Genomic DNA, 72,089 nt, shown 5'->3' on the forward strand with positions numbered 1-72,089 from the left:
TACTTCCAACCAATTTTCTCTGCGGCTTCATTTCTCTAAGCGGCCTGGTCTGGATCATCACAGGACCTCAGGTTATCTAGTGAGGAGTTGGTGATGTTAAAGGACCTTCTCAGCCTGAAAAGGTGGATCATAGTTGCAAAAGTTGCAAATTAATTTAGGGGTGGCACAGCAGTAAAATTGCTACTTTACAGCGCCAGATACCCGAATTCGATCCTGACTACAGGTGCCGTCTAAACGGAGTTTGTAAGTTTGCCCTGTGATTACATGCATTTTCTCCCCGGTGCTCCGATTTCCTCCCACATTCCAAAGAAAATGTGCAGGTTTGTAGGTTAATTGGCTTCTGTAAAATTATCCCAGGGTGTAGGATAGAACGAGTGTGGGTGATTGTTGCGAAGAGCACATTTCCACATTATATTTCTAAAAATAAAACCAAGCTAATACAGTTTTTCCGTCATTCAATAACATTTAAAGAACTTAAAATTAAGCAACATCAATTATTGAACGCAACTGGAATTTCCCTTTGCTCTCTATATCTTTCCCTCCATTTCCCATTAAAATTAATGTGGTCTCTGATTATGGGTCTGGTATAACCCAGCATTCGATCCAAGACCAATTTCCCAGGTGAGATTAGGGTCCCATGCTGGACACAATGGTGGAGACCAGCAGTGAATCGAAATGAACAAATCTATCAGAATTTCCTGACTTTGTAATGCAAAGTGCCTGCAGTTTTCATACACAGTATTTAAATTAATGCAGCCCAATAGAATAGAGAGCTGCCGACTCACTTGTGGTTTGCCCAAGTTATTCCTCCTTCCTATTAGAATAGATGTGAAATATTAACATTCTACTACTGGCTCCTTTCCCCACCTTACCCCCAACCCCACCCAGCCTCATTAATCTTCCAGCCTTCTTGTGTCAAGCATTAAGCAAAACACAAGATAATTGTGGCCAGTATACCCTACACTTTAGAATCTCTCTGTAGCTGGTCCAGGTGTTGTTTCTCCTTTCCTTGTAACATATTAATTTTAATGTATCTACACCCTATCTGTTTTTGGCTATTTTAAACACTCCCCCTCTTACTGTGACGGTGGCCTTGAGAAAACAGATGTAAACTATTTATTTCCTGATCCATGATCTCTGCTTTCACAAGATATTATTCTTCCTCCCCTATAAGTCCCATCCATCTTCTGACTACATTTTAAGTCCACGTTAAGACTGTTGGGTTCTATTTTTCCACTAATTACATCTATTTTGACACTCTACCTTTGCCTAGTCCTAATATTAGATGTCCTCTGTACATCGTGTATTCACTTTGATTCCCCCTAATCTTTTCAAATTTAAGGCTCCATAACTATACATCCACAGAAACCTTGCTTTGAATGTTTTTTTAAGGACCTCTGATTGTTCAGCTACTCTTTTGCCGAACATTGCTTTACTTCCAATCCCTCCCAGCAAGGTATCCTTTCAACTTGCTAAATTGGAGTCCTCCTCCAATCATGATTTCTTGACCATTGTTATCCTCTGACTCACCCCATGAAAAGTACATTGATGTCCAGAACTTAAGCCAGCACTGATGTTAAGCTGGAAAGAGTGTAAAGAAGATTTACAAGTGATGTTGCCCAGACTTGAGGCCTTGAGCTATAGGGAGAGATTGGGCAGGCTAAGACTTTATTCCTGAGGCCACAGGAGGATAGAAGCATAGAATAATAGGTGCCATTTGGACCTTTGAGCCAGCGCCGCCAATTAATATGATCATGGCTGATCATCTAAAATCAGTACCTCGTTCCAACTTTTTCCCCATATCCCTTGATTCCTTTAGCCCCAAGAGCTAAATATCACTCTCTCTTGAAAACATCCAGTGAATTGGCTTCCAGTGCCTTCTGTGGCAGAGAATTCCACAGATTCACAACTGTCTGGGTGAAGAAGTTTTTCCTCATCTCAGTCCTAAATGGCCTACCCCTTATTCTTAAACTGTGAATCCTGGTTCTGGTCTCCTCCAACATCGGGAACATTTTTCCTGCATCTAGCCCGTCCAATCACTTTAAGAATTTAATATGTTTCTACAAGATGCCCTCTCATCCTTCTAAATTACAGTGACTACAAGCCCAGTCAACCCATTCTTTCATCATATAGTTCTGCCACCCCGGAAATTAACCTGGTGAACCTGCGCTGCACTCACTCAATAGCAAGAATGTTCTTCCTCAAATTTGGAGACCTAAATTGCACACAATACTCCAGGTGCAGTCTCACCAGGACCATATACAGCTGCAGTAGGACCTCCTTGCTCCTAAACTCAAATCCTCATGCAATGAAGGCCAACATGCCATTAGCTTTCTTCACTGTCTGCTGTACCTGCAAGCTTACTTTCAGTGACTGATGTACAAGCACACCCAGGTCTCATTGCACCTTCCCTTTTCCTAATCTGACACCATTCAGATAATAATCTGCCTTCCTGTTCTTGCCACCAAAGTGGATAACTTCACATTTATGAACGTGACCAATCATGAAGGCAATAGATAGGGTCGATGCAGAGTCTTTTGCCCAGAATAAGGGAATAGGGCAATTTGAGGTCATAGGCATAAGATGGGAGGGGTAAGATTTAATAGGAACTTGATGGGCAACCTTTTCATACAGAGAGTTATGGTATGAAGGAGCTTACAGAGGAGGTAGTTGAGGCAGATACTAGAACAACATTTGAAACACATTTGGACATGTACATGGATTGGAAAGGTTGAGGGATATGGATCAAGCACAGGCAGGTGGGACATGTAGATGGGGCATCTTGGTCGTAAGTTGGACAAGATGGTCCAAAGGGCCTATTTCCATTCTGTTTGGCATTATGACTATGACACTGCTTCCTTCACTATGTATTGAAAGTCCACTGACCAAAATAAATGTCTGCTCTGTATATCAGGAGGCATTTCCCTTCTTTGTCCTTTAAATTGTTACTATTCCAGTTTGCATTCTCCTGTACAATAATTCTGTTTTTTCTTGTGTGGGTAACATTTTGAGAGCTAAGCCTGGGCCAGATCCAGCACATTGAGTCATTGGCCACCTGCCCCAGGGCCACTGTGTTCCTTCCAACAAAGCTGTGAATGCAGTCTACCTTTAGAAGCCTACCTAGCTCCAAGCATATCTGCACTGAATAATGCAGCATAAGGGCTGCTTCAGCACAAGCAATTGACCATATTGACAGAAGGACTTTGACAGCTGGTGAGGCCCTACCCTTAGGCTCACTAGCTTTCAAAGCTGTCACTGTTATTAAATATTCAAACATTCCTGGGACCTGTTTTTTTATACTAATAAAAAGAATCTTTAAAAAAAAAATCAAAGGACAAAAAATAGAAGTGTATAAAAATTAAACCAAATTCATTGGAAAGCTCGAGGTACCTTTCTTCCTGGACCTGATTTCTGCAGACATTTTAATGGAATTGATGACCTGGCATAGACCAACAGATTCAATAACCGACAAGTGGGAAATCTGCAAGATTCACGCTGACCCTTTGAAGAATCCATCAGCACAGTTTAAGTGCCTTGGGACTGGAAGGCTGCACATTAGCCAATATTCAGCAATAACCCAGTGATAAACTCTGAAACAGATCTCAGTTGAAAATTTGCTTCATTATTTTGACATCTAATATTATATAACATCAAAATGGCATACCTTCCTGTTGAATTAATGAGTCATGGGACAGACGAACAAACTATTTTTCTGCTCATTTATACCAGAATCTAACAACGGCTTTAAGATTTCCTATTAAAATTAGAAAAAATTAGATTAAGTTAATGGCATACTGACATTTTCTCAATTTGTATAACCATATAACCATATAACAATTACAGCACGGAAACAGGCCATCTCGGCCCTACAAGTCCGTGCCGAACAAATTTGTTTTTCCCCTTAGTCCCACCTGCCTGCACTCATACCATAACCCTCCATTCCCTTCTCATCCATATGCCTATCCAATTTATTTTTAAATGATACCAATGAACCTGCCTCCACCACTTCCACTGGAAGCTCATTCCACACCACTACCACTCTCTGAGTAAAGAAGTTCCCCCTCATATTACCCCTAAACTTCTGTCCCTTAATTCTGAAGTCATGTCCTCTTGTTTGAATCTTCCCTATTCTCAAAGGGAAAAGCTTGTCCACATCAACTCTGTCTATCCCTCTCATCATTTTAAAGACCTCTATCAGGTCCCCCCTTAACCTTCTGCACTCCAGAAAATAAAGACCTAACTTATTCAACTTATCTCTGTAACTATGTTGATTTCTGAAAGTTATAAAAGTCATTAGGAGTAAGTAAGCAATGACTGCAAATATACGCAGTCGTGGATTTAACCCAGACCATCACAAAAGCCAGCCACCCTTCTATTGACTCCATATACACCTTACTCTGCCCCGGCAAGGCCATCAGCCTAATTAAGTACCAACTCACCTTGGTCACTCCCTCTTCAGAATTTTGAGTTTCTGATTGAGCCTTTGGTTCAATTTGCAAAATGCATGACTATGTGCAATATCACTTTATTTTCATATTAATGTGGATGATTTTGCTTTGGAGTCAGGTTGGAATAATAAGACCTAACGATAGAACTGTCTTTGTGCTTTAAGCATAGGAAGGCCAATTCAATAGAGGCTATTCTATCCCTTAAGGTGATGAGCTGAAATTTAAATGAAATTATTGCAAATTGTTCAACGTTGACTGAAAAAAATTAAATGGTTTAATGAATTTCAGCATGTTGGATCACATTAAAGACATGCCAATAATGTACTTCGGAAGAGCCGACAAAATTTAAAAATATATAAATCCTAGCATAAAATCTCACATTTATTATTTATCAGGCCTGCCGTATTTCTCCTTTGCTATGAATATTTTATTTAAACAGTGTGCAACATACTGAAAGAAAGGTTTGAAGCTCTTCTTCAAATTCCATTGACAACGATATCAACTTTCAAGTATAAGAATCTCACTTCGGTATTTGTATAAAAATAATTGGTAAATCATGAAAGCAGGTTGTATAAGCACAAAGTTTAACACGTTAATAATGAAGCAAAGTACTGTTTGACTCAAAAGCAAAAACTAAAATGCTAAATCTATTTTAGATCAGTGCAAATTGCAGAATTTCAGATAGATGTACTACACTGTTATTTACAAATGTAAAGAATATAATGTGAGATGATTAATCATGAAATATGCTGCAAGAGTTTGACAGCTTAAAAAGTATGTAAAATATAGCATAAATGAAGAGTGAAAGGTGCATTTAGGACTAAGACTGATGCATCAGGAAGGAAGGAAGCATACTCCTTTTGAGCTAAAGTTTATAAATTCATCAATAGTAAAATATAACTTCTCTTTGACTGATGACAGTTTTATAACACAGTTAGATAGCAATTTTGATTCCATTTGGAATGTGGAAAAACAGAAATAACGCTACCAAGTCTACTCGGCATTCCGGCGGCGGCGGCCCGACTTCGGGGCTGTGGCAGCCGCCGCCGGAACACCACCACAGCCCTGAAGTCGGGCCGCCATTGGAACGCTGCCACAGCCCCGAAGTCGGGCCGCTGGAACGCCGCCACAGCCCCAAAGTCGGCCAGCTTTGCGATGGTAAGTAAGTCCTGGCTCTGCCTCCGGAGCCTCACGGTCGGTCCCCCGTTGGAGGCCGTCAGCTCCGCCATTAGGCCTCAGCCAACTCCGGAAGTGGCGGCGCTGCCTTGCAGCTGCGGCTCGCCTGCAATCCGTTTTTCTTTTCTTTTTTTTGGTTTCTTGGGGGGGGGGGGGGGGGGGAGAAGCTTGTTTTGGTCTTTTGCTTCGGGGAGATGCGACCTTTCTTGTCGTATCCCCCGTCTCCGTCTGCGCTGAAGCCTAATGGCGGAGCTGGCGGCCTCTAACTGGGACCGACCTCGAGGCTCCGGACGCAGAGCCAGGACTTACCAACGCAAAGCTGGCCAACTTCGTGGCTGTGGCGGTGTTCCAGCGGCCCGACTTCGGGGCTGTGGTGGCGTTGCAGTGGCGGCGGCCCGACTTCGGGGCTGTGGTCCCATTCCGGCAGCATCGGCCCAACTTTAGGGCGGTGGCGGCGTTCCGGCGGTGGCGACCCGGCTTCGGAGCCTCAGAGGTTCGGCCGCGGGCCCAGTGGACGATAGCGTTGGGAGCTCGCAGGTCACAGGTTGGTGACCTGTTTTTTCGGGGCTCCCGCAACAACAGCTTCGTCCGCTGGACTGGAGGAGGGCAGCTTCGGCAGCTTCGATCGCCCCGGGCCGTGGAGTTTGAACTGGCCCGTTCGCGGAGCTCGGATTTAGCCGTGGGATTTGCTTAACATCACCCAGCGGTGTCACAATATCGGAGGCCTTGATCGCCTCAGCGCAGAGAGAGTGAAAGGAGGGAAGAGACAAGGACTTTGGGACTTTTGCCTTCCATCACAGTGAGGAGGTGCCTGGTGGACTCACTGTGGTGGATATTGAAAACTGTGTTGAGTGTGTGTTTTGTTATTTTATTCTATGTTATGACTGCAAGGTTAAACCATTTCGTTGTACTGTAAATGTGCAATGACAATAAAGTTGAATCTAATCTAATCTAATCTAATTTAGTTCAGAGCTTAATTGGAGATTGTAATGTAATTGTAATTGGTTGTAGTAAAAAGTTGCTCCTGAACCTAGATGAGGTCAGGCCAATTCAATTCAATGGAGGCCATACCTTCTTCCTGAGTGCAGGAGTGAAATTAGAGTGTGGCCAGGGTCTTCTGGCCTGCAATGACGGATGATGTCAATGCGGAGGTGCAATCATGTTCTGTGTGCAACAGTACAAAGACACACCAGCAGAGAGAACCACTTAGGCTGCATCCAGATTCAGAATTCCCTTGGTCCATGGTGGCAACTGACATCTTTGAATGGCATAATCAATAATATCTGGTGTTAGTGGACTCATAGTCCGGCTGGTATGAGATTGACCTAATTCACACTACTACTTCAGCAGCAGTTATTACAAAGCTAAAGAGACACTTTATGGTCCATGGAGCATCACATACTCTCTTATCAGACAATACTGGTCAGTTCACGAACCAGCGCTTTAAAGACTTTGCTACACAGTGGGACTTTACTCATGTCTCCAGCAGCCCTGAATATTCCACTTCTGACACCTTGTATGAAGTTGTGGAAATAATGACAAGTAGTATAACTTCATAGTAAGTTTTATTAACCATGAGGCAATCACTAGACAAAGCCCCTGCATTCCTCTCCAGTACTCCTTATCTGAACTGACCCCGGATGGCACAATGTGCTAGATAACATACTACAGGAACAGTGTACGAATACCCCGATTAGGAATATAGTGACTGATCTAACGGTGTGTGGCTCTAATGATGCTGGCAGCCATTTTGAGGCAACAACATGCGGATCCCTTTGACGGTGGTGAGGTCTGCACCCGTGATGGACTGGGCAGAGTTCACTACTTTTTGCAATCTTCTTCGGTCCTGGATGTTTCACCTCAACCTACATTCTTTGTGACACTAAGCATTGTGGACTGGACACAATGCCCAATCCCAATAGATAGTTTAATTGAAACTGTGCTTATAAAACCTATTGATCCAAGCAATGTTGCTCAACTTTAAAAGGGTTAACTTCTCCTGCTTGAGGAGTGCCAGATTTGAATACGCCTGGGGAATGGAGAAGTCACAGTGTTTTTTCGGGAAGGTTATTGCGAATAGAGTGGACTAATTTATACCTGGCTGCATCAAAGTAATAAGGTTTAAGTGAGTTCCTGGCTGCCTCGAGTGGGTTATTAAATAATTCACAAAGGAAAGGATGGTAACTTACTGGACCTATGTACTGGCAGTTGCCTTTTAACCCAGAGATGAGTTCAAGACTCACCATGCAAAATCTGATTTAAATAAAAAGGAAATTAAAAGTCTAACTATAAGTCTAATCATCCACTGTATAAACCAGTTATCATGGTTACAAAATTACCCAGAGGAACTAAAATAATGGCTGTCAGACTTTCTGGCATAGCAACAATTCGAGACATCTGACTTTTGTCAATTTGTGGCAGATATCATCCCGGCTTAGCACAGATGCTTCCGACAGGCTAATTTATCCATCCAACCATTCCATTGCTCATGGTCTTGGCTCACCTTTTATGCATCCTTTATTTTAATCCCTCAACTGCAGTACTCCTTATCTGAAGCCATGCTATCAGGCATTTATTTTGGGAACTCTTCTCTACGACCCATCCAACATATTCTCCGCCAATTAAAACTCACCGCCTTGACCAAGCTTTTTAATTGGCTTTGCTAATTTTGTTTGTTAATGGTTCTGTCAAGCATCTTTGCATTATTAACAAAGATGTATGCAAAATTATCCTTCTGCACATGCAACTTTGGAAATGCTTTGTTTGTTTTATGCTAATATCTCATCACGTTGTGACTGGAATGGGACTAAAAGTTTGCGTGTGCATTATTTTTACAAGATACTTTTTGGGCCATCATTTTGGATAGTACTAGCTGTACTATCTGCTCCAACTGAGATGATGACACATGCAAAGTTTCTTTTGAGATTGCAAGATCATCTCTGATCCATTCTGATCATATAGAACCATTATTCTGAGCAATAAAATTTTTCATAATTGTTACCACCAAAGTGTTGAATTGGTTGAATTGAATACTTTATTGTCACAGTGAAATTATTTGCTTGCATACCCAAGGTCTGCAAATAATCGTCCATAAAGGGCGCTTACAAAGTTACAAATGTGATTTACAGTGTGAGCTACAAAGGGAGGGACAATGCTTTTATTCCACCTACAATGCCTTGGAGTGTTCCATACCCTCTGTGATTGACTGCAATCTTTTTCTCAGACATATGGGCTCAGAAGTAGCAATGGTGCTAGTCCACAAATACCAGTGCAGTTTGTCCAAAGGGATTTGATGTACTGTGATGGTGGTCCTCTTTCTTCAACTATTTGAATAAAGGCAATATATACATCTGAGACACAAATAAAGATACTAGAGAAATAATACCTCATATTCTGCTTTGATAGCTTAAAACATAAAGGAATGAACTTAGAATTCTCCAATTTTAGATATTTACTAAACTCTCCCCCTCTCCTTTCTTCCTTCCTGAAGCCTCCTTCCTCGTGTCCCACCTCTTTTCCCCCTCCCCTTCCCCCACAACCAATATTCCTTCCACTAGCTTCCCAATTATGTTGATCTCTTTTCTCTTATCTTTTCATCTCTGGCTTTTGTCCACCGTCTGCCTATCAAAAACCTCCCTCACCTGTATCAGCCTATTACTTGCCAAGCTTTGTCCTGCCCCTCCTCTCGTCCAGCTGTCCTTCCCCCCTACCCCCACACCCACCCCCCTACAATGAGTCTGATTAAAAAGGGTCTTAACTTAAAAAGTCCCCTATCCATGTTCTCCACAGATGCAGCCTGACCCGCCCGCACTTTGTGTCTTTATGAATTAATCTGTACCACTCTAAAAAGTTGTGTAAGTCCGCCTAATGGGATAGAATAGTGTTGATATCACACAAAGCACTACTGGAAGAAAGATCAAGCCAAATAGCAGCACCAAAACAAGGCTCAGTAAAATATGCTGTCATAAGGTCATAAGTCATAAGGTCATTTGATAGGGGCAGAATTAAGCCAACAGGCCCATCTACTTTGCCATTCAGATCTATCTCTCCCTCCTAACCCCATTCTCCTGCCTTCTCCCCATAACCCCTGACACCCATGCTAATTAAGAATGTATCTATCTCTGCCTTACAAATGTTCTTTAACAGCCTCCACAGCCTTCTATTGCAAATAATTTCACAAATTCACCACCCTCTGACTAAATAAATTCCTCCTCATCTGCTTTCTAAAGGACCACCCTTTAATTCTGAGGCTATGACCTCTAGTCCCGGACTCTCCCACTAGTGGAAACATTCTCTCCATATCCACTCTATCCAAGCCTTTCACTATTTGGTACGTTTGACTGAGCTATCCCCTCATTCTTCAAAACTCCAGTGAGGACAGCCCAAGGCCGTCAAATGCTCATCATATGTTATCACTTCACTGATTCCCAGGATCATTCTTGTAAAGCTCCTCTGCACTCTCTCTAGGGCCAGCACATCCTTCCTCAGATATGGTGTTGTTGTGATTGAAGAGAGATGGTGGGATGGAAAATGAAAGGCATATTAATGTTTGTGCTTTCTGGTACAAAGTAATGCAGCAAATATGAACAAAGGCACCACCTTTCCTTGGTCATCGTGCTGGCTCTAATTTGTTCTGAACTTTTAGATACCTCTAGTTTCCCTCTCCCCCGACTCTCCATCTGAAGAAGGGTTTCGACCCGAAACATCATCTATTCTCCAAAGATGCTGCCTGAACCACTGAGTTACTCCAGCATTTAGTATCTATCTTCCTACACATGAACAAAGGAAACTTGAGTTTGAGTGGCTGTGGCCAGATTATTGAATGACCTGCATCATTGCAGGGATGCACAAAGCTGCTCGAGCTCACCTTCTCTACACTGTATGACCACTACAATCTATTCTCACCAGCTGGAAAGAGATCCCCCATCTGCCAGAAAAACGTCCAAAGTAATGTCTCGCTGTGTTTGATAAATCACTGGATTCAGGCAACATAGAAACATAGAAACATAGAAAATAGGTGCAGGAGTAGGCCATTCGGCCCTTCGAGCCTGCACCGCCATTCAATATCATGGCTGATCATCCAACTCAGTATCCAAACAGAGTTTATATGGCAATGTGTTTTATTGTAATACCAAATAAGGCACATAGATGCACGTATCTACGTACATGCTTGCAAACCCCGAGTACATAGTAAAGGTGACCCGGGGTGGTGACGTGTTGTCGATCACCTGGCACCTGGGAAGGCGCCCAACATGGTTCTTTATACCATTTCTAGCCCATTCAGACCGTACCATACCCCCTCCCATGAGCCAATCATTAGCCCGTCTAATCAGGCAGTGCCACACTGTTTCTGCACTACTTGCGGTAGGTGTCCACCCAACTATTGCGATGTTTTGCTCAGCAAACCCAGAAATTTCCAGACATTGTTTGGGAACATCTACTTGTTTTCGAAGGGTTTGGAATGCTGTGCTGCTAATTTAGTTGACAACTCCATTTTAGCTAACATGGTCTGTTTGACCCTTACAATACATGTCTGAAAATCCATGTGCTCTTTGAGAACTTTTCCAAGCTGTTGTATCATTCAATAGAACTGATCATATTGAATGGCGGTGCAGGCTCGAAGGGCCGAATGGCCTACTCCTGCACCTAATTTCTATGTTTCTAAGTTTCTATGTTGTCTTGATCTTTTACAACTGTGATTGAAAGCAGTGCCTGGAAACAAAGGGTGAGCACCCCTGCATTCTTGCACTCTATCTGACTCACTCTCGACCTTCCACTTTCAGAGGTGCAATGTGAAGTCAATAAAATGTGTAGGTTCAGTAACATATTGTCAATCAATCCAATGAAGCACAACAAAATATTTGAGACATTTTACAGTTCCTACTCAGTAATTGTTATTTTTTTTGTGTTTCTGAAAGTTATCTTTGTGTACCATTAGAAAGGATTGTTAAAATATGTTTTTAATCATAGGTCTATTTTAGAGATATACTATTTACTGATATCTCTACAAGCTGTGCTTATTCCTGTGCATTCTGTACCTATGATCTATGGGATATAACAAACACAACCACGTTTTACTAATAATGATTGCCAATGGAATATTATCAATACATTTTCACCTCTTGATTAAATAGCTGGAGAATGAAGCAGCAATATTAGATAAGAATGTTAATTCAACATATTTCAGTCATCCAGTAAGATAACAATCATGCTTAAGTGTCAGGCCTACTGTAAATTCACTGAAAAAGTGAAGATAGTCTGGAGATTTAATTTTCCTCTGATGAAGAATTGTAATCACTCACTAATTGACAGACATGGGGTTTCAATTGTGTTTAACATCGGTTAGATTGGTTTGATTCACATTCAATCCAGTAATATGAGAATTTTGTCATAACAGTTATAAAACGAGCACACTAACCAGAATTGATTGCCACTTTTTATAAAATAAAAATAGAAGCATCAATATTGAAATGATATTGGATACACAATTTGCTCTATCTCTATCCTAATTTTGTGACATTTTAATGGCAGCAATTTATAACAAATATTTGCAGTGAAATATTTTCATGACAGAATTGAATCATGAAGAACTCAGCATATTTGCTAGTATTTTCATAAATTAATTGATATATCTGCAATACCTCTGCATATTAGACCGAAAATAAATTGGGTACTGTACAAAATAAATCAATCATTCACATTAAATGCTGCAAAATATTTCACAGCCAGTTGTTTGCATTCCTTATTCCTAATCTCCTCCATTCCAACAAATGCACCACAGTGAAAATTGCTGCAACAATGTAAAATCAACCAGAAAACCACTTCTCTTAATTTACATAATCACACACAGGCGCTCGTTGTTGCGTCTCTCTATTAAATGGAACACATCAAATGTGCTATGGTGCATAAGATAGCATTAGCAAAGGTGATGAAAGGATTACTCTCTTCATGTCAATCCACATATACAGAACCATTTCACTAACGTTTAACATTCTAACTCTCTCAGAAACATTGGTGCTTAGAAATTCTAAAAAAGATTGGAGACTGAAAATTTGAATAATACAGAAATGACCCAGTCACAAATTCTTGTGGTCAATTCTTTTATTTAATCCAGGAGGGTATTATGCAAGTTCACCAAATAAGGTTTAGAGTAAAGTAAATTCCTAGTGAAGATATCATGGCCTTGAGATTAATCTGCACATTGTTTTCCCTGACATAAAAACAGTATTAACAATGTACCAAAAAGTGTTTCAAAAAGCTCATTAAAAAAAGCTTTGCTAATTGAAGAAGATATATGCAAAAGACAGGATTTGCAAACAAGGATGAATATGCTACAATATCAACAATGCTGCCAAGTATTGACGTCGAAATATTACAATCTGGTTTGGGAATTGCTCAGCCCAGGACAAGAAGGCTCTGCAGAGTAGTGCGTTCGGCCGAACGCACTATGGGAACTTCACTCGCCCCTCTGCAGGATCTATACATCAGGAGGTGCAACTCCAGAGCCAATAAGATCATGGGAGACCCACCCCTTCCACGCCTGCAACGGACTGTTCCAGCTGCTACGTTCAAGCAAACGCCTCCGTTGCCATATAACCATATATAACCATATAACAATTACAGCACGGAAACAGGCCATCTCGGCCCTACAAGTCCATGCCGAACAAATTATTTATTTATTTTTTTTTCCCCCTTAGTCCCACCTGCCTGCACTCGTTCCATAACCCTCCATTCCCTTCTCATCCATATGCCTATCCAATTTATTTTTAAATGATACCAATGAACCTGCCTCCACCACTTCCACTGGGAGCTCATTCCACACCGCCACCACTCTCTGCGTAAAGAAGTTCCCCCTCATATTACCCCTAAACTTCTGACTAATTCTGAAGTCATGTCCTCTTGTTTGAATCTTCCCTATTTCTTGTCCACATCAAACTCTGTCTATGTCACCCATGCTGTGAGAATGGAGAGGTTGAGAAGGAGTTTCTTCCCAGAGGCCATTAGGACTGTAAACTCCTATCTCACCAGGTACTAACATTGCTGTACCACTCTACTGCTGTATTTATTTATTTATTTTAATTGCTGGGGGGGGGGTTTGTCCCTTTTTCCATCCGCACACAATATTTAATATGTAAAATAATATGTGATTCTGTTCCATTCTGTTTGTAGTTTGTTTTCCATGGATGAGATGGGAATGGAGGGTTATGGTATGAGTGTAGGCAGGTGGGACTAAGGGGGAAAAAATTTGTTCGGCACGGACTTGTAGGGCCGAGATGGCCTGTTTCCGTGCTGTAATTGTTATATGGTTATATGTTTGGTTGTATGTTTGTTTGTCTTTTTGCACAAAGTCCGCGAGCATTGCCACTTTTCATTTCGCTGCACATCTCCTATGTGTATGTGACGAATAAAATTGACTTGACGACTTGACATAATGCTCAGGGTACAATGATTGTAGGATATAGACTGTCTTCCTCAACATTATTGGGAGCTAATTCTTGGTGAATTGGTGAGTTGTTTTGATCCTCTGCCATCCTCTGGCTGGCAGAGGATGGCAACATCTGTAAATCAGAAAGACTATCCTTATTAATGGCTGGTGTTAATTCACCTGCACAAATGTGTCTTGCGTATATTGTAAAACCAAATGCCCAGGCCTATGAACATAATATGTGTCAAACAAGTTGAATAATCCTTTCTTGATAAAAATGTTTTTTACCACTTGCGATTCAAAAGTTACATGGGAGAGCTTCATTCTCTGTCAACAATCCTTTGTCTCATTACTGTCACATGTAACCATGCATCACCTCTCTCACTGTCACACATACATACTTCATTCTCAATTGACCTCTTCCTCTTAATTTGCAAGCTATCTTCTCCAACTAGCAAAGGCTATCTTCTCTAATTGGCAGAGGGTTTTGCTTGGGCATTGGCATGATCTTCAACCTTTCAATATTTTTCCCTTCAGGGTTACCAGAAGTCTCAGGTCACAGCTAATGGTTTCTGCTCATTCAACTTCTCAAGCAACACAAACTATTGAATGTTGGACTCCACGGATCCTGAGGGAGAAATCATTGAAGCACTGGTGTTACAATCACCATCTTGGCAAATTTAACTAAGTGCCCACCACACCACATGAATGTCCTGTAAATGCAAATGGCTCAAGAGCTCAGTTACTTACCACCTAACTCTTCATAAGCTGTCCAGTCTCTACACAGCATGTATGGAGGGGAACCATTATATATTTCTCTATTGCTTTGATCTGTGATTTTCACACCTTACCTTTCCTTATATCTAGACTCCCTCTCTCCTGACTCTCAGAAGAAAGGTCCTGACCCAAAATGTCACCCAATCCTTCTCTCCAGAGATGCTGCCTGTCCTGCTGAGTTACTCATGCATTTTGTGTCTATCTTTGGTGTAAACTAGCATCTGCAGTTCCTTCCTACACATAATTAAGTAATCTCCATTTAGATGGAAGGAGTTCTAAAGATGCTCAAACAATGGATACTCATCGTCAGTTTGCTTGAATGATATTTCAGACACTAAATTAAGCTTCCCATCACTCCTTGTCAATGGTTTATCAATGTATCTCACAAACAAGCCTCATGAACTAAAAGACAAGCACAGCAGATGTGCAAGAATCCAATCATCTCAAAGTTCTTCTTTTAGCAATACACTTACTTACTTAGACTTTGTTCCTCCCACAATTTTGAGTTCATTGGGCAGCAAGCTTTCGCCATTCTGTTTGGTTATGTGCGGCGTATTCCACCTTCGATAGGTTTGCGTCCCGGGCTTCCAAATCCTTCTGCAGTGTTCACCTCCATTTGAGTTTGGGTCGGCCACTTTTCCTTCTTCTGTCAGGTTGCCATGTCATTGTTATCTTAGGTGCATGTTCTGGTGACATTCTGAGTACATGTCCTGCAAATTTCATCCTGCGTACCTTTATGTCCTGGCTTAGAGGCTTTGTTGCAGTTTCCCAGTAGATCTCCTCATTTGTGATATGGTCTCTGTAGCTAGTCTTCAGGATCTTCCTCAAGCAGCATTGTTGGAATGCATCCAATTTCTTTTTCATCTTCACACTGATTTTTCATGTCTCACTGCCATAGAGGGCTGTACGGACTACGGACTACGGACTAGAAGAGCTTGGCTTTTAGCATCTTGGATATCTCACCACTAGACCATATTGGCTGCATTCTTCTGAAGACTGATGCAGCTTTACCAATTCGGGAGTTGATGTCGACCTCTAAATCTCCATCTACTGTGAACATGCTGCCAAGATAAGTAAATCTTTTGGCGTTTTCCACAGGTTCCCCATTGATTACGAGTTGGTCTATTGGCTGCTGGTCTCAAGTTTACATGGTCTCAGTCTCCTGGCAGCTGATCTTTAATCCACCTTTGATGCATTCTCCTCCAGAGCGGTTGTCATCTCTTGAAGGGTGTGTCTGGGCTCTGCTAGTAGTGCAATGTCATCGGCAAAATCTAAATCAAAATCTAGATGTATGAAAGCCTCTGGGATGCCATACACTTTAAGAATTCGCCACAGGGTGTCTCTATGTAAACTATCGAATGCCTTTCTGAAATCAACAAAGTTTATTAGTATTAGCTTCTGAAATTTCAGGCATTATTCTACCATATTTCATAACAAAAAGATCTGTTCACTGCAGGATCTTCCCATGCGGAATCCTTCTTGTTCATCACGGAGTTTCATATCTAGAGCTGCTCTAAGATGATGTAGCAGTACAGAACAAAGCACTTTTCCTGGAACTGAGAGCTTCTTCTTCTTCTGTCGTATGTCTTTTAGACCTGCAGCTCCGTTGAGGCGAGCCAGGCCAACGTGTCATCGTCCAGGTCAATCAGACCTCGTTCACCATTTGGTGGCCGGTGTTTGGGGCAACTGGTGACTATGTGCTCCACTGTCTGTGTTGGGTCCCCACACTTGCAGGAGGCGCTGTCCACGAGGCCCCACCTCTTCATCGCTACTCCATAGCGTCCGATGCCTGTCCTCAAGCGGTTGAGGGTTGTCCACTGCTTTCGGGGCAGGTCCTGGCCAGGGACGTCCATGGGGTCATTGATGTAATGGTGTAGCCTAGATGGTTCCACTGGCTTTCACTGGTCTCTCCATCTTGGCTTGACCCAGGTGGCCTTAGAAGCGTCACCCGGTGTTGTGCAGAGCAGCTCTGGGGCTTGCGTGGCAAAGGGGTGCCATGACTTGAGGCACCCTTGTCGTGGTGTCTCTGTGACGATCTGATGGAGGAGGTGGGATTCACTGGTCTGTGCCTTTCAAGAGAGGGCCAGCGTGGCTGCTTCTCGTCTGATGTTGGCTGGGGCGATGCCAGAGAGGACGGGCAGTTGGTTTACTGGGGTGGCTCTTAGGCATCCGGAGACAGTCCGCAGGGTGCTGTTGAGGGCAGCATCCAGCTTCTTGGCGTGAGGGCTACGGCACCAGTATTCGGCAGCTGAGAACACCAGGGCCACTGTGGACATGTGCAGTGTCTTCGTCGTAGCTCCCCATGTGGTGCCGGCTAGGTGGCGTACCAGTGCGGCATGGGCACTTGTCTTTGCCTAGGCACCTTCCAGGTGTTGTTTGAATGACAACGTTCTGTTGAGGGGCTGAGATCAACGTGACCCCACTCCAGTTTCCACTGTCACTAAGATCTCCTTTCTTTGGTAATTTCACTATTACACCTTTCCTCCAATCTTCTGGTACACGTTTTTTTTCCCAGCATGCATTACCTAGCTTTGTGAGTTTCCCTCTCAACGTTTCCACTCCGCACTTTTCTTTCTTTTAAAATCTTTTTATTATTTTTTTTCAAAAGCAAAAACAAAACAACAAAAAAGTAATGATAAACATAACAGTGATATTGATACATAGGGATCAGGGTTACATTAATGGCAGGTATAACCTAAATATGAGTCCAGTGTCAAAATACACATTGAATATAGATCTCCCGGTCTCTATGTGAATATAGTTATGTGTTTAAAAGAGAACTTATGTGTATAAAAACGGAAAGATAAAAAGGGAAAAAAAGAGGAAAAAAACAAACAAAAAAACCCTAAACTAAAGAAAAAAAAAGGAAAACAGAATCTGGGCTGCAAAGAGTTTCAACAATTTAAGTCCCTGTTTGTCATCAAAACCATTCCACCGTATAACGGTCAAAAAAATTATTATAACAGTTGGAGAGGGGACAATTTATGTTGTATGAAAATGTTGAATAAATCTTCCCCAAGTCCTATTAAATTTAACCAAGGGTTCAGCAATGTCACTCCTAATTTTTTTTCTCAATTTAAACATGATACCATTTCAGAGTACCAATGGAGTGTCATCTGAGGATTAGAATCTTTCCATTTAAATAAAATAGATCTTCTGGCAATTAACGTGGTAAAAGCAATCAGCCGATGGGCGGAACGGGACAGATGAAAATAATCTAACATTGGTAACCCAAAAATTGCAGTAATTGTAAATCAATACCATAAACTACAGAAATAGTATCAAAAATGTATTTCCAATATTTTTCCAAAAGTGGGCAGAACCAAACATATGAGTCAATGAGGCCACTTCAAATTACATCTGTCACGGGTAGGATTTATACGACCATAAAAACGAGCTAACTTATCTTCTGACATATGAGCTCTGTGAACCACCTTGAATTGTATCAAAGCGTGTCTTGCACACATTGAGAAAGTATTAACTAGTTGAAGAATCCTCTCCCATTTCTCTATAGATCAAGAAATTTGAAGTTCTGTTTCCCAGTCATTCTTAATTTTATCAAATGTATCTTTTTTTAATTTCAAAATCAACTCATAAATAGTTGATATTAAGCCCTTCTGATAAGCGTACAAATGTAAAAAATGTTCATAGATATCAGTTTGATGTGGTAACGGAAATGTGAGTTTCACTCTCAACATTTCCACTCCGCTCTTTAGTAGTTCTGCTGGAATCTGGTTGAGGACCTGTTACTTTGTTATAGCAATATACACCCTGCTTTAAAATGTACATCCTTTCATTTATAGTGTTTGTCAGATCACATTGGACAAAACTTTGGAAATACTCAACAAGAGTATAGTTTTTGCTCCTTACCTCATTTTATAAATTATTGCTCTTTTGCGTCTAAAAATTGTTCCACTTCCATTATCAGAGAACATGCCAGACCTTGCCTTAATTACCATGGAATTTGTCCCTTTTACTCTTTTCCTCGTTCATATAAACCTCCCAGAGCTCTTTGCGCTCACAGAAAGGTTAAGTTATTAGAGAGGATTAAGTTATTAAGGGATATCCATGAGCAGCATCCTCTGGAGCAACATATTGAAATCTAAATTAGGCTAAATATAGGTTTATTTATTGAACTGGAGTTTTAATCAATGCTCTGTCTTGTTGGTTTCAGTAAGTAATGGTCTGAAGATGGGTGAGAGTGAAATAAAACACAATTCTGCTTACGGTTGTTAAACTACCAGGTCTTTAATAAAAAGGTATCAAAATGTATCCTGGACACCTGAGCTAAGTCTGATGTGCATTCTATTAATATGAAAGCCAAACATAGGCTTTGACCACTGCTACCTAATCATTTAACTCAAGGGTCCAAGGAAAATTTTCCATCACTTTTATTTTAGTTATGTTTATTTATGTGGATTTGTTCTCATAATGCAATAATTTGTGTATATTTAAATTTTAAGCCCCAAATGAATTAATTAATTGGTTTCTCCGTAATACTGTGAATATCTATACATTTAAAAGTTTCATCTTGACCACTTCATGTTTGCACTGTGCTTTGATTTTAGAAAAAATGCTGCCACATATGGGTGTGATTTTTTTGGCCATCTTACTCAGAGTCCTCCTCTGCTGCGCAGGCCCCAAGGAATTTTCCCATTGATGAAAAATAAAAGACTTATTAGTGTTTAAAAAATCATGAGATTCTCTCTCCTGTCAATCACTGCCATGAAGGCCACGTCCCTTCTGGTGGGAAGGGGAGGGACTATAAAACCTGGAAGTGTGGGCATGGCTCAGTCTGTCTGCAAGATGGTGAGGGAGAGGTCATGACTCTCTGTCTGAGCTGGGAAACTACAGAACACTGTAAGTATGCAATGTGAATACAATGTACTTGAATATTGAATTTTGCCTGCACTGTGCTTGAAATTGCAATGGCAATGGAAATGAAGTGAAAATGCAATGAGCTGTTTGGCTTGGGTCTGCCCTGTGCTTGAAACGGCAATTACAATGGAAATGAAGTGAAAATGCAATGAGCTGTTTGGCTTGAGCTTGCCATGTGCTTGAAACTGCAATAGCAACGGAAATGTAGTGAAAATGCAATCAGCTGTTTGGCTTGAGCCTGTCCTGTGCTTGAAAGTGCAATGGCAATGGAAATTAAGAGAAAATACAATCAATTGTTTGGCTTGGGCCTGCCCTGTGCTTGAAACTGCAATGGCAATGGAAATGAAGTAAAAATGCAATCAGCTGTCTGGCTTGAGTCTGAACTGTGTTTGAAAGTGCAATGGCAATGGAAATGAAATGAACATGCAATCAGCTGTTTGGTTTGGCCTGCCCTATATTTGAAATTGCAATGGCAATGGAAGTGAAATAAAAATGCAATGAGCTATTCAGCCTGCCCTGTGCTTGAAACTGCAATGCAATTGGAAATTAAATGAAATGAGTTGTTTGGCCTGCCTAAAACCACAAATTTCGGCCCACAAGGCCCCTATTAGCCAAGAAATCAATTCCTTTTGCCCAAAATGCCCGTATTAGCCCAGGAGGAGCATTTAGGCCCAAAAGGCCCGTGCCAGGCCAGGTAAAGTCCAGAAAAAGTGCCTTTCACGGAGATTTCACTCAGGTTTTTTTTTTTTTAAAGCCCCTTCAACCCATCAGGCCTATACTAACCCAGAAGTCCCTTGGGCCCATCAGTATGTATTCCACCTGCAGTATTGAACCTCACCCCGGTATTTTTCTCCCTCCCTTCATTTGCTCCCTGTGAGATCCAGGCCAGGATAGACTTTCCTTCTTCATTGCTGAAAAATGTCTAAAATTGATTCTCCACCCTTTCCCCCTTCTCTCTCACAGAGTCTCTCACCTGTTTTGTGCAGAATTTCTGGCAGTTCCTGTCTGAACTGCCAGCCCACCAGGCCTGAGTCACTGAGCTGCCAGCCCACCAGGCCTGAATGACTGAGCTGCCAGCCCAAGAATCCATTCGGCTCACAATGTCCATATTAACCCTCTGGAAACCAGTCCCTTCGGCCCACAACACCCATACTAGCACTCCAGAAATCCCCCCCCCTCACTGTCCAACAATATTGGAATTGTTGGAGAGGCGTTGGGGGACCAGCCCTCCCGAGTGAATATGAGATCCAATGGGTCCCACTTAGTCTAGTAATTCTCTATGAATTCAAAGTGTCTCATTCCAAAAATTCTGTTGTCAGTATTTGATGAACTCATCAAATAACAATTTAGTAAATACAGAATACCTTTTTGAAGTAACTGTTTCATCTGATTAATCAATTTCCTCCAATGTAGCAAAGCATTGAGATAAAGGGTGACACAAATGAATAATATTTTGATAGAAACTTGGCAATCATATCCAGATGGGGTAGTGGAGGCATATACCCTTTACCTTGTATCTCTACAGGCTGTGGATGGCTTGATATGAATCATGTATAGTTTCATTGACTGGATAGCACGCAACAAAAATACGTTTTGCAGTACCTCGGTACTCGTGTCAATAATAAACTAAAGTAAACTAAACTACAGTTGCTATGTTTTAATAGGCATTTAGATAGACTTAAATAAGCAAGATATGAACCTAGTGTAGGCACATGTGATTAGTGTAGATGGGCAAAAAGATTAGATGTGCTGGGCAGAAGGGCCTGTGTCTGTGTTGCACAACTCTATGACTCTGTATATACAACTTAATTAAAAATGTGATAATCATATTCAGTGGACTGACACTGTTCGCAAATAACAACAGTTAGCTGTGAATAATTCTGATTAATAATACATAATCACTGGAAAAATTATTTTTAATACAGTGTGTGCCTGAATGTAATGCAAAACTGCAACTACAGTCTGTAATATTACTTCTAAAATGAGAATTAATGATGGATGAAGGGCAGATTTTGATGTCAAAAGGAAATAGCCAATGATGAAGACCACTCTATGTCAGACTTAACCAACAACCGTGCTAAAGATAAAACAATTACTTTACATAATAAGTAATTGGGCAATAAAGTAAAAAGCAATTACAATATTTGATCATTCCACTTAGTCTGCATGGTTTAGTTTATATTTAGATCACAGCTAACATGAATACATAAAAGCCTGGTCCTTAATTTCCTCTCACTTTGTCCAGCTTCGCAGCCATTACTTTGATAGAGGTACAGACTCTGCATGCAGAGCTGTTTTTGCATATACTGTAAATGGGCTTTTGCTTGGATTCAAGGTGAAATCACATTTCCAATGGCTGGGAAGGGCAGCTCCATCTTAATGCACTGTGGAACTGTTTATTTTACTTCAGAGCTTGTAACTTGGCACTGAATATTTTCTGATGTAAAGGAAGTTTTCATTTTAACAACATATATTTATATATATATATATATGAGACCAAGTACAGACCCATTGGGTCTGCTCCCCCAATACACCCGTCCCCCTACCCGTAGCCCCCACAGGTGGCGTGGTCCTCCAACTCAACCCGTTGCCAAAGGTAAGAATCGAGCACGGCTCAGCAAAGATCATAGCCCGTGAGCCTTCCCCAGCACTGGAATTGAAAAAAATATCCCCAATTGCAATACCAATTGACCCTCCCCCTCCTGTCCTGCCATATTTAATGCAATATTGATGCAAATATCAGGTGCACTTGCTGTGAGATACCATTGAGCTGAAAAGTTCAGAGTGTCGCATTCAGTGTTCCTGTCTTACAACTTTGCATCAAAGTGTGTTGGAAGCTCTGAGGGATGATTTTAAAGTAAAAACCATTTTAAATTCAAAGTATTTTTAAACATTTTCAGCAATGTCAAGAAACAAAGCCTGTAATTTTCAGATAAGTAGCTTTTGGACTCCACGGGGAAAATCTCTACCGGAATATGAAAAAATGTTACCGTTGCCGCAGTGTTTTTTCGCGAAGATGCGATTACACATGAACACACACACAAATTAATTTACAAGAACAGAGTTTTAAAAGTTATATGATATATATATACCCTTCATTAAGAATTGTCAACATGAGAGAACGGAATACAATTTTGCTATTTGAGTCTAATCATTCCATCATTTCCCAGGTTATTTATAACACAAGATAAATGCAAAATTGTTCCATACAATGCAAACGCTTGCATAAATGGCATCATGCAAAATAATTAAACCAATAGACACTAGACAATTGGTGCAGGACTGGGCCATTCGGCCCTTCGAGTCAGCACCGCCATTCACTGTGATTATGGCTGATCATCCACAATCATGCCTTCTCCCCATATCCCTTGAATCTGCTATATTTAAGAGCTCTATCTAACTCTCTAGAAAGCATTGACCTCCATTGCCTTCTGAGACAGAGAATTCCACAGATTCACAAATCTCTGGGTGAAAAAGTTTTTCCTTATCTCTGTTCTAAATGGCCTACCCTTATTCTTAAACTGTGGCCCCTGATTCTGGACTCCCCAACATCGGGAACATGTTTCCTGCCTCTAGCGTGTACAATACCTTAATAATCTTATATGTTTCAATAAGATCCCCTCTCATTCTTTTAAATTCCAATGTATACAAGCCCAGCCGATCCATTCTTTCAACATATGACAGTCCCGCCATCCCGGGAATTAACCTTATGAACTTTTGTTGCACTCACTCAATATCAAGAATGTCCTTCTTCAATTTTGGAGACCAAAACTGCACACAATACTCCAGGTGTGGTCTCACCAGGGCCTTGTACAACTGCAGAAGGACCCTATTGCTCCTATTCTCAACTCCTTGTTATGAAGGCCAACATGCCATTAGCTTTCTTCACTGCCTGCTGTACCTGCATGCTTACTCTCAGTGACTGATGAACAAGCACATCCAGATCTCATTGTATTTCCCCTTTTCCTAAATTGACACCATTCAGATAATAATCTGCCCTCCTGTTCTTGCACCAAGGTGGATAACCTCACATTTAGCCACATTAAACTGTATTTGCCATGCATCTGCTCACTCACCCAACCAGTCCAAGTCACCTTGCATACACATAACATCCTCCTCACAGTTCACACTACCACCCAGCTTTGTGTCATCTGCAAATTTGCTAATGTTACTTTGAATCCCTTCATCTAAATCATTATTGCATATTGTAAATAGCTGCGGTCCCAGCACAGAGCCTTGTGGTAACCCACTAGTCACTGCTTGCCATTCTGAAAGGGACCTGTTAATCCCTACTCTTTGTTTGCTATCCGGCACCCAATTTTCTAACCATGTCTGTACCATACCCCCAATAAAATGTGTTCTAATTTTGACAACTATTCTCCTATGTGGGTCCTTATCAAATGTTTTCTGAAAGTCAAGGTACACTGCATCCACTGGCTCTCCCTTGTCTATTTTCCCAGTTACATCGTCAAAAAATTCCAGAAGATTATTCAAACATGATTTCTCCTTTGTAAATATCCATGCTGACTCAGACCGATCCTGTTATTGTATCCAAACGTGCTGCTATTTCATCTTTTGTAATTGACTCCAGCATCTTCCCCACCACCGATGTCAGGCTAACTGGTCTACCAAACTGCAAATATGTAGTACTTGATGATTCCTTCCCACAATTGCCATTGTCATAATCATTAGTTTTCTTAACCACATACATGTTTTATCAATTAAAAAAAAAATTGATATAGCTGTATCAATCCCAAATATAAACATTGTTATTTCACAATATAATCTTATTTGAGATTTTTAGTTCAGTTTTTTTAACAATCACAAATACCTTATACAGGTAAAGGGGCTGTCCCACTTGGGCGATCTAATTGGCGAGTTTATAAAAGTTTAGGCGAGTTTGAAAAAATGTCATTTGAAGACCTCCTTTGACTTTGTAGAAGATCTCCTTCCACCTCCTTCAACTATGTTGAATTGCTTTGACTAGCTACAACTAACTTCGGGAAAATTGGACACCGAATAGTGGAGAGTGAAGACGACCTCCTTCGATCTCCTATTACTTCCCTTCGACCTCCCTTTGACTATGATGAAGACTATCTACGACTATCTTCGACTACCTTCGACTACCCTCGATTACCTACGACTAACATGCCGACCTACTACGACCTACTACGACTAAACCTACGAGTAAAAGATGTATCGATTTTTTCCATGGCAACCTTTCTTTACTCGTGGGCATTTTGCAGCATGTTGAAAAATACTCTGCGATTTAGCTGAGGCCTCGAGTACACGGGGACTTCTCTCGAGCATGAAGGAGAGTTAAGGGTCTGTCCCCAGCGGCGACCTAGCCTTCTAGTTTAGAAGAGTTTGCCCTCGACTCAAACTCGCAGCATGGTCACCACATGGTCCAAGCAGGTCATATGAGGTCACTGGAACTCTCCTTCATGCTCAAGGGAAGTTCCCGCATACTTGCGGCCTCAGTTTGGTCGAGGAAAAATGTTCATCATGTTGAAAAATTTTCCATGAGTAAAAATGAGTCCGCATGGTTCTTTTGAACTTGTAGTGTAGTGGGGTCGCTATGTAGATACAGGCAGTCAAGGGCAGCCGTAGGCAATCTCCTTCGCTGACCAGGCATTTTAAATTGGCTCATCGGAGTTTTCAGGACCAAGGAAAACCGACCGGTAATGTAATATGCCCGCTAAACTTTATTATAAGTTGTCTGGCTTCTGAAAAGTGTCTTTTCTTCTTCCCCCTTCTCTCCCCTTCTCCCCCTTCTCTCCCCTTCTCTCCCCTTCTCTCCCCTTCTCTCCCCTTCTCTCCCCTTCTCTCCCCTTCTCTCCCCTTCTCTCCCCTTCTCTTCTCTCCCCTTCTCTACCCTCTCCCCTTCTCTCCCCCTCCGCACTCTCTAAAGGACTTACCGTACAGTGTGCAGCCATCTTTCACCTTTCTGTTCATCGCAGGTGTGAATTTCAGACAGCGCTGCCCCGCTTTCTCTGGCCCGTGTGTGTGTGTGTGTGTGTGTGTGTGTGTGTGTGTGTGTGTGTGTGTGTGTGCGGGGGGTGTGATTCAGCTCGCGTGTGTGGTCGGTTGATTCAGCTCGCGGTTTCATCGCTGACGATCGATCCAGCTTGAGGATTTCCAGGCGAGTGCCCTCGAGCTTGAAGGAAAAGACAGTCGCTGAAAAGTCGAGTTAGTGGGACAGGCCCTTTACAAAGACCTCCTAGGACCTTGTGTCGATCATGCTGATATTATGAGGGCAAACTCTTCTGAATTCGCTGATTAGGTCGCCGCAGTGGGACAGCCCCTTTACTGTATTGCCTTTGGATTTGATCACTCTTTTTGTCAAAATCATTCTGATTCTTTTGAAATAAATAATGATGAGGTCAGTGACTGAAAAAGTTGCTATAATCTTTTAAATTCAAATTCTTTGATTGTTATAGTTGTCTTGGTTTATAAAAAATGCACCTCACTTCACAAAATCAGAAAACATTTCAATATTGAACGAAACTGTGTTCAAGATGATGAGGATGACTTTTCTCCAGTTTTATGTCACCTACATAGGTTTGCCAAGGTATTTACACTCAAGACTTCAGTAATCTGTGGAAGAAAACATAGAAAATAGGTGCAGGAGTAGGCCATTCGGCCCTTCAAGCCAGAAATATGATCATGGCTGGTCATCCAGAATCAGTACTCCATTCCAGCTTTCTCCCCACATCCCTTGATTCTGTCAGCGCTAAGAGCTATATCCAACTCTCTCTTGAATATATCCAGTGAATTGGCCTCCATTGCCATCTCTGGCTGAGAATTCCACAGTCACAACTCTCTGGGTGAAAAGATTTTCCTCATCTCAGTCCAAAATGGCTACCCCCTTATTCTTAAACTGTGTCCAAGAAGGAACTGCAGACGCTGGAAGATCGAAGGCACACAAAATTGCTGGAGAAACTCAGCGGGTGCAGCAGCATCTATGGAGCGAAGAAAATAGGCGATGTTTCGGGCCGAAACCCTTCTTCAGACCTTAAACTGTGTCCCCTGGTTCTGGATTCCCCCAATATCGGGAACATTTTTCCTGAATCTAGCCCGTCCAATCCTTTAATAATTTTACATGTTTCTAAGCAGTGGAGTATCATGGTTTTGATAACATTGAGTGATATATTCTGAGGCCTGTTTAGGATCTAACAGCCTGGCTGGGGTACAGATAACACATGGAAATGGCACACAATGAGTAAAACATGACAATTGCCAAGCAACTAGCTCTAGATTTGTTTCCAGCTCCCTTTTATATTCAGTTATATAATTTGAACATCACTTGACAAATTTAATGTCCGTACCAATTGCCCTTGGCGAATGGGGTGGTTATATGCAAATGTTGTACCACTGTATCTGCCTCATCATTATGGCCAGGGTGTACTTGATTCTAAAATTAAAAATGCTAATTAGGAAGCTATTTATTGTTGAAAGTCTGTCTAGGCTCCCGTCACCAGAATTCCTGAGGTGGCCTGAATTCCATCCTGCAGGTGAGTTGTTTCTCATTTCGGTGGAATCAACATTCTCAGTTGGTCGTTTTTGTGTTTCTGGCTGTTCCCTCCTCAACCATCTCGAGAACTATTTTCCTGCAGGGTCATGGGACCACCTGATAGCCCATTGATATACATTTACCAGCGATCACTATCCAATCCAGTCCAGTCCAGAAATCCTACTGCAATAACTGACTAGCTGACCTGTTAGCCCTGGAGAAAATTAAATTAAAAATAAAATCCCCCCCACCCCTTATTGGACGTCAATTCTTAATCTTCATTTCAGAGGATAATTAACTTAAGGATGCTATTTTGATTAAATTAAATCCTGTACGTTCTTCCCTGATGGGTTTTCCATTTACCACAAGTACTCTGTTACCTAAGCAATTGTTGATACATTAGAACATGCGGTGTGTTAATAATTTAGTTTTAGTTTTTCTTTAGAAAATATGAGATTAAATGCAAATTATGGCTTTAAATATGTGTTCTGCATTTCTAAATGTTTCGGTACACAGGAATGGTTACTCAATCACTTTAGACTTTTGCAGCATTGAGTTTGAAATTCAAAGGGGCTGCCATTTGTGCATTAGTTACAACACAAACACAACATTGCTCATTTCCTGGGATACAGGCTAGGTCAGTCCCTAGAAGTGATGAATTTGTTCATGATGCATGAAGGGCTTTAAGGGAAAAGATAAAAGAAAGGGTTCTGCAATTAACTAATAATTTCAGAAGTATATGATCATTTACATCATAAATAAAACAAAGGGAAAGCAGCAGAGAATTGAGCTCTGCAAATTATGTAAACTCGGTAAACATGAATAATCTTCATTCCAATTAATCGTCAAGTTTTGAAACTTCAACAAGTCTGTTTAGTGAATCCAATGGGTTGGTTGATGCCATTAAAACAAGAAATGCTGAAAACATTAATCAGGCAGCATCTATGGAGACAAAGTTTGAACTACCATTTTAAGTTGAAGATAGACACAAAATGCTGCAGTAAATCAGCGGGCCAGGCTAGAGAAATCAACATTCATACTGCTGGGTTGTAAGCTTCCCAAGCATTTTAACTCCCCTTTCCATTCCCATACTGACCTTTCTGTCCTGGGCCTCCACCACTGTCAGAGTGTGGACACATGCAAATTGGAGGAACAGAACCTAATATTTCCCCTTGGGCAGCTAACAATGCTGTGGTATGAATATTGATTTCTTTAATTTCAAATAACCCTTGTATTTCCTCTCTCTCCATCCCTCCCCCACCATAGTCATCCTGCTAGTTTCACTCTTCGTATCCCTTCATCAACACCTTTTCTACAGCCAACAATGAACCATTGTGTGCTCCACCTAACCTTGGTCGTCAGTGCTCTTTTGTACCTTTTCATACCTCTAGTTTTCATATCCCCAGACTTTCAATCTGAAGGAGAGTTTCGACATGAAACATCACCTATTCCTTTTCTTTGGAGATGCTGCCTGACCCACTGAAATACTCCAGCATTTCTTGTCTCTCTTCGGTGTAAACCAGCATCTGAAGTTCCTTTCTTAACATTTTAGGCTAACGGGTATACATGTGAACGAGAATGATTACATAACTTTTTTTTAAGAAGGAATTGCAGATGCTGGAAAATTGAAGGTAGACAAAAGTGCTGGAGAAACTCAGCGGGTGCGGCAGCATCGATGGAGCGAAGGAAATAGACAACGTTTCGGGCCAAAGCCCTTCTTCAGACTGATGTAGAGTGGGGGGGGGTCGGGAAAAAGAAAGGAAGAGGAGGAGCCGGAGGGTTGAGGGAGAGCTGAGAAGGGAACGAGACAGCAAGGGCTACCGGAAATTGGAGAAGTCAATGTTCAAGCCGCTGGGGTGCAGACTGCCCAAGCGGAATATGAGATGGTGCTCCTACAATTTCTGGTGGTGCTCACTCTGGCCATGGAGGAGGCCCAGGACAGAAAGGTCAGATTTGGAATGGGAGGGGAAATTGAAGTGCTGAGCCACAGGGAGATCAGGTTGGTTAATGCGGACCAAGCAGAGGTGATCGGAGAAACGATTGCCAAGCCTACGCTTGGTCTCACCGATGTAGATCAGCTGACATCTAGAGCAGCGGATGTAATATATTAAGTTGGAGGAGATGCAAGTGAACCTCTGTCGCACCTGGAACGACTGCTTGGGTCCTTGAATGGAGTCGAGGGGGAGGTAAAGTGACAAGTGTAGCATCTCCTGCAGTTGCAAGGGAAAGTGCCCAGGGAGGGGGTGGTGCGGGTGGGAAGGGAAGAATTGACCAGGGAGTTATGGAGGGAGCGGTCTTTGTGGAAAGCAGACAGTGGGGGAGGTGAGAAGATGTGGCGAGTGGTGGGAGTTGGAGTTGGCGAAAATGATGGAGACGGCTAGTGGGGTGGAAGGTGAGGACTAGGGGGACTCTGCCCTTGTTCCGAGTGGGGGAATGGGGAGAGAGAGCAGTGTTGCAGGGAATTGAAGAGACCCTGGTGAGAGCCCCATCTATAGTAGGGGAGGGGAACCCCCGTTCCCTGAAGAATGAGGACATTTCCGATGCCCTAGTGTGGAACACCTCATCCTGGGAGCAGATGTGGCCTATACAGAGGAATAGGGAGTAGGGGATGCAGTCCTACTGGAAGCAGGTTGGGAAGAAGTGTGGTCTAGATAGCCATGGGAGTCAGTGGGTTTATAGTGGATGTCTGTCAGAAGTCTATCACCTGCAATGGAGATAGTGAGGTCAAGACTGCAATGGAGATAGTGAGGTCCAGAAATGGTAGGGAAGTGTCGGAAATGGTCCAGGTGTATTTGAGTGCCGGATGGAAATTAGTGGTGAAGTGGATGAAGTCAGTGAGTTGTGTGTGGGTGCAGGAGGTAGCACCAATGCAATCGTCGATGGAGCGGAAGTAGAGGTCAGGGATGGGGCCCTGGTACGTCTCGAACAAGGATTGTTCGACGTACCCTACAAAGAAGCAGGCATAGCTGGGGCACATGTGCGTGCCCATAGCTACGCCTTGTATTTGGAGAAAATGGGAGGAGTCAAACGAAAAATTATTAAGGCGGAGGAGAGTATCTGTAGACGGGGATAGGTTGGTTTTCCAGTCGAGGAAGAACCGGAGGGCTTTGAGACCCTCCTGGTGGGGGATGGAGGTGTAGAGTGACTGGACATCCATGGTGAAGATGAGGGGATGGGGGCCTAGAGAACGCAATGCTCGGAGACGACGGAGAATGTCTGAGGTGTCTTGAACATAGGTGGGGAGGGAATTAACCAACGGGGATAGGTTAAATCCCCCAGGGGGATACCTCGATGTAGTCCAGGTATGTGGAAATAAGTTCGGTAGGGCATGAACAGGCAGACCTGGGTCTACCAGGACAGTCAGGTTTATGGATTTTGGGGAGAAGGTAAAATCGGGACATGCGGGGCAGGCGATAACGTTGGAGGCTTGGGAGGGCAGCGAGCCAGAGTTGATGAAGTCAGTGATGGTGCTAGAGACAGTGGCCTGGTGCTCGTTAGTGGGGTCATGGTCCTGGGATAAGTAGGGAGTCCGAGAGTTGGCGCGTGTCCGAGAGTTGGCGCGTGGACTCAGCTTTGTCCGAGAGTTGGCGCGTGGCCTCAGCCCCCATTGTTGATCCCTTGTCCTGTCTCCAACGGACCCCCTCCTCTTGGACCACCCCTTCATGGCCATCTTCTGACTTTAGATCTTTTTATTCAAAACTGCCGGCAGGACATCAACCGCCTCAACTTCTTCACTCCCCTGTATCACTCTAACCTCTCCCCCCCTGAACGTACAGCCATCGACTTACTCCACAACTACCCAGACTGTGTTTGAAATAATAAATGTGTTAAGACATCTGACATTTGGAAACATTAACCCCTTTACTAAAAAGCACAGTCAGGAATATAATTGAAAGAAAGATGATATCAAAGTCAAACAACAAAGAGAGTGCAGATCTTGCAATTTGAATGGTATGTGTAATTGACGGTCAGACTGCCTACAGTTAAGTGGTCAGCCATTTTTTTCTAACCATTGAGATAAATTGAATTATTGATACTTCCGCATGTGCATAGTTATGATTAAGTATTTTGTCTTCAACATGTTGACTCCATGAGGTAAAATGACACAAAACTAACAGTGCAGCTTTAAATTGAGGTCAACTATAACCATATAACCATATAACAATTACAGCACAGAAACAGGCCATCTCGGCCCTACAAGTCGGTGCTGAACAACTTTTTTCCCTTAGATCCCACCTGCCTGCACTCATACCATAACCCTCCATTCCCTTCTCATCCATATGCCTATCCAATTTATTTTTTAAATTATACCAACGAACCTGCCTCCACCACTTCCACTGGAAGCTCATTCCACACCACTACCACCCTCTGAGTAAAGAAGTTCCCTCTCATGTTACCCCTAAACTTCTGTCCCTTAATTCTGAAGTCATGTCCTCTTGTTTGAATCTTCCCTATTCTCAAAGGGAAAAGCTTGTCCACATCAACTCTGTCTATCCCTCTCATCATTTTAAAGTCCTCTATCAAGTCCCCCCTTAACCTTCTGCGCTCCAGAGAATAAAGACCTAACTTATTCAACCTATCTCTGTAACTTAGTTGTTGAAACCCAGGCAACATTCTAGTAAATCTCCTCTGTACTCTCTCTATTTTGTTGACATCCTTCCTATAATTGGGCGACCAAAATTGTACACCATACTCAAGATTTGGTCTCACCAATGCCTTGTACAATTTTAACATTACATCCCAGCTTCTATACAATGCTCTGATTTATAAAGGCTAGCATACCAAAAGCTTTCTTTACCACCCTATCTATATGAGATTCCACCTTCAAGGAACTATGCACGGTTATTCCCAGATCCCTCTGTTCAACTGTATTCTTCAATTCCCTACCATTGACCATGTACGTCCTATTTTGATTTGTCCTGCCAAGGTGTAACACCTCACATTTATCAGCATTAAACTCCATCTGCCATCTTTCAGCCCATTTTTCCAAATGGCCTAAATCACTCTGTAGACTTTGGAAATCCTCTTCATTATCCACAACACCCCCTATCTTGGTATCATCTGCATACTTACTAATCCAATTTACCACCCCTTCATCCAGATCATTGATGTACATGACAAACAACAAAGGACCCAACACAGATCCCTGAGGCACCCCACTAGTCACCTGCCTCCAACCCGACAAACAGCCATCCACCATTACCCTCTGGCTTCTCCCATTCAGCCACTGTTGAATCCATCTTGCTATTCCTGCATTTATACCCAACAGTTTAACCTCCTTAACCAACCTTCCATGAAGAACCTTGTCAAAGGCCTTACTAAAGTCCATATAGACAACATCCACTGCTTTACCCTCGTCAATTTCCCTATTCCCAATTTCCCAATTTCTCTTCAAAAAATTCAAGAAGATTAGTCAAACATGACCTTCCAGGCACAAATCCATGTTGACTGTTCCTAATCAGACCCTGTTTATCCAGATGCTTATATATATTATCTCTAAGTATCTTTTCCATTAATTTGCCCACCACTGAAGTCAAACTAGCAGGTCAATAATTGCCAGGTTTACTCTTAGAACCCTTTTTAAACAATGGAACAACATGCGCAGTACGCCAATCCTCGGGGACTATTCCCATTTCTAATGACATTTGAAATATTTCTGTTATAGCCCCGGCTATTTCTACACTAACTTCCCTCAATGTCCTAGGGAATATCCTGTCAGGACCTGGAGACTTATCCACTTTTATATTTTTCAAAAGTGTCAGTACTTCTTTTACTTTGAAACTATCCCTGCATTTGTCTCAGTACTATATGATCTATTATTTACATATACAGTATATAACTAACTAACTAATTAACTATATATGCGCAATAAACTTAATTAACACTAAAGTTTTAATGTACTATATTAACATGACTAACTATATAATAGGAAGGACGGGGGAGGTTAGACATATATTCAAAATACTAATTATGAATTAACTAATATACAGGTTAATGAAAAGTGTGATTAATGACGAGGTACTTTAACCCATAATAACTTTTATTTATTTCAAATCTTCTAGCTTTTCTTATATTTTATTTTAAACTTTTTAGCTATTAACCGCCCTGACATAATAATTTTGATTATAAGTGGAGGGAACCAACTAACGTTGGATGATACTTTATTAGGGGGACAAAGCCCAGTGCATAATTCCGTCGACGGAGGTCAATTTAAAACTAATTCTAGCTATACACCATAGGTGGCTTTTTTGTAAGATATCGCTTTTTTGATAACTTACACTCACTTTTTTTGTTTATTCACTATAATGAGATGTATGATTTAACAATTTTTATGAACACTTCATTTTATGTTTTTCTCTTTCCCTTAATTATGTTTAATAATGACAGGAGATGTAAAACTAGTGCAGAAATTATGAAGGACAACCCTGGACTCGCGATTTTGAGGTACTCGGCTGCATCACATGAATCATACATTCTGGTAATAATAGCCAATGCAAGATAATAGGTGAATAAACACCGGAGGTCTCACTTTCTGTAGCTGGAATATTAGAGGTGCGAATGAGCCAATTAAGAGGGGTAAAATTCTGGCGCAATTAAAATCATTAAATATGGATATTGCTTTCCTACAAGAAACACATTTGAAACAACAAACTCAGATCAGATTAAGGGCAAACTGGATAGGTCAAACCTACTACTTCATTGTTTGAGCCTACTAACTACCTACAAAAGAAATATTTATGAAACTAAGCATTGCTAGCTTTTCATTGCCATTTACCATTTTTCATAGGACTGGTTTAATATATATTTTGACTTTTTATTTCAAAAAGATGTTGCACTGCAGGTTTAGGAAATAGATAGATGCTCAGGAAAATTTTCATTCACAATATAGATATAGCCCAATTTACAGGAAACTACCTCTCATCTGATCTTCTGCTGATTTATTGGCTGTATGGAGTAACAAATGATTAAAATATCACACTAAGTAAAATTCAGACACTGTAATAGCATAATTAAATGTTGTTACCCATTATGGTACAATTTCGCCATCTATGCAGACTAATGAATACTGAGCTTCATTTTCCAATCAAAAATTTCAATAATTTGATTGGATCTTACAAAATAAGTCATGGATGCTTTTTGTCATCATTTCACGGCATTTCTCATGCATTATTTTCTTTTACAAGGCTAAGAGATTTGGGTGGTGCATCTGTTGGATTCTTTGCCACAGAAGGCTGTGGAGGCCGAGTCAGTAGATATATTTAAGGCAGAGAGATAGATTCTTGATTAGTACAGGCGTCAGAGGTCATGGGGAGAAGGCAGGAGTTTGGAGGAAGAGATAGATCAGCCATGATTGAATGGTGGAGTAGACTTGATGGGCCCAATGGCCTAATTCTACTATCCCTTATGACCTTATGATATTTGAAGGTTCAATATATAGTCAGGGTGCCTACTATGATCACCTGAGAGAGTGGAAATTATATCTAATATGTTGGATAATGTAATCGATTTATCTGTTAACATATGTAACAAACATAGTTTCCATGAGAGCAGTTCATTTATTTAATGAATGTCAGATACCTTTATTACATATTTGCCAAAATATAAGGAATTAAATGATCTTCAATGGTTCCACAAAGAAAACAAGGTTTATTCTCTTTTTAAAAAAATCTGTAAATGTGTATGAGCAAAGTAGTTTCAAAGTTTGATATTGTTTAGTTGTGCTGAACTTCTTTTGCTGTTTTGCCCATTATACCCTGAGAGGGAACCCCAGAGCAATTGTCAAAGGCAGAAGGAAAAAAGAAAGATGCTACAGCAAGGCTGAGTTTTGCAGACCACCTGGTACAAAGCAAAACAGAAAGAAAGACAGAAAATGTGCAGGCTGTAAGCAACCAAACTCTAAATTATTGCTTTCACTGTTGAATCTCTCTGACTCAGAGATCTGTAACGATACAAGAAGGCAACCTGAATGAGGAACAGAAGCAATTGGAAAAATATCTCCTGAGATGTTTGGGGCCTAATTCGGTAAAATATGTAGGAAGGAACACTGGTCCCAGAGAAGGGAATGAGTTGAGCTCTATACTAAAGCATTATTTTGAGCTCTATACCAAAATCAATAGATGAGAAAACCAGTGGGGAAATATTAGACTGGCAACAATCCAAAATTCGGTCAACTGTGAAAAGTATTGGAAATTAATACAGGTAGAATACTGGAAAAACTCAGGTCAGGGAGCATCTGTGGAAGGAGAAACAGATCTAATGATTCAGGTCAAAGTCCTTTCAAAGGGTTTGATGAGGAATCTTCAACCTGAAATGTTAACTCCATTCTCCTTCACAGATGCTATCTGAGTGTTTCAGCATTTTCTGTTTTTATTTCTGATTTTCAGTACTTGTATTTGCTTTGATTTTCAGCATGTTAGAAACATTTTGTTCAAGTTGAGAAAATTGCTCTGAGATTCTCATCATTCATTTTATAGAAAACTAGAGCAAGTGAAAGGTGTGTTCCCCCCCGCGCATTTGGGGGGGGGGGGGGGGGGGGGGGGGGCTGCTGCGGATTCACATGGGCAGTAATCACCCCCCCCCCCCACACAACACATACTAACACCCCCCCCCCCCCACACACACACACATACACACACACACACACACTAACACTCCCCCACACACACACACACACACACACACACACACACACACACACACACACACTAACACACACACATACACATACACACACACAACACACACACATATACACACACACACACACACATACACACACACACACACACACACATATACACACACACACACACACACACACACCCCCACACACACACACACACACAACCACCAACACACACACACCCCCCCCCCCCCCACACACACACTAACACACCCCCCAACTACCACACACACACACACTAACCCCCCCTGCGCCGCCATTTTCTCTACCTTTGGCACCCCGGCCAGCCTGCAGTCGGACAATGGCAGCCAATTCACTAGCTCCGAGTTTAGGGCTTTCGCAACCAGCTGGAACTTCCGCCACTTCACCAGCAGCCCTGAGTACCCGCAGAGCAACGGTCTGGCTGAGCGCGCCGTTCGCAGTGCAAAGAACTTACTGGAACAATGTTGTTTGTCCAACTCTGACTTCTTTCTAGCTCTCCTCAACCTTCGCAACACATCCCGTGACCCTGCCATGGGCTCCCCTGCTCAGCGGCTCATGTCTCGCACTACCAGACCTCCGATCCCGGTGGCCCAGCGCTCACTCATCCCCTCTGTCCTCAAGCCCGCTGCTGTTCAGGAGCACATTGCCTTTCAGCGCGATGTCCAGAAACGTTCCCATGACAAGTCCTGCCGCCCCCTGCCGCGCCTTTTCCCCGGTCAGGTTGTCCGCATGCAGATCCCCATCGGTCACTCCCGGCTTGCAACTGTAGTCGCCTCTGCTGGGTCGCCTCGGTTCTATCTCGTCGACCATGCAGGAACCATTTACCGCCGGTCCCGCCAACATCTGCGGCTCGTCAACGAGCCGCGACCACCACCCGCAGATCCTTTTACTCCCCTGCTGCAATTTCAGCCTCCAGGCGATGCTCGGCCCATCGCTCCTCGCATGCCACGGTCGCTCTACCCTCCCAGCTATCTCCGCCCGATCCTCCTCCGGTTCACTATCCCTCACCTGCCCGCGTGCAGTCCACTGCGAGCCCCGCATCGCCTCATGCCCTTCTGCCCTTGTCTTCTCCGTCCCCTCCCGGCTCCCCTGATCCAGTTCGGCCGTCTGCACCTGTTGCCGTACTGCCTCCACTTGTTCCTGCAGGGAGGGGAGATGGCGAGATGCAAACCCGGTTGGGACGTGTTGTCAAGCCACCTGTCTGCTATGGCGATTTTGATTAACCATTTCTAGCGCATGAGACGTGGTCGCCCTGTCACTACTTTGTTTGTCTTTCATTTCCAAGGGGAAGGATGTAGATGATACATGCATGTGACCCTTAATATAGTTACCTCATCACTCCTAACCACTCCCCATATCACAAGTATAATTACAACTTCCCCACCCACATATCGCTCTCTAGTTTCCGTGACAGACCACGTACAGCTAGTGCTCTCTGTAATGCCACAGTATGAATAAAAGAAGTAAAGTCACAGTGTGTTGATAACACTTCTTTACAGAGAGGGAGGATGGTAAAGGGGGAGGGGTAGATGGGGAGGAGGTAGACAGGGGGGTAGGACAACTTGCTCTTTTTGATCTTATTTGATTGTGCACGCCAGGCTACGTGAAGGTTGCAATTTCCCATCTGTCCCATTGTGATGTCAAATGTAAATGAGATCCATTGTGATTGTACATCTGTGAGATGGCACTGTGACTCATGCAGCAGTTTGATTTTAGTGGGACCACGTAAAGGTTCCAATCTCCCACCCCTGTCCTGTTGTGATGTCATATCATATGTAATTGAGATCCATTGTGATTGTACATCTGTGAGATGGCACAGTGACATGCAGCAGCTTGATTTTAAAATGTTTTGATGTTTTTTACTAATAAAGTGGGGAACTTTCAAAACAAAATGTGGAGGGGCGAAAACTCTACATGAATATGTAAAAAATTCTCCGTTACGGCAAAGGGTGGAGGAGTAAATCCACCAATGGCTTAAACACATTTTTGCGAAATAGAATCCGTAACAAACCAATGACAGTTTTAATAGTTACTAGACCAAGTGCAGACCCGTTGGGTCTGTGCCCCAACGGGTGGTTGCGGAAGAGGGGTAGGGGCTGGGGGGGCGGCATGCAGGGTCACACACACTAAATACCCTTCTGCACACACACTAACTACCCCCATGATATTATATTAAAATTATTAATTTGCTCCTTTTACCCCATAACCGCCTTATCCACTGACGCATAGCCCCCAACTCGTAGGCGCGTTTAGAGAGGGGGGGGGGGATAGAGAGTGAGGGCAGAGAGAGAATGTGGAGAGACAGAGAGAAAGGGGCAGAAACAGAAGGGCCAGAGACAGAGGGGGAGGTGGTGGAGGGGGGAGGAGGAGAGGGAGGGTGGGGGAGGAGGGGTGAGAGAGATGGGAGGGAGAGAGAGAGAGAGGGGAGGAGTGAGAGGGAGAGAGGGGGGCTGAGAGGCGGAAGGGAACGGGAGAGGGGGGACGGGAGGGGTACAGGTGGGGGATGAGGTTGGAGGGAAGGGATGGGGTGGAGGGAAGGGGGTTTAGGGGAGGGTGCAGGAGGGCAGTGGGGGGGGGGGTAGATTTAGGGTAGAGAGAGAGAGAGGGAGGGGGAGAGAGAGAGGGGAGAGAGAGAGAGAGGGGGGAGAGAGAGAGAGAGAGAGAGAGAGAGAGAGAGGGAGAGAGAGAGGGGGGGAGAGAGAGAGAGAGGGGAGAGAGAGAGGGAGAGAGAGAGAAAGGGGGAGAGACAGAGATAGCGAAAGGCAACCGTGTGTCACGCGTTCAGAATGTTCTGGAAATAAAGCGTGTGCGTCTCATGCACGAAAGCTGTTGGCAGCTCGATGGAATTCAGGGGAGGAGCCGACCCCATCATACACACACTAACTACCCCCCCTCCACACACATGCACACACTGCGAGTCCGATCTAAGCTGTCAATGAAGACAGCAAATTTTTTTTTTTTAAACTGTCTTTGAAATTAAAAGTTAATGTTAAGAATTAGTAATGTTAAGTGAGGAATAATTAAATTCAAATCAATGAAAAACAATGGAATCAACAACCTGGCAGGCTGGGGGTGCGGGGCTTGGCGGGACCAGGAGGCAGTTGGACCAGGTGCAAAGGCATTGTGAGGTCAGCAGCTGGGCAACCTTAATATATATTTTTTTAAATGTCAATTTGGTTATAAATTTTAGTAAATATCTCGGGGAAATAATTGATTAAATTGATAGAGGATTGGATTTTTTAAATCATAAGTAAAATGTATACCAGAAGATGTAAAAATGTCACAGTTATTGTAATGTCAGCAGCTGGGCAACGGTCAGATTTAAAAAAAGGTCAGATTGATCAACAATTTTAATTAAAAAAGTCAGGAAAATAAAGTACCAAATGTACAGAAGAGTGGATTTCTAAAATCACAAGTACAATCTCTCCTGAAATATGTAAAAGTTTCCCAGTTTCGGCATCTGGTTTTCGAGGAGATACATTTCAAAGCAAAATCACACACACACACACACACACACACACACACACACACACACACACACACACACACACACACACACGCACACACACACGCACACACAGTTTTAATTGATATATGATAAGATATAGCCTCATGTTGCCAACATTTCTCACAAAAAGTTATTGACATTTTAAAGGGAGAGTTTTAATCTATTCTCTAAATCAATATATCCTAAGATTTCACTTAATGAAAGTATTTATTTTTTGTTTTGATTTGCCATATTAAATGTGTCATTTAAAAAATGTTCTTGTTGTACCGAACGTCAATGAAAAAAATCTCAGCATGCCTTAATCTCAGCACTGAGAACATAATGGTGATGAGTGTTACATAACGTATATAAACCTACATCAAACAGACTAATGAGTTGTTAAAGTCAATATACTATGGATGCAGGAAAACTTTAATAAAACAGAAATTGATAGAAATACTGAGAAGGACAAGCAGCATCGATGAACAGGCAAACAAAGTTAATGTTTCAAGTTGATGGAAGAAAATATAACATGGAAGGGGAATAAAACTATGAGTAAAGAAAATATATATATATATATTTATTCAGAACCCAGCATATTGAGCAGTGTTTCTTTTCTCAAAGACTAGCAAGCCTTTTGTTGGTTAGTGACCAGTACTGGCACTCTGCCTACCTGGTTCCTGACTGAACTAGACTTCAATTATTGAAGACTAATGCTTTTATCAGTAACATGTGATCTCCTAAACTGGATTTGATTATTTGAAGATGTTTGCATGAAATTATCAGAATTTTGATCCTATTACATTGCCTGGTCCACAACATTACATGGGTATGGAAACAGATGTAAAATGGAAAGATTTGTTTAGCTATGATTGGTCACTGATTATTGTGTGGGACAGAGGTGATGGATCAATTGATCTTTTCAAACCTATTAGTTTTCCTTGTTCATAAATTGGAACTATATTGATAAATAATGGGTGGCAAAAAGTAACATAATATTCAGACTTCTAAACATATATACAGAGTCAAAAATCAAAGAAATCTTGACAGTGTGCATAGTGCTAACAATTGCATTTTCTTAAATTTGCAAATCAAATTTATCAGCTTGATGTATCTTCCTTTTCACAACAACGTTGGCAACAAAAAGCCTCAGATAAACCATTAGAAGCAATAAATGTTGTTCCTTCACAACTTGCTTTCATACTTTACTGATACTCAATATAATCTGTTGGACTATTTTGCCATGATGATGCAAAGATTTGATAAATATTCTCCAATAATTAAAAACTTGAGAGAAGCTTACACATTTCCTCAATTATAGCAATTTGTATGATTCAATAATTTTGAGAAATGCAGCATAGACAAGCAATAGTGCTCACATATTGCAGAGTAAGCAAATTTCAGCGCAGAAATATGAAATACAAGTTAAATTGACCTTTAGTCACAGATGTCAAATTATCAGTAATATCATCTAACAAATATTCAGTGCTATTGGGTCTAATAGAAGTGACCTTGATATAGGGTTTCTCATGAGAAAAGTTTTGCATTACTGATTGAGTTATCGATTGGCCTTATAATTAGTGTTTAATATAAAACATACAATGGATGAGTGGTAAACAATTTAAACATACATTAGTTCTTCATTAGATTGCTATACGATTGTATTTAGTTTTAGAGATACAATGTGGAAACGGGCACTTCGGCCACTGAGTCCATGTCAACCAACGATCACCCATACACTAATTCTATCCTACACACTAAGGACAATTTAGAGAAGCCAATTAAGCTACAGACCTGCACGTCATTGGAATGTGGCTGTAAACTGGAGTACCTAGAGAAAGCCTGCATGGTCACAGGGAAAACGTGCAAATTCCATACAGACAACATCTGTAGTCAGGATTGAACCCGGGTCTCTCGGGCTGTAAGGCAGCAACTCTACTGCTATGTGACTGTGCCGCCTTTCTCATCTGCCCTTCATTTCTCTTCTGCCTTATTGTAGATTCCAGAACAAACCCATTTATTCTTTGCAAAGGGCTGAGAGCGCATATTTCCCAGAAGCCATCCAGACTGAAACCGTGCCAGTGAGATTGGCAATATCATTTTTTGTCCAATTACACGCTTCCTGCGACTCCCTATAAAATGACAATTTTTTGTCGATTTGCCATAGTAAAGGAAATGCATTTGAATCCTTTCCCTCCCCAGTGGCATTTTGGGATTTTCATGGAAACAAACTAATAAAGTACCCTTTGGGCACCAAGCCTAAAATATGACAATTATTTCTATTTTTCAAAACACTGTCATGGGTTTACTATCACTTTTGACAGAACAATTGCAGAGTGCAGAAATATTTTAGGATATTGAACTGGAAGTTATGTACTCCCAATGGACACATCTTCCAATAGAGTCTGCATTCCATAATTGGATTTCCTGCATGGCTGAGAGCAGAATATTATGGACTTACTATGAGTGATTTCTTGTAATCTAATTAAGCGATGAAGTTAACATTCTGGAGAGATCCAGAGATGATTCATGCCAGTATTACTAAGCAATCTAAAGGTGTTCAATTCTAACATCATGGAGAGAATAGGAATGAACCAGACCAACATTACTGAATGAATGAAAGGTACAGTCTGGCAGAGTTGTACTGAACGTGGGAAGCAAGATTTCGGCTAGATGAAATATCATAATGTTCGTCCAATAGCTCACTCCTTTTTCATAATAATAAACTGTTCCTAACAAAAACATAGCATTGAAATTGCATTTTTTTCTATACAAATACAGATGGAATATGATTTTAGCAATGTGCTTCTTTCTTTGTTTGGGACAACTATCTCAACTACATCTTACATCAAGCTTAATTGCAAATAATTAGCTACTGTTTAATTCTTCACTAATTGCACCCATGGTCCTCAAATCTAAAAGGACAATGTGTATTCCAATGTGTATTTATCATTATGTTTTAACTGTGTTTTCTTCCTTCCTTTTAAAATCTTTTTATTCATTTTTTTTCAAAAGCAAAAAACAAAACAAAAAAAAATGATAAAGATAACAGTGATATTGATACATAGGGATCAGGATTACATTAATAACTAGTATAACCTAAGTATGAGTCCAGTGTCAAAATACACATTGAGTATAAACCTTCCGGTCTCTATGTGAATATAGTTAATTGTTTAAAAGAGAACTTGTCTATATAAAAACAAAAAGATAAAAGAAAAAGAAAAAGAAAAAGAGAGAAAAAGAGAAAAAGAGAAAAACAAAACCCCCTAAACTAGAAAAAAAGCAAACCAAAATCTGGGCTACAAAGAATTTCAACAATTTAAGTCCCTGTTTGTCGTCAAGTCCGTTCCACCGTATAAAGGTAAAAGAATTATTATAACAGTTGGAGAGGGGACAATTTATATCGTATGAAAATGTTGAATAAAGCTTACCGAAGTCCTATCAAATTTAACCAAGGGTTCAACAATGTCACTCCTAATTTTGTCTAAGTTTAAACATGATATTGTTTCAGAGTACCAATGAAGTGTGGTCGGAGGATTAGAGTCTTTCCATTTAAATAAAATAGATTTCTGGCAATTAGTGTAATAAAAGCAATCAGCCGATGGGCAGAACGGGACAAATGAATAGAATCTGACATCGGTAGCCCAAAAATTGCAGTAATAGGATGAGGTTATAAATCAATACCTAAAACTACAGAAATAGTATCAAATATTTCTTTCTAATATTTTTCCAAAAGTGGGCAAGACCAATGCATACGAGTCAGTGAGGCCACTTCAGAATTACATTTGTCACAGGTAGGATTTATATGACCATGAAAACGAGCTAACTTATCTTTTGACATATGAGCTCTGTGAACCACCTTGAATTGTATCAGAGCGTTTCATGCACATATTGAAGAAGTATTGACTAATTGAATAATCCTCTCCCATTTCTTTATAGGTAGAGAAATTTGAAGTTCACTTTCCCAGTTATTCTTAATTTAAAAAAATGTATCTATTTGTCATTTCAAAATCAACTCATAAGTAGTTGTTATTAAACCTTTCTGATAAGGGTTCAAATGTAAAATGTTTTCCAAGATTTCGGTTGGATGTGGTAATGGAAAAGAGGGTAGAGTAGCCTTCAAAAAATGTCTAATTTGTAAATATCTAAAGAAATGTGAGTTAGGTAGATTATATTTATTGGAGAGTTGTTCAAAAGACATAAAACTACCATCCAAAAACAAATCACGAAAATCTGCTAATCCCTTCCTCTTCCATAACAGAAAGGCTTGATCAGTATTGGAAGGTTGGAAGAAAAAATTAGATATGATAGGACTCGATAAGATAAAATCATTCAATCCAAAAAACTTACGAAATTGAAACCATGTTCGGAATGTATGTCTTATTATTGGGTTAATCGTATATTTATTCAATCTCGTAATTGTGAAAGGTAACGAGGCCCCTAGGATAGAAGCCAATGATAACCCTTGCATAGAATCACATTCAAGATTTATCCATCGCATTGAGTATCTTCTAAATCTTTTGTCCATAACGTTAAATAGCGAGCATTAACTGTCCAATAGTAAAATCCAAGGTTCGGCAGTGCCAAACCTCCGTCTTTTTTTGATTTCTGTAAGTATTTTTTACTTAGTCTGGGATTTTTATTCTGCCATATATATGAAGGCATTTTTGAGTCAATATTATCAAAGAAAGATTTAGCAATAAAAATTGGTATTGTCTGAAATAAATACAAACATTTTGGTAGGATAAACATTTTTAATAGCATTGATTCGGCCAAATAGAGATAAGGACATTGGTGACCATTTAGTAAACTGTTGGCTGATGTGGTCAATTAGGGACATAAAATTGGCTTGAATAGATCCTTGTGTTTCTTGGTAATCTTAATGCCGAAATAGCATAAACAGTCGGTAGTCAATCTAAATGGAAACTGTCCATAATTCAAAATTTGATTGTTTGATGGGAAACGCTCACTCTTCTAAGATTTAGTTTATAACCAGAAAAAACTACTAAATTGATTAAGTAGTGCTTCTATGTCAGGAATAGATTTCCCTGGGTTAGAGATAAATAATAACAGATCATCTGCGTCAAGAGATAGCTTATGTGTCTTATTCTCACGAACAATACCAATAATATTAGAGGATTCCCTAATAGCGGTGGCCAAAGGTTCCAAAGCGATAACAAACAATAGATGACTTAAAGGACAGCCCTGTCTAGTGCCTCGAAAGAGCCTGAAAAAAGGGGATCTCGGATTATTGGTAAGTAAAGAAGCTTGAGGTATATGATATATCAGCTTGACCCAAGAGATACATTTTGGACCAATCTTAAATTTTTCAAGTGTATTGAATAAATATTCCCAATCTACTCTAATCTAATCTAATCAAATGCCTTCTCAGCATCGTGAAATTACACATTCTGGGGTTTTATTTGACTGTATATACAATATTCATTAATCTCCTACCATTAAAGTATGAGTAACGATTTTCAATAAAACCTGTCATATCTTCAGAAATAATTTGCTGTAAAATATCTTAATCTCATAGCTAATATTTTTGAAAGAATTTTGAAATCTACGTTTAACAGTGATACAGGTCTATATGATGTCACTTCAATAGGGTCTTTATCTTTTTTAAGAATTAAAGAAATAGAAACATCATAAAAGGTTTGTGGTAATATATTCATTAAAAAGGCTTCTTTAAAAAAACCTTGCATAGCCAGGGGGACAGTAAACTTGAAAAATACTTTTAAAATGCCACCGTAAACCTATCTAAACTGGGAGCTTTACCAGAATTCATCGAAATAATTGCTTTCTGTATTTCTTCCTCCTTGATGGGTTCATCTAACAACAGAGACTCATTATGTGGTAAATTTGGCAAGTTCAATTTCTTTAAAAACTCATGCATTATATTGGAATCAGTAGGAATTCTGATTGGTATAGGGAGGTATAAAATTCCTGAAAGGATTTATTAATTTCATCCTGATCTACTGTCAATGTACCATCCCGTTTATTCACTTCAATAATCTGATGTTTGGCTGACACAGCTTTCAACTGATTGGCAAGTAATTTGCCAGATTTATTACCATGTATATAAAATTGACTTTTGGTTTTAAGTAGCTGATTCTCAATAGTACCTCAAAAGAGCCTGAAAAAAGGGGATCTCTGATTATCAACCCATTAAGACCTCCTTACGACCCACCTACGACTCGAGAATTTTCGCTACTCTCCATATAACCATATAACCATATAACAATGACAGCACGGAAACAGGCCATCTCGACTCTTCTAGTCCGTGCCGAACACATAATCTCCCCTAGTCCCATATACCTGCGCTCAGACCATAACCCTCCATTCCCTTCCAATCCATATAACTATCCAATTTATTTTTAAATGATAAAAACTAACCTGCCTCCACCACCTTCACTGGAAGCTCATTCCACACAGCTACCACTCTCTGAGTAAAGAAGTTCCCCCTTATGTTACCCCTAAATTTCAGTCCCTTAATTCTCATGTCATGTCCCCTTGTTTCAATCTTCCCTACTCTCAGTGGGAAAAGCTTTTCCACGTCAACTCTGTCTATCCCTCTCATCATTTTAAAAACCTCTATCAAGTCCCCCCTTAACCTTCTGCGCTCCAAAGAATAAAGCCCTAAATTGTTCAACCTTTCTCTGTAACTTAGTTGCTGAAACCCAGGCAACATTCTAGTAAATCTCCTCTGTACTCTCTCTATTTTGTTGACATCCTTCCTATAATTAGGCAACCAAAATTGTACACCATACTCCAGAATTGGCCTCACCAATGCCTTGTACAATTTTAACATTACATCCCAACTTCTATACTCAATGCTCTGATTTATAAAGGCCAGCACACCAAAAGCTTTCTTTACCACCCTATCTACATGAGGTTCCACTTTCAGGGAACTGTGCACAGTTATTCCCAGATCCCTCTGTTCACCTACATTCTTCAATTCCCTACCATTTACCATGTACGTCCTATTTTGATTTGTCCTGCCAAGATGTAGCACCTCACACTTATCAGCATTAAACTCCATCTGCCATCTTTCAGCCCACTCTTCCAACTGGCATAAATCTATCTGTAGACTTTGAAACTCTACTTCATTACCCGCAACCCCACCTATCTTAGTATCATCTGCATACTTACTAATCCAATTTACCACACCATCATCCAGATCATTGATGTACATGACAAACAACAGTGGACCCAACACAGATCCCTGTGGCACCCCACTCGTCACTGGCCTCCAACCTAACAAACAACCATCCACCATTACTCTCTGGCATCTCCCATTCAGCCACTGTTGAATCCATCTTACTACTCCACCATTAATACCCAACCATTGAACCTTCTTAACCAACCTTCCATGAGGAACCTTGTCAAAGGCCTTACTGAAGTCCATATACACAACATCCACTGCTTTACCCTCATCAATTTCCCGAGTAACATCTTCAAAAAATTCAAGAAGATTAGTTAAACATGACCTTCCAGGCACAAATCCATGTTGACTGTTCCTAATCAGACCCTGTTTATCCAGATGCTTATATATATTATCTCTAAGTATTCTTTCCATTAATTTGCCCACCACTGACGTCAAACTAACAGGTCTATAATTGCTAGGTTTACTCTTAGACCCTTTTTTAAACAATGGAACAACATGCGCAGTACGCCAATCCTCCGGCACTATTCCCGTTTCTAATGACATTTGAAATATTTCTGCCATAGCCCCTGCTATTTCTACACTAACTTCCCTCAATGTCCTAGGGAATATCCTGTCCGGACCTGGAGACTTATCCACTTTTATATTTCTCAAAAGTGTCAGTACTTCCTCTTCTTTGATCCTCATAGTTCCCATAGCTACTCTACTTGTTTCCCTTACCTCACATAATTCAATATCCTTCTCCTTGGTGAATACCGAAGAAAAGAAACTGTTCAATATCTCCCCCATCTCTTTTGGCTCTGCAGATAGTTGTCCACTCTGACTCTCTAATGGACCAATTTTATCCCTCGTTATCCTTTTGCTATTAATATAGCGGTAGAAACCCTTTGGATTTACTTTTACCTTACTTGCCAAAGCAACCTCATATCTTCTTTTAGCTTTTCTAATTTCTTTCTTAAGATTCTTCTTTTAGCTTTTCTAGTGATCTCCCTCTTTTTCCGAACCAAGTGTCCAATTTCCCTTGAAAACCATGGCTCTTTATAATTTTTACGATTTCCTTTCAACCGAACAGGGACATAAAGATTCTGTACTCTTAAAATTTCACCTTTAAATGTACTCCATTTCTCTTCCACATCTTTCCCATAAAACAAACTGTCCCAATTTACTCCTTTTAAATCCTTTCGCATCTCCTCAAAGTTAGCCTTTCTCCAATCAAAAATCTCAACCCTAGGTCCAGTTCTGTCCCTCTCCATAATTATATTGAAACTAATGGTATTGTGATCACTGGACCCGAACTGTTCCCCAATGCATACCTCTGCCACCTGACCCATCTCATTTCCTAACAGGAGGTCCAGTACCGCCCCTTCTCTAGTAGGTACTTCTATGTATTGTTGCAAAAAACTATCCTGCACACATTTTACAAACTCCAACCCATCCAGCCCATTTACAGAATGTGTTTCCCAGTCTATGTGTGGAAAATTGAAATCTCCCACAATCACTACCTTGTGCTTACTACTAATATCTGCAATCTCCTTACATATTTGCTCTTCCAATTCTCGCTCCCCATTTGGCGGTCTATAATACACCCCTATAAGTGTTGCTACCCCTTTCCCATTTCTCAGTTCCACCCAAATAGCCTCCCTAGACGAGCCCTCTAATCTATCCTGCCAAAACACTGCTGTAATATCTTCCTTGATAAGCAATGCAACACTTCCACCTCTTGCCCCTCCAATTCTATCATACCTGAAGCAACGAAATCCTGGAATATTTAGTTTCCAATCACAGCCCTCCTGCAACCATGTTTCACTGATCGCCACAACATCATACTTCCAGGTGTCAATCCAGGCTCTAAGTTCATCCACTTTTCTTACAATGCTCCTAGCATTAAAATATACACATTTAAGAAACCCACCCTCTCTTATTCTCTGATTATTTTCTTTTTCTTCTCTCTCCCCTACATTTTGGGTCAGAGTGCTACCATTCTCTGCCCCCTGCTTCATACACTGACTGCTAGCTTTCCCAATTTGAGTCCCTCCCCCCAACCATACTAGTTTAAAGTCTCCCCAGTAGCCTTTGCAAATCTCCCCGCCAGGATATTGGTCCCCCTTGAGTTCAAGTGCAACCCGTCCTTTCTGTACAGGTCGCACCTTCCCCAAAAGAGGTCCCAATGATCCAGAAACTTGAATCCATACCCACTGCACCAGTCCCTCATCCACGCATTTATCCTCCACCTCACTCCATTCCTACTCTCACTGTCGCGTGGCACAGGCAGTAATCCTGAGATTGTTACCTTTCCAGTCCTTCTCCTTAACTCTCTACCTAACTCCCTAAATTCTTCTTTCAGGACCTCTTCTCTTTTTTTACCTATGTCGTTGGTACCTATATGCACCACAACCTCAGGCTCCTCTCCCTCCCATTTCAGGATTTCTTGGACACGTTCAGACACATCCCTGACCCTGGCACCAGGGAGGCAAACTACCATCCGGGACTCCTGTCTGCGTCCACAGAATCGCCTATCCGACCCCCTGACTATAGAGTCCCCTATTACAATTGCCCTCCCCTTCTTTTCCTTACCCTTCTGAGCAACCGGACCGGTCTTTGTGCCAGAGACCCGGCCGCTGTTGCTGCCCCCAGGTAGGCTGTCTCCCCCACCCTTACTCAAGCATGAGTACTTATTTCCAAGGTGTACAGCCACCGGGGTACTCACCAGTCCCTGCCTCTGCCCGTTGCCCTTCCTAACTGTGACCCAGTTTTCTGTCTCCCGTGGTCTTGGAGTGACCACCTCCCTGTAACTCCTTTCTATGACCTCCTCGCTCTCCCTGAGCAGACAGAGGTCATCGAGTTGCTGTTCCAGGTTCCTGACACGGTCCCTTAGGAGCCCCATCTCGACACACCTTGCGCAGATGTGGACGTCTGGAGGGCACTCCGACTCCATGACCTCCCACATCTGACATCCAGAACAGTAAACTGCCCTGGCCTTCATTGTCCCCCTTATCCAAATACAATAAAGCCTTACAATTACAATACAAATACAATACAAGCCAATCAGCTGCTTCCGCTGGTCCTCTTCCACCAATCAGAGGCTTCCACCAGAATCAGAATCCTTCTCTGGAATTGAGATGGAACGTTGCAGATTTGGGTAACTCACAGCTCCAGGTAAATCCTCCTCTCACCAACGGCTCCCCAGGCCTCTGTAGAAGCAAACCCCCGCGCTGTTTTTATACTCACAGCTCCAGGTAAGTCCTCCTCTCACCAACGGCTCCCCGGGCCTCTGTAGAAGCAAACCCCCGCGCTGCTTTTATATGGCGTAAGCATCGTTTTAGTAGCCGCTAATTTTTCAACATGTTGAAAAATTCTCGGCAACCATAATGAGGCCGCGACTAGTTCCCAGAATGTGGGAACTCCTCACGACTCTGAAGGCGACTCTCTGGCAACCACCCACGAATATGTGACGACCAGGTGGCGACTGCATAGTCTGCTGCAGTAGCCTAAATTGTCACCTAAGTGTGACAGGCCCAGTACCATTAGAATGGATAGTCTGATTGAAAGCTTTAAATGGAAAAACAATGGCAAATAAAATCTACAGATAAAATTCCCCTTTCAATAATCTTCTCCCATTATACTTTTGTGCTGAATAAACTTCATTTGCTTTCAATGTGTCACAAAAAAATTGTGTCTGCTACTTTTTTCAAAAAAGGTTATACTGTACATTTCATGAAGTAGCTTTATCATAGTTTAAAAGCTAGAATGAAGCACAAAGGCAGAAAATAAACAATTGTAACAGCTACTTTGCCTTTATTAATATTTCATTGATTCGAACCATCAGACAAATAAGCAATTTGTAACATAATAAGATTTGAAATATCAGTGAAGGACCATTATTCCTACGCAATAATCAGTGATATAATTGTAAGAATAATTTTCAAAGGAAAACTTGGTTTCTGTGCTGTTACGGAAATGGCATATCCAGTGCATTCAGAAAGTATTCAGACCTCTTTACTTTTTCCACATTTTGTTACATTACAGCCTTATTTTAAAATGGATTCAACTCATTTGTTTTATCATCAATATACACACAATACCCCAGAATAAAGAAGTGAACCAGGTGTTTAGACATTTTTGCAAAGTAATTAATAGGAAATAACTAAAATATCACATTTACATAAGTATTCAAACCCTTTGCTGTGATGCTCAAAATTGAGCTTAGGTTCATCCTGTTTCCATTGATTACCCTTGAGATGATTCTACAACATGACTGGAGTCCACCAGTGGTAAATGAAATTGATTACACATGATTTGCAGCAGGAAAGTCATGTTGAATTGTGCAGTAATTCACATTTACTGCAATATGTCGCCATGCATCGGAATGCAACAATATACAGAGAGTGCAACTCAAATATATCAATTTGCATTATATGTTCTCGGAAGAGCTTGAATTCACACTTTCACTCAACTGCAAATCACAACAAAAACATGAGCTGTATGATTGACTTTCCAGGTCAATAATTTGTGGCAGACTTTCCAATTTTGGAGCATCACAGCTACAACTCATCTTGATCCAGATTTACTTCCCCATATGCACTTTTTTATGGATGTTGAACAGGACTAGAAATCTTGCAAAAAAAATTTGCAGTACGGTAACCAGTTGAACAACTTTGTATCTGAGATCAATTCAATTCATTCTTGATTCTAGGATTGCAGTGTTATTTGCCAAGTTTGAAGGAATCAAATTTAGAATCTTTCTGCTTTAAGGTTTGGCCAAATTGATTTTATCCACTAAGCTAACTAAACTTCTTAATAGTTAGCTTAAGCTGGATTGCAAGGTTCTTCTATTGAAAGAAGCATGTCGGTAAGAAGTGAATAAGGCATTCTGCTAGGATGAGATAGCGGATTATAAAAGCCAAGAACAGAATAAGGGACAGGATCAAACATGTTTTATTGTTCCATTTCCGGCGCAAATGTCAAACACTCTTGACTGTTTTCTTTGGTGAAATTACTGGCAATGATAGGAATGGTTGTTTTCCATAAAGGATAATAACTGTTTAATGTTAAGAAGTAGAAAAATAAGGTTTTGAGATTGCCAAAGTATCCTGAGGGTAAGCTAGTGACGCAGTTTAGTTTGGCTCAACAATGCAAGTAGCTTGGATGTTATTTAAAATTAGTGCACTCATACATATGTGCATTAACAGAATATAACTATAGAAATAATCTTCAATTCAAAGCTTCGCAAAACAAAACTTTCACGTAGAAAATTCAGTCTACGAATATTTAAAAAGCTAGTCCAAAGCCTTATCATTCATTCATTCTACATTAAATACACACTTAAAATACATCAACTATTGATCTCACATCCACATGTTTTTAATGCATGGAATTAACAGATGATTTCAGTACATTTCCAGATCCCATTTGAAATCCCCTTTACATTTAATGCTAAAAATGAAGACACTAAGGACATGACCTCATTCTGTTTTCATTTTGTCCCATGCATTCATTTTGCATTCTTATTTTACTGCTTATAAGAAATAATTTTTTTAAGATCGATCAGACCAATATTCATCACGTCATACTTCATCCACCTTGGAAGCAATTAAACAATTCTACATTTTGATGGTTTTAATAAAGCAATGTCCCTGTGAAAACTAAAGTGCACTGAAATATTATACATATATTTTGGAACAATGTTATGTATTACTATTACTATTTATCACCCACCAGAACATACTGCCCTAGATTTTTCACCTTCTATTGGCCAATGATTGTTTAACAGTTCTAGGATGGGCATTGAAGAAAACCAATGAGGGAATGAGTTATGTGAATGTGATTCCTGCTCTACCCCTGCTTAATTAGGTTTTTTAATCTTTTTTTTTAATACTTCCATAAATTTATATTTATCTTGAGGCAATCCTTCAACAAATTACCATTGGATGTAAACCAGCTTGAAGTGCATCCTTATGCAAATTTTCATGGACATTGAATTATCTATTATTTATAGATAAGTAGTTTGATGCTATTTCCATCTGCAGAATGCATAATCCAATAATCAAAACTTTAATTTCAACAATTATGCAAACTACAGAAAAGATAATCCGCCATCAAAATCATGTTTTATACGTTACTGGAGTAATTTTCTCTAAATGCTTATTTATAATAGAGCATTAAAACATGAAACATAACACTATTAGACTTTACCACTACAATTTTCTCTCTGGTAATTCTCCATAATCTTGAACTCATATACCTTTATGGTTCCAATAATTCACACCATGTTCTGTTGACCTAATAGTGTTCTGCTAGCTGACTTGTATTGACGCGAACCCAGTCAACAATCCCACCTTTAAAACTCTTATCTTTGAGTTCAAATCTCTCCATGATCTTATTTTCCACTCCCTCTAATATCCTTCAGAACTCGTGTATCCTTTGCATCCTGGACCTAATGTTTCATTTAAAAAACACACTTCATATTTTCATAAAAGTTGATATTTATCTTGAGGCAAACCAACATCAAATTTCCATTGGATGTAATCCAGTTTGTATTTTTAACATGCAGTCCTTGCCTCCTTACTGGAAGTGATTTTTCATCTGCTTTTAGGTTGGGTCTGGGTAAACAAAGATGACAGCCAATAGTGTTGGATAACAATACCTGCCATCACAAACACTAATTTGAAACAGCATCTAGAAAGATGCACTTATGCAAAGCAGTACTAACACAACCCAGTTTATCCTTTATTATTTGATAGAACCTTTAATTTGGTACTCACTTACATAATGTATTTCAGAGGATCAGAAATTATATTGTCATTACAATGCATATTGTATTGCACGGCAGCTTTGATTTGTAAACATCTTTCACCTCCCAATTCAACAATTAATTGAGGGGAACACATTGGATAAAATAAATGTAAGCTTTACTTCATTAACAGAGCATTTGCACCATTGTGGATGCAAAACAAAATAAGAATCAACTTTATTAGCATTGCTGACATATTTTGAATCTCAGGTAAACACCATCTAAATTCTAATTGCTACTTCAGCATGGACATCTAGAATAGTTGCCAAATAATTAAAGGAAATACATTATTTCATAATCCCAATTTTTATTTGGAATGTAGCTTTTCAAAAAAACAGAGATCATGAATATGAGATGGCCCTCAACAGATCTAATGGAGACTTCAGGAACTACTTTACCCGATGAATGATAAAACTAGGAAGTGAGAATCATGGATAGTAGTTGAGGTGAGTGGGATAAATGCACAAGAATTAAGGTAACTCAAAATAAAGAGAAATGAATTGACAGCTTTATTGATAGATTTAGATGGGTAATCATAGAAACACAGAAACATAGAAAATAGCTGCGGGAGTAGGCCATTCGGCCCTGTGAGTCTGCACCGCCATTCAATATGATCATGGCTGATCATCCAACTCAGTATTCTGTACCTGCCTTCTCTCCATACCCCCTGATCCCTTTAGCCACGAGGGCCACATCTAACTTAAATATAGCCAATGAACTGGGCTCAACTACCTGCTGTGGCAGAGAATTGCAGAGATTCACCACTCTCTGTGTGAAAAATGTTTTCTCATTTCGGTCCTAAAAGATTTCCCCCTTATCCTTAAACTGGGACCCCTTGTTCTGGACTTCCCCAACATCGGAAACAATCTTGCTGCATCTAGCCTGTCCAACCACTTAAGAATTTTGTAAATTTCTATATTCGATGTTGGGGAAGTCCAGGACAAGGGGTCACAGCTTAAGGATAAGGGGGAAATCCTTTAAGACCGAGATGAGAAAAACATTTTTCACACAGAGAGTGGTGAATCTCTGGAACTCTCTGCCACAGAGGGTATTTGAGGCCAGTTCATTGGCTATATTTAAGAGGGAGTTAGATGTGGCCCTTGTGGCTAAAGGGATCAGGGGGTATGGAGAGAAGGCAGGTACGGGATACTGAGTTGGATGATTAGCCATGATCATATTGAAAGGCGGTGCAGGCTCGAAGGGCCGAATGGCCTACTCCTGCACCTATTTTCTATGTATCTATGTATAAGGTCCCCCCTCAATCTTCTAAATTCTAGCGAGTACAAGCCGAGCCTATGCAGTCTTTCTTCATATGAAAGTCCAGACATTCCAGGAATCAGTCTGGTGAACCTTCTCTGTACTCCCTCTAGAGCAAGAATGTATTTCCTCAGAATAGGAGACCAAAACTGTAAGCAATACTCCAGGTGTGGTCTCACCAAGACCCTGTACAACTGCAGTCGAACTTCCCTGCACCAAAATCCTTTTGCTATGAATGCTAACATGCCATTCGCTTTCTTCACTGCCTGCTGCACCTGCATGCCTACTTTCAATGACTGGTGTACCATGACACCCAGGTCTCGTTGCATCTCCCCTTTTCCTAAAAGGATGTTTATGTGAAGGGTAAGCACTAATAAGAACCAAATGGGTTAACTTGTCTGTTTCCATCATGAATATGTTTTCCTAGTTCAAATGTATATGGACATTCATTTAGTGTACTGAGGTTGTGATCTCAAATACACTATGAAAAAAGAAAGTTGATATCTAAAATTTATCTTAGCCATACACAATATGGTAATGTCAATTTTATCAAGAACTAGTCAAAGCATCTTACCTAAACATTTCTCAAGCTACTAGGAAAATAATACAAATTTTAGTGTCATGGAAACAGCTGTATATGAGAAAAATTGGAACTGGTAGAATGTGAGAATGATAAAATATGATAGAGAAGATTGTGCAAAATTGAAGCATCTAGTATGATTTACACCTGACCAAGGTTAAGGGTAGTCAAACTACAAAGATCAAAGCTATTAATATATTATTTACTGATGTCAGTTCCTAATTACAATGTATAGATCAAGGAATTAAATTGCAGGGATCAGAGTTAATACAAAATATGATTCAGAATTTGTTCTGTCAAAATGTTAATGTGATTTTCAGAACTTCTGTAAATCACCTATGTCACTTAAATCACACATTGATATCTCAAACACACTGTAAGTTGGGAATGTATCAAGATCCAGTCTATGTTTTCTTCAATTCTTTAATTGTAATATTGTTTTGAATATTTCTCCCAGCACAGACATATAACATTGTCTCTATAATCATCATATTATTTTTAATAAGCAATTAATAACCATCTAACAGAATTTCTTATTAAAATTATTTTTACACCAAAGGGCTGTTTGAAATTGTTACTTGCTGAAATATTGATTCGCGAGGCAATTTGGGTAAAAAGATTTCCCCTTTGATGTGCATTTCTCACAGAAAATCAGGCAAAGGAAGACCAGTCGAACTTACCATGTTCAAAGCATAGCAGCTGATTACATCAAAGTACAAAGCAGATGATTCTCAAAACAGTTTGTGTAACAATATTGTTTTATCCTTTAATATTTATTTTCATGCTGAGTTAAATCAACTGTTCTGACAATCATGATTTGCACTGGATCTCACCAGAATGTGCAAATGTGTATCAACTGTAATTATACTCATCTTGCATCTCACAACTTCTGTAATGTAAATGTCCCTCTGATAAGAAATAAAGCTCATCAGTATTCAATCCTGGACGTTTCATTACTGAAAGCCAGCACGGTAAAACATTCATTAAGTTCCAATTCACCCCTAATTTTTGTAAAGCTAATTCTAAATTTGGACTCACTTCCCACAAAAAGGATTTTTTTTTTAAATATTAGACATGAAAATGTGAAATATTAGAAAATGAAATAAAACTTTAGGCAAACATTTAATTTCATGCCAAAATTATCAGTGAGTTTCTTATCAAGGAACTTCATCATAACAGCATTTATTTTAAAATTTATGCTGTAACGGTGACATCCTGATATAGGGCATGCCACCACAACTTCTGCTTGCTATTGATTTACAGTGAATGCATGTATATTTTAATGTAAAAATAAATTACTATTATACCAAGATCAAAACAAATGCCACTTAATTGTATCATGATTGAACATCACAAGCTGCAGCTCTTTAAATCAACAGAAAATATATCACACTTCATCATAAAAACAGCTTGCGTTGCAGCGAATGGTTTTCTAATGAACAAGTGTCCCAGTGGGGACAAAGAGAAAAGCATATAGTGTTAAGAAAATGTTGCTATCTGATTCGCTGCAGTGTACAATGCTGCACTCCTCTAGTTCAATTTGAAATCTGAAGTTTGAAATAAATGCGTCATTAAAGAAGGTTAATGTAACATTCAGCACAAATTAGACGTTATGAAAAGTAGTTTAGATAAATTTGATTACTGTTTGTTTTCAACAATTTAGTAGTTAGTCATTGTGTACTGAGACAGTACAGTATCAGTTCAATGTACTGAAAATCTTCCCTGTACAGTATACAGTATGTAGTAATAATTCAAAGCCTTATGTTATTTCCACAGGTTAAAGGCACTTTGTTCTGATTAAAACAAAATATCAGTATGAGTCACGCAAGGAAATTAACTTGCCTGCCTTTATTTTGATCACGAAAGTCCCACTATTCTTGGCTGCATCCACAAATCCCGTAACGTAAATTATTTTTTTATTTCCACAAAATGAGTTTATAGAGCAAATAGTTACATTCCATTATATATATTTTTTAAACAATTTTCATAAAGGAATGCTACATCTTCAAACCGTTAACCTGCATAAATTCTGGAAACTTTTATAATATTTCCGAGCACTCAATCAAGATTCAAAGAACTGCCTTCTTTGAATAGCCACACAAATCAAGCTTATTTAGCCTATTTCCAGCTTTTATAAATTTACACTATTATCAGTTAATCTGCACACATTAACAGGTAACCCAAAGGACTGAATCTCACTTACCTTAATTACCTTTGTGGACTGACATTTGACTTGGTGAGATACAGAAGCTGTTTGATTCATTGTGCAAGAATTTGAATGCAGTGAAATCTTGAAGACAGTGAAGCTGCAGATGTTCTTGATCAGTAAATCTGTCCCTTTTAAAGTACAGGTTGACCTAAGACTGATACACTATTGCAAAGATCCTTTCCCCAGGCTCTTATCTACACACTACAAACCTGGCAGTAAGACTGCGTTTATTCAGCATCCAGCATTCACTCCCCCTCAACACAAAATGAGACAGCCTCTAATACAACCAATCAGAGCTCCAGACTTCCCTCATCTACAGGAGCATAATTTAGAATACTGCTGTAATCATATCATTTTTTTTACCCTATAGACATCTAAGTGCCTAAGTTATGGCAGTGCAGTTAGATATTTCACAAGGTTATCATACACAAAATACAGAAATCCCGATCCTGCTTTTGAGGTAAATATAAAAATTCAAGTTAAAAGGCTGTCACTTAGACAGTTTCCTAATGCATTTTTTGAAAGTATGTCATTTAGGATAGTGTACTCACTCGTGCATTTTGATTATTGCCTCAATTTAATGAGAGCAAAACTCCTGAAGCATAAACTTAACGAGTTGGAAACAGAAGATAGTTCCCAATACTATACAAAATGACCATCTAGCTAGGTTTAAACAGATTGAATCTTTTCTTTCTCTTACCTTTTCTGCTTCTTTTCTTTTCAAATGACATTAATTTTACAGAATAACTTTCCACATGTAACAAATAGACTCTGGTTCTGGAGTTCCAGCATAGGTGTTGTGGGCCAAATGGATTGGTTTCCAGAGGGCCCGCATGGACATTGTGGGCCAAATGGATTCTTGGGGTGGCAGCAGTCACTCAGGCCTGGCAGCTCAGTAACTAAAGCCTGGCAGGCTGGCAGCTCACAAACTGCGAGAAATTCTGCTGAAAACAGGTGAGAGACTGTGTGAGAGGGAGGAAATCAAGGGGGAGAGGGAGGAAATCAATTTTAGACATTTTCATCTTTGTTTACAGTTGCAAAAGGCACACAGTTGCAAAAGTCATGCAGTTGCAAAAGGCACACAGTTGCAAAAGTCATGCAGTTGCAAAAGGTACACAGTTGCAAAAGGCATACAGTTGCAAAAGGCACACAGTTCAATAGCCACACAGTTGCAAAAGGCACAGTTTAAAAACACATAAAGGGCACTCACAGGTCAGTATTCTCAGTGTTCTGTAGATTTCCAGCTCAGAATGAGAGTCGTGACCCTCTCCCTACCCCCATCTTGCAGAGACTGAGCTACGCCCACACTTCCAGGTTGTATAGCTCATCCCCCTCCCACCAGAAGGGGCATGGCCTTCATGGCATTATTGACAGGAGTGAGAATCTCAACAATTTTTAAACATTAATAAGTCTTTTATTTTTCATCGATGGGAAAAATCCTCTGGTCCTGACAGCTGAAGGTGGAATCTGAGTAAGGTGGCCAAAAATCACAGCCGTAAGTGGTTGCGTTATTTTCTAAAATCAATATACAGTGCAAACAGGAAATGGTCAAGTTTAGACTTTTAATTATATAGATGTGTGGCTGATGGTTGACGCAATGGTGGTGGAGAGGAGGGGCAAGCGGTGGGACAGCACAATGGGCCATTTCAATTAACTCCATAACTTACCTCACTGGGTTTGATAATGTAGACTATTGGCATTACAAATCCCTTAGATATTTCTAACCCTGCTTTAATTATTATAGTACAAAAGCAAAATATGTGAACACAACCTATTTATACTCAATAGGGTGGGCAGCATTCATAAAGTGAGAGAAGCAGAACTATCAGCTGTTTCTCTGGCAACAAATGTGGCCCGGCCTACTGTTTATTTCTAGGCTTCCATTTTTCATGTTAATTGTACTACTGTAACTCAAGCCATCTCCATTAACTTAAAGGAGGCCTATCAGGATTCATTCACTAACAGGGGTTAAGAACGAATCCTTCCTGGGAAAGTTCTATCATGTGGCTATAGGAATCTTCATGCTTCCTCTAGGCAAGTTGTTTTTCATACACTCTCCAGTCTATTTTTAAATAGGGCAGAATAGTAAGAACCAGAAGAATGCAGATTGTGGAGCAAATTGCTCTTGTGAAGGCTGGAATTTAGGTCAAAGCTTGACAGCAATATACTACAAAGTGCTTCTGTACTGTACTCTGGTTTAATTTCCCATTTAAGAACAGTATAGGGAATGATTCCTCCATATGCTTGTAAAGCAGCAGCTACAGTTCCAGGTGTCTTCACTCTCCTCTTGATGCTTTATTATTTTAAGGACATGATTGAGGTAATTCGATTCAAACATATAGTAAATATATGTAAACTTAATTTCAGAAATGAAGGGATTTTTTTTTTATGGGCGAGAAGTTTAGCATTTGAGCCCATTGAACACATTAGGGTTTAGAAGGGTAAGAGGCGATCTATTTGAAACATTCAAGATCCTGATGGCTGCAGTGAGTAGATGCTGGATGTTTTCTTACGGGAGATTCTCGAATTAGAGCTTATCTCAGGATAAAGTATCATCTAAGACGGAGACAATTATTTTTGACTCTCGATAGAAAATGTCATGGAAACCAGGCAGGAAGTGAAGATGGGTCGAAGGTCAGGTCAGCCATGACCTTATTGAAAATGTGCCACTCCTGCCCTTATTTCTTATATTCTTAAAAAAAATGGAGTCTACTTCATCCACATGGACATGCAGTAAAACTGGGTTCCTATCTTCATGAAGACGCTGGTTTTCATGAATAAGAGTCTTACACCTGCTTAATGCAGGGATTCTAACCAACTGCTGACCTCCCTCAACATATTTATGTAACAGAGCAACAAATCTAACTTAATCTCAACATTATTAGCATCAAATAAATCCCAGCAATGTCAAGCTAAAATGGAATAATATCTTCTAACTTTATGGGGTAGAATTTCAACCTCAGGTTTATGCACTTAATAAACAAAGCAATTTTATTTTGGTCAGAATTTGATATTTGGTTTGACTGACCATATTGCTCACATTCAACAAAAATTAAGTTAGATTTTTATCCTGTTTGTTGTAACATACATAAAAGTGCATTTTAAAAGCTGTGTAAAATTCAGTTGCTCAGGGAGACAACCAATTTCAGGGAAAAGAAAATCCACCAGGCGTGTAACAGATATGATGCATTTTGCAACCCCTCTAAAGTTCAACTTCATCGTCGTAATATTTTGTATTCAGTCACTGAGTAAATTTATTGAGATTAAAAAGTAATTTAAGTGAGCCAGTTTCAGATGGGACCTTTGGGGAATTTGGCTTTTACAAGTTGATTTCAACTGCAAGATTTACTATTTTTTTACGTTGGCCTGCTATTAATTCTCTTCTATGACTTATCCGTGATGTCATTCATTGATGGAACCAAATGGAGGGGCTGAATAGCCTATTCACATCTTTAATAATTTTCGCCTTCAGCATAGCAAATATTTTAATATTTTTACTCAACGCAAGACAACATATCACTCAGACTGAGACTCAATTCAATTTGATAAAAACAGATATGCGCCTTATACCCACGCAGTCATTACTATACTACATTAACACTCCTCCCGCTCAGATTGGAGAATTTCATCTGAAAAAGTATCTAGAACTCTTTGGGGAAGTAAACCTGAAGTACCAGGTATTCGTTGTGACATTGCTCAAGTTCCTGGCAGTGATTGATATTAAAAAAAATATTTTTAACTCAACGGTGGGGCTCTTTTTGGATAGCAGGCCATTGAATCACCTGGTCTCTCATGTGTAGGAAGGAACTGCAGATGCTGATTTAAACCGAAGATAGATACAAAAATGCTCGAGTAATTCAGCGGAACAGGCAGCATCTCTGGAAAGAAGGAATGGGTTGTAGCGGTGCCTGCTGGCGCACGCAGGTATCAAGGTTCAGAAGCCGCGGTCACGTGACTCGGGAGGGGCTGCTTGTTTTCACGCGGTTTTGCTTTCGCGCGTTAGTTCAGTGCTGACCACCGTTGTGGCTTCACGTGTCGTGAGAGCCTGTAAACTGAGAAGTGATTTTCTGAATAAAAATGTGTTTGAAAACTCAGTTGTCGTTCCTGCGACCGCCAAAGAGCCTTTGGCCCACTGAGTCCCATGCTGCTCAGCAATCACCTCTTTGTGCCACCTCTAACCTTCGCATTCTTTGTAGGAGATGGGTTTGCTTTCTTTATTGCCTTTCTGATGCCTCTTAGGCAATTGATCTATATTTATGTGCTTTCTTTTCACAAAGACGTTATGTACATTTTTTAAGAGAGGATTGGTTATTTAAACTTTTATGTATTCCTTGGTATATCCTTTCAACTTTGTAAAAACGATGACTCTGTGGCAGGTCTCAGGCTTTGGCTTCTACATAGATGAATTGGGAATATATTATAAGGTTGTGCAATGTCTTCCTGGTGAGTGAAATAAAAGCTGCATGGCTTGAAGTCTTACATGCTTCAGGCAATTTATTTCCCCTTTTATTACAAACCGGTGAAGAATTTTAAAGAAATTCTTATTGAGCTTGCAGCCAGGTAAAATATTGAAGATATGATTATAAAGCTTTTGTCTCTAACTGAACACATCTTCGCATCAGTGCATCTGCATCTTTCCATGCATCTTGCTGCCATTAGTAATCATGTACATTTGATTTTGCCTGCTTATCTGTGTCAGTACACCACAGACAAAAAGGCAGAACTTGCTGCAAGTCATCTGTGCTCCTGCTGACCTAAGCAGTAAACTCAGACCTATCTTTTGCAGAAGGTAGACACAAAAAACTGGAGTAACTCAGCGGGACAGGCAGCATCTCTGGAGAGAAGGAATGGGTGACATTTCGGGTTGAGACCCTTCTCCAGATCTTTTGATTTTTGCAGGTCAGCTAGTGCAGCCAAGTCTGATCATCGCTCAGTGGAAAGGAGGTGCACTGGAACACTGCGAGGGCCAATGTAATGGCCATTACACCAGGCAGATTGTGAAGAAGGAATGATTGCAAAAACAAACTGCTGGCAGGAAGCCCATTTATTGCGCAACATCAAAGATCTTCAGAAATCTTGTCAGTGCGGCTGTGAAGAGGATTTCCACTTGTCTTAAAATAAGGCACCGCCCATTGAAGACAGTGGCAATTACATTTATATTTCTCTTGGAAGATCCTTGCAGTCTGATGAAAAGTCTTGACCCGAAACATCACCTATTCTTTTTCTTTAGAGATGCTGACTAACCCGTGGAGTTACTCCTGTATGTTGTGTCTTTGTCTTTGGTGTAAACCAGCATCTGCAGTTCCTTCTTACAATTTAGACCTCTGGAAGTCTAGCTCAAATTGTGGTGGAGAGGGAAATTTTGAATATTTTTAAGATAGAGTTAGATTGATTTTTTTCTCAGCAAAGATTAGCAGGGTGAGACAAGAATGCCAATTTGAGGCTGTAATTAGATTAAAAATGATTTTAATGAATAGCAGACCAGACTTGAGAGACCAATGGCCCAGCTCCTGCTCAGAATCTAAAGATGCATGTGTAAATGCATATAATAGCCGTCCATCATATGCTCCGAATGTCCCTAAATATTGCAATGGGAAACTAAAATTAACATTAAAAAATACACCATTAGTTCTATCACAAAGGCATTTATAATAATATATTTTTTAAATAGGAAATGGTTTATTAGTAATTTTTTTGCTCTCCAACGGATATTCCATTCGATCCCAATAATTGGATTCACTGTGTTTCTGCCAAAGTAGGAACAGGAGAGGGGATTTGGGAAAGGGTAGCCTAAAAATGGCAGCAGTTGTTGGTTGGGTGAACAGCAAGTGGGGTGGGTTAGCTGAGCATTGAGCCATGGCCACACTCTCGTTTCATTCCTGTCATCAGGAAGAAGGTATGGGAGCCTGAAAACTGTAGCATCCAGATTCAGGAGCAGCTTCTTTCATACAACAATCAGGCTATTAAACACAAAGTACTATGTTTACATGCCTTTTGTGCCGCTGCAAATAAGGATTTAATTGTTCCATTTCAGGACACATGACAATAAAACACTTAACTCTCGAAATTTGCAGTGCAGAGGGTGGAAAATGTTGCCTAAAACGGATCTATCCAAATCAAGCTAGGACCATCAAATCAAGTACCAGGATGGAACCTCTTTCAATTGTAACTTTTATACTTGATCCCAATGACAAGCCTATATCACATCAATATGTTACTCAGATTCTGGATTACTCAAAGCTGACATTACAATGGCTGCCTCACCAACAGTCTGTATGTCCCTTCCTTCTTTGTGTTTAAATAGTATGTGTTAAATGTATGTTCTTAGTGTTCTGTGTTCTTTAGCTTGTTTTATGTGGAGAGTGGGGGGGGGGGAGGCCAGAGAGTTGGGGGAAACTTTTTTTCTCATCTCTTACCTCAAAGGAGATGCAATTTTTTTTCCATATCGTTTCCCCGTCCGCACCTAATATCAAGGATTTGGCGGCCTTTGCTGGAGATCGACCAGGAGCTCCATCACGGGGTGCCTATGGACTTACCATCTTGGTGCCCACGATCCCTTTGCCAGGGATCGACCTCGGAACTCCAACCATGGGTGATTGTGGACTTTAACATCGCGGAGCTCGCAGTCTCTGGTTAGAGACCAATTTTCGGGAACTCCAAGCTGCAGGAGTTTCGACCGCCCCAACATGGATGATTCAATCACCCCAACGCAGGAGTTTCAACCGCCCCGACGCGGGGGCTTCAACTGCCAGCTGTGGGAGCTTCAATCACCCTGACTGCGGATGGTTCGATTGCCCCCACCGTGGGAGAATAAAGAGGACAAAGATTAGACTATTTTGCCTTTCATCACTTTGCCTTCCATCACATTCCGAAAACCGGCCAGAGCTTCAGCGGCAGCGGCGCAGCACTGAAGTACCATGCGGAGCGGCCGATGCCTTACTAGGGTCGCCGTGTTGGAATCTCTGGAGTACTGAGACTGCGACTTTAACACTGTGGAGCTGTGGTTTGCAGAGCTTCCTGGCCGCGGGCGGCGCTGACTTTGACATTGCGGAGGCTTGGGATCTTTCGCCAAGGTCACCAGTTTTGGAGTTCCGCCCAGCTCGGCCTGTGGACTTCGGGAGCCGCGGTCTCCGGTAGGAGATGGCCGATTCGGAAACTCCAAGCCGCTGGGAGTTTTCCTCCGACGCCGGAGTGCCATCATCCGGCGAGAGGGCCTGAAACATCGGGCCGTCCATGGCGGCGGCTGCGGAAGCATCAATTGGCCCCGACCACGGGTGAACAAGAGGAAGAGGACTGAACTTTTATTGCCTTCCCTCACACTGGGAAACGTTGTGAGGGATGTTTTATTTGCTTATGTTAAATTCTATCGTGTTGTGTTTATCTTATTTGTGTGCTCCATGGTAACTCAATTTTCACTGCACCAATTGGTGTATGTGACAATAAATGTCCTCTGTCCTTTGTCCTTTGTCTTCAATCCCAGGGACTTCTGCCATGGTTACAATATTACATTCCCATTATCTTCTATCAGGTATACCAGGTAAAATATAGGCATAGAAACATAGAAACATAGAAAATATGTGCAGGAGAAGGCCATTTGGCCCTTCGAGCGAGAACCGCCATTCATTGGGATCATGGCTGATCGTCTCCAATCAATAACCCGTGCCTGCCCTCTCCCCATATCCCTTGACTCCACTGGCCCCTAGAGCTCTATCTAACTCTCTCTTAAATCCATCCAGTGATTTGGCCTCCACTGCCCTCTGTGACAGGGAATTCCACAAATTCACAACTCTATGGGTGACATTTTTTTTCTCACCTCAGTCTTAAATGGCCACCCCTTCATTTTAAGATTCGCCAAACATTGGGAACATTTTTCCTGCATCTAGCTTGTCCAGTCCTTTCATAATTTTATATGTTTCTATAAGATCCCCCTCATCCTGCTAAGCTCCAGTGAATACAAGCCTAGTCTTTTCAATCTTTCCTCATATGACAGTCCCGCCATCCCAGGGATCAATCTCATGAACCTACGCTGCACTGCCTTAAACACAAGGATGTCCTTCCACAAATTAGGAGACCAAAACTGTACGCAATACTCCAGATGTGGTCTTACCAGAGCCCTATACAGCTGCAGAAGAACCTCTCTACTCCTATACTGAAATCCTCTTGTATTGAAGGCCAACATTCCATTATCTTTCTTCACTGCCTGCTGATCCTGCACGCCAACTTTCAGTGACCGGTGTACAAGGACACCCAGGTCTCGCTGTCCCTCCCCCTTACCTAACCTAACCCCATTGAGATAATAATCTGCCCCCTTGTTTTTGCCACCAAAGTGGATAAACTCACATTTATCTATATTATACCGCATCTGCCCACTCACTCAACCTGTCCAGGTCACCCTGCAACCTCCTAACATCCTCTTCACAGTTCACACTGCCACCCAGCTTTGTGTCATCCGCAAACTTGCTAGTGTTGCTCCTAATTACTTCTTCCAAATCATTAATATATATGGTAAACAGTTGCGGCCCCAACACTGAGCCTTGCGGCACTCCACTCGCCACTGCCTGCCATTCTGAGAAGGACCCATTCACTCCTACTCTTTGCTTCCTGTCTGCCAACCAATTTTCTATCCACGTCAACACCCTATCCCCAATACAATGTGCTCTAATTTTAGTCACCAGTCTCCCGAGTGGGACCTTATCAAAAGCTTTCTGAAAGTCTAGATACAATACATCCACTGGCTCCCCTTCACCCATTTTACTTGTCACATCCTCAAAAAATTCCAGAAGATTAGTCAAGCATGGTTTTCCTTTCATAATTCCATGCTGACTTGGACTAATCCTTTTACTGGTATCCAAATGCCCCATTATTACCTCTTTAATAATTTACTCCAGCATCTTTCCCACCACCGAAGTCAGACTAACTGGTCTGTAATTCCTCGTTTTCTCTCTCGCTGCTTTCTTGAAAAGTGGGATAACATTAGTGTAAAGGAGTCCAGTCTGACACACTGTGACCTTTACTGAGTCCTTTATTAAAGCACGTGTCACACACGTCCCAGCACTGAATGCATCTAGTCTTCATGCGTACTGGAACCAAAAGGGAGGAACAAGGGGAGGATATCACAGTTATACTGGTATGGCTGGGCGTGGTTAGTGGTGTTGAGGTAGCTACATTATAGGTTGCATGCATAAACCATCTACAATTAGCTATCCTCCAATCCACAGGAACTGATCCTGAATCTATTGAACATTGGAAAATGACCACCAATGCATCCACTATTTCTAGAGCCACCTCCCTGAGGACCCTGGGATGTAGATCATCAGGCCCAGGGGATTTATCATCCTTCAGTCCCATTAGCCTACCCAATACTATTTCTCACCTAATGAAAATTTATTTCAGTTCCTCAACCCCCTTAGATCCTCTGTCCTCCAGTACTTCTGGGAGATTGTTTGTGTCTTCCTTAGTGAAGACAGATCCAAAGTACCTGGTCAACTCTTCTGTCATTTCCTTGTTCCCCATAATAATTTCACCCATTTCTGCCTTCATGGGACCCACATTTGACTTTGCTATTATTTTTCCTTTAACATATCTAAATAAGCTTTTACTGTCCTTCTTTATATTCCTGGCCAGCTTCCCCTCGTACTTTATCTTTTCAGCCCATATTGCCCGTTTTGTTTCCTTCCGTTGTCCTATGAACATTTCCCAATCCTCTGGCTTCCGGCTACTCTTTGCTGTGTTATTCATCTTTTCTTTTAGTTTTATTCTATCCCTAACTTCTCTTGTCATATATATTCAGCCATCTATTTTCTGCCGTAATATTTTTGAAAGCTGTTTAGGCATTCACTGGGGAAGTTTGACTATTTCCCCAAAGTGTAATCGGGCATTGAGGCAATGCCACTTTGAGCTGTGATATTGAAGGAATGGAAATATGTTGAGTATTCTATTTTTCTTCCTATGTATTTAACAATCCTAATGAATCCACCCTTGCCAATTGAAACTTGAGTTTATCACTGCATAGTGTGTAGAAAGGAACTACAGATCCTGGTATATACCAAAGATAGACACAAAGTGCAAGAGTATCTCAGCGTGCCAGGCAGCATATCTGGAGAAAAAAGATGGGTGATGTTTTGGGCCTGAACCCTACTCCAAGTCTGCAGAAGGGTCCTGACCCAAAACGTCACCCATCCTTTATCTCCAGAGATGCTACCTGACCACTAAGTTACTCCAGCACTTTGTGTTTATCACTGCATTGTTTGAGCAATGATGCTGCATATTGTTAATTCATCAGTTCTTAACACATTTTTATTTTCAATTGGTCAATCAATTCATGTCCATGGTCAGAGGCAAAATATCTGACGTGCTTTTACCACTTCTATATTCTTGATTATTTTTCATGCCCTTTTCCTTCCCTGGATTGGTGCAAAGTTATAAAATGAGTAGCACTAATGTTGATAGTGATCAGCGCAGACAACCAAAGATAAGTTAGAGCATCTTCTGATAGACTCTAGACATTCCTGTTGAACACTACATTCTTGACCCAATTTAATATTTATATAAATAGCAATTACTCAGCACTGGTCCATCTGGTGTGAAAAAGCAGCAGAACGTTTCATGCCCAGGGCCATGGAGCATTCTGCTGCACCCCACCAACTGTCCCATTTCACTCACCATATAATCCTGGGGAAACCATACAAGTTCAAAGACTTCTGTGCTGACTGCAAATGTATTTATTGATAATGATTGCTGAGAGCATATTGCCTTAATTCTGTAATCAAAATGTAATTTACTGAGAAAATCAGGACCATGCCAATTATCTATTTACAGAAGTGTAAGCATGATATAAAAATATGGGAGATGAAAAGAGAACTGGCCGATTAAAAAATAATGGAAACCGCAAGGCTGGGAACTGCTGCGAAGGGAACTGCTCAAAAAAGTGTTTTGAACTTAACTTGTTTCTCACTAGTTGAAGGTTTGGGCAAGTTATTTGTTCCAATCATTCTGTACATGCCAAGGAGATGTTGAATAAATGCAACGAGGGATCTATCCTACCTATTCAATTTTTTCTCTGTCTGCGGGAAAGCAGCTAGTTCTTTTTTGACAACTCACTTGAAATAACACCGTTCTGATCCAACCACAGGGGATCAGAGCAGCAGTATTCCAGAATATAACAACATCTCCTTTTCATCTTTTTTTAGTAAAATAAAACAGAAAACCACATTTGTTGGTTTTATTAGAAGTCGTTGTTTTGCGTGAAACTCTTGTCACTACCACTTTGTAAATGATTTCCAGCTAATGTGCAGGAGTAGCTTTCGGCTTCCCTTCATTCAGAGGTATGATTGAAACCGCAATGTTCTAGATTTGGTCCCTTTCATTCTTGTCATTCTACATTTTAATAGAATCCAAAAGAAAATGTCATAATTTTCCACCCGAAAAATGGAATTCTCTTTGCCAATTGCTTATCTGTAGAATTATATTTGATTGTTCTTAATGGATGGGGTTATCCTTCCTCTTAGGCAGCGGGTAGGGATTCAGGATGAATGACTTTGACCCCAGTTTTGTGGGTTCTGAGTTGGCTACTGAGACCTACCTGCAAACTAGAGGCACAGGCGAGACAGAGAGTGGCTGACAGGATGTTTGTTTGGGTGGTTTGTGAGTTGGCAAGCTCCTTCCACTGTATACACAGTGTTCTGGGAGCTCCTGGTGTGGCCTTGGATTTCTCAATACCATTCTGAATACTCCGCCCCTACTTTGAGTGGTCGCGGGCCAGAGGTTCCTAGGAGACAGTAAAGATGTTGCACTTCAAGGAAGGCTTGAGTACCTCTATGAATCCTTTCCTATGCCTATTTGGCAATCTCTGCCAAAAATTTACAATTTTGGGTAAATAGCTTAGTCTCACAGTTTGAAGCACAGCATCTTTATTGTTCAGTTCATCACCATCTAGGCAGTACATCATAAGTTCACTCTACTGCAGCTACTGAAAGACAGTAGGTGAGTTCTTACACTATAAAGCATGCATTAGGCGGAGTTATAATTACTAAGCATTCTGATTGGCTAACATGCAATAGCCAATCTACATCTCTTCTTGTCTGAATGAAAAAGCAACTAAGGCATTTTAAATGATAAGCAATCTACACCTATCATATAGAGTCACAGTTAAATATAATGGAAAGAGGAATTTTGCTCAATTTGTTCGTGCCATCCAAGACATCTATCAGAGCTAATCCCATTTGCCAGTTTTGGCCCAAATCCTTCCAAGCTTTTCCTATCTAAGTACCTGTCTAAATATATTTTAAAAGTTGTGATTATACCCACCTCTGTAGCTGCCTCTGGCAGCTGGTTCCATATACCTGCCACACTCTGTGTGAAAAAGTTGCCCCTCAAGCCTTTTAAATCTTTTCCCTCTTACTTTAAGTCTCTGTCGTCTAGTTTAACTTCCCCTACCCTGGAAAAAATGTTACCCATACCCCTTATGATTTTATATTAAGGTCATTCCTCAGCCACCTACGCTCCAGAGAAAAAACTCCCAGTCTTTTATTATAACTCAAACCCTCCAGTCTTGGTAATATCCTCATAAATCTTCTCTGCACTTTTTCCAGCTTAATAACATTCTTCCTAGAACTGTGCAACCAGAACTGCACACGTTATACCAAGTATGGTCTCACCATCAATTTGTACATTGTAACATGATGTCTTAACTCCTGCACTCAGTGCACTAATTGATGAGGGAATGATGTTGTGTACCTCTATCAGATCACCTTACTGCTTCCTGTGGTCCAGGAAAAACAATCCCATCTAACAAGGATCATATTATAACTCAAGCCCTCTAGTCCCAGTAACACCCTTGTGAACTTTTTCTGCACTCTTTCCATCTTAATGACATCCTTCCATTAGTAGGATGATCAGAGTCGCGCACAATACTCCAAATGTACTTTTACCAATCTGCTGTACAACTGTAACATGATGTTCCAACTCCTGTACTTAATTTGTGTAGGAATGAACAGCAGGTGCCGGTTTACACCAAAGAGAGACGCAACATTCTGGAGTAACTCAGCAGCATTTTTGGAGGGAAGGGATGGACAATATTTCGGGTCAATCTGAAGAAAGGTCTCGATCCAAACTGTCACCCATTTCTTCTCTCCAGAGATGCTGTCTGTCCTGCATTTTGTGTCTATCTTCCTGTACTCAACATCCTCACCAATGAAGGCAAATGTGCCAAACACATAATACACTTTCCTTTCTACTTATGTTACCACTTTCAGGGAACTATTTACCTGTACCCCTTAGTCTCTCTTTTTTACAACATTTCCCAGGGCCCTACCATTTACTGTGTCACTTCTGTCCTAGTTTAACCTAATAAAATACAATGTGGCTTCCATTTCTTGGCCCGTTTCCCCAGTCCATCTAGATCATGTTGCGATCTTAAATCATCTTTCTCAGTACATTTGCCCAGAACATCACCAATTTTGGTGCAATCCACAAACTTGCTAAGCACGTTAATAACATCATCATCCAAATCATTAATGTAAATGACAACCAACAGTGGACACAGCACCAATCCATGCAACACACGACTGGTCACAGGCCTCAAGTCTGAATAACAATCCTCCATTATCATCCTCTGACTGGCCACAAAGCCAATTTTGGATCCATTGGTGGCTCACCATAGATCCCATGTGATTGAACCTTTCAGATCAGTTCCCTGTTTGGGGCTTTGCCAGAGGCCTTGCTAAAGTCTAGGTAGCCAATGTCTACCATCCAACCTCCGTCAATCCTTTTTGTCATCCCTTCAAAAAATTCCGTCCTTTTCTCAATCAAGACTTGAGTTTTCATGTGCAAAGTCACGATGACTATCCCTTACTCTTCCTGATGCTGCCCTCAAAATCCAAACTTTTCCACCATTCACGTAAGGCTTATTGGCCTATAGTTTCCTGGCTTGTTCTTGCAGTCTTTCTTAAATAATGGCACAATATTGATCAGCTCCAGTCTCCAGATACCTCACCCATGTCTAAGGATGTTGCAAATATTACTCCCAAGGCCCCTGCAATATCTTCCATATCTTCCTACTACCTACTTGTCAAGGCATCAGGGATTTATCCTCCTTAATATACTTAAATGCCACCAGTACCACACCTCCTCTTTGAAACTGTGGATTTGTTTCAATATATCACTATTCATTTCTTTAAGTCCTTAGCTTGTATGACCTTCTCCATGGTAAACACAGAAAAGTATTTATTTACCACTCACCTATCTGGTCAAACTAACAGGTCTGGAGGGCCATCCGACACCATGACCTCCCACATCTGGCATCCAGAACAGTACACCGCTCTGACTGTCATTCTCCCGCCTTACCCTGGATCCGATACAAGTACAATACAATAGAAACTGCTGGGAGAAATCAGCAGGTATCTGACTCACAACAGCTGCTCCCTCGTGACCTTTAAACTGCACCTTTATTATATAAACAAAAAGCACTGTACCTTTAGCCCACTGTACCTTTACTAAAGCACTGCACCTTTAACCAGAAAGCACAAATGCTAACCTGAGGTTGCACCCAATCAGCTGCTTCCTCTAGTCTGCTTCCACCAATCAGCGGCTTCCACCAGAACCCTCCCTATGGAGTGTGGAACGTTACGGATTTTGGTAAGCCCTGACCCTCCTTCACACTCTCCAACGGTCCCGGGCCTCTGTGAAATAAAGCCCCGTGCCCGATTTAAGTACTCAC

Source organism: Leucoraja erinacea, chromosome 7 (assembly GCF_028641065.1).
Source record: "Leucoraja erinacea ecotype New England chromosome 7, Leri_hhj_1, whole genome shotgun sequence".
Lineage (NCBI taxonomy): Eukaryota > Metazoa > Chordata > Chondrichthyes > Rajiformes > Rajidae > Leucoraja > Leucoraja erinaceus.